Below are 71158 nucleotides of genomic sequence, written 5' to 3'. Positions count from 1 at the left end.
GGTTTTTTGAGTAGTTATTAATTCACTTAGGCTGCTGCTACCAGCAACCTCAGCTTCACCATGGACCTTTATTGATTATAACATTTCTGCACATCTCTGGATGTATGTGCAACATTTCACTGTGACTACATTAGCCTATATAAAAGATTAATTTTATTCATACAAATAAAATGAATCTTGAATCTCCTGTGTATATACAGTCAAGCCAGAAAGTCTGCACACTCCTTTCACCTTCTCCATGTTTTATTACATTATACAGACTTATTCTACAGTAGATTTAGTTTGTCTCAATTCTATACAAAATAGCCCATGATGAAAGTGAAAACAGATTTAGATTTATTCATTTGAGCCAATTTATTAAAAATCAAAATAACATGTACACAACTGTGTGCACACCCTTTGATACGACACCCAAAAGTGAGCTTAAGGGCATTTTGTTCCCACTGATACAGCTTCCAAGTGTCTTGGGAAAGAAGCTATGAGCTTGGCACATTTGTTCCTGGAGATTTCTGCCCATTCCTCATTATATCCTTGCAAGCTCCATCAGGTTGGATGGGGAGCGTCAGTACACAGACATTTTCAGCTTTCAACAGATGTTGAACTAGATTTAGGTCTGGGCTCTGGCTTGGCCACTCAAGGACATTCACAGACTTTCTCCGAAGCCACTCCTTTGTTCTCTTGGCTGTGTGCTTTGGATTGTTGTCATGTTGGAAGGTGAACCTTTGCCCCAGTGTGATGTCCAGAGAGCTCTGGAGAAGGTTGAGAGCTCTGGAGAAGGTTCCAAGGATCTCAGTGTACTTAGCTGCATTCATCTTTCCCTCTATCAGGACTAGTCGTTCCCGCTGCTGAAAAACATCCCCACATCATGATGCTGCCACCGCCATGCTTCACTGTAGGGATGGTATTAGCCCAGTGATGATACCGCCATGCTTCACTGTAGGGATGGTATTAGGTGATGAGCGGTGCCTAGATTCCTCCAGATGTGACGCTTGGTATTCAGGCCAAAAAGTTCAGTTTTGGTTTCAGACCAGAGAATCTTGATTCTCAAGGTTTGAGTCATCTGCCTTAGCAAACTCCAAGCAGGCTGTCGTGCCTTTTACTAAGGAGTGGCTTCAGTCCAGCCACTCTACCATAAAGGCCTGATTGGTGGAATGCTGCCTGGATGGTTGATCTGCTGAAAGGGTCTCGCATCAACACAAGGATACACTGGAGCTCTGTCAGTGACCCTCGGGTTCCTGCTCACCTCTCTTGCCAAGGCTCGTCTTCCACGATTGCTCAGTCTGGCCGGGCGTCCAGGTCTAGGAAGAGTCTTGGTGGTTCCAAACTTCTTCCATTTACAAATGACGGTAGCCACTGTGCTCTTTGAGACCTGTAAAGCTGCAGAAAATTGTTCTGTATCCTTCTCTAGATCGATGCCTTGACACAATCCTGTTTCTGAGGTCTGCAGATATTCCTTTGACCCCATGGCTTGGAGTTTGCTCTGACATGCACTGTCAACTGTAGGACCTTATATAGGCAGGTGTTGGCAGTCCCCAATCATGTACAATCAATTGAATTTACCACAGGTGGACTCCAATTAAGTTGTAGAAACGTCTCTAGCAGTAACAGTGGAAACAAAATGCACCTCAGCTCACTTTTGGGTGTCATATCAAAGTTGTGCACACTTACATATATTTTACATAATGATTTTTAATAAATTAGCACAAATGTCTAAAAACCTGTTTTCACTTTGTCATTATGGGCTATTTTGTGTAGAATTTTGAGGGAAAAAATGAATGTCAATCTACTGTAGAATAAGTCTGTAACATAAAACGTGGAGAAGGTGAAAGGGGTGTGCAGACTTTCTGGCTTGACTGTACATACAGTATACACACCGTTATACTTTGCACTTCCTGGATATGGTATATTGTGTATACTGTATATTGCGCCTTATTGCACTACCCCACTCCCTTTTTATGCCTTTTGATACGTTATTGTATTGTATTGTACTATATTTTCATGTACTGTTTGTACTTTTTGCTACAACAAAGAGAATTTCCCTGCAATCAGATCTACAATAAACAAACAAACAAACAAGATGGACGACAAAAAAAAGAGACCCAAACATTTTTTTGGTATTGAGAGGAATTTTTTCATTCTCCTCAGAGTACAAGAAATAAATATTGATCCCATGAACATGAAACAAAATCCATTACGATAGGACACACCAACATTCCCTGTCCCTTTTCACAACGAACCAGGTGGCATCTCAAACAGCGGTGGAGAGCAGGAGCCCGGGGAACTACTTCTTCGCTGGGAAGGCTGCTTTGACCAGTTCATACACAACATATCCAGCTCCTGCAATTAAAGATTTCAACATTAGGCAAGGCGGTTTATTTCTATAGCACATTTCAGCAACAAGGAAATTCAAAGTGCTTTACATGAGACATTAAAGCATCAACACAACGTGCAAGAAACACATAAAGGTCATTTAAAACGAAATGCAAAAAAAGGACATTTAAAACAAAATGCAGGAAAAATAAAATACAGGAATAAAAGTTACACCCTAATGTGCAGGTTTTTAAGGTGAAGTCACCCCATGGGGCGCTGCAGTAGTTGAGTTAGGTATGTCACGGCTGGACTAGAACAAAAATGTTCAACTACAGCCAGTTCTATACCAAGAACATCCTAAGCATCGAGTTACCCCACCCATACTCACCCAGAATAGTGAGTGTCATTGTTATTCTGTACAGGACTGCGTCTATGGATCCTCCTTTCAAGTGAACAGGCATGCCATTATCCACCTTGTCAGAATGAAAAACAAACAATTATGAAAGATACACAACACTTGAACAGCAAAATAGCAGCCTAGTTGTAATCAGCTCTCAAGATTCTAAACCCCCACAAGAGATCAGGTGATCTAGTGTCTCATTTGCAAACGGGTACAAGTCAGTCATCATACTGTAGGTACAATTCAGTCATCATCATTACTGCATTCCTGATTAGTTGCAAGTTTGATTGACATCCACTTGGCCAAACACAATCAGTTATTGCAAAGCAGCCAACGTGACAGAATACCACTCTCCTCTTGGCTACTTTATGTTAATTCAAATCTGATAAGTATTTTTTCAAACACAAATCTCCTTATTCACATATTTTACACAAGCACATCATACAAAGTTACCCGTTGCTTCAACTCAGAGGTTACATCTGTGGAACCAGAGTACAGGATGTGGGGTTCAGGATTCATGTGCAGAAATAAAAACTAGGGTTGAAGATGGAAGACAGTGGACTAGCCACCAGCAGAGGTCTCATGAGGTCATTCAATCCCAGAGGCATGTTTTAATTTGTGGTTTGAAGCGGTGATCTGTAAAGTGTCCCTCGTGGTTAAGCCATGATTGATGTGCACTGTACCTGGAAGATCTTCTGGTTCTGTGGGACCTTGTTCTCCACTTGCCTGCGAGCACTACTGCTGAGGGCCCGTCGCGACACCTGCTGGACGGCCTGTGCGAGACAGGGATACTTGGATTATTTTACAGGTTACTAAAGGTTGCTAACGGTTAGCTTCTGGCTAGTCCTGGAGGAATGGAGGTCTATACACTGTCCTCGGATGACCCCGACATTGCCCAGTATGCCGTATTACTCAAAGTATACAAACAAAATATACATGCAGTTTATATGCAACGATAAATCGGTAATACAGCCACATATAAAAGAATACCAATCAATATCTTACTAAAATGTGCCGGTACATCTTCCCCAGTACGATCACAGTTGCCACACAAGGACACCGGAAAACTTAACTTCCGCATTTTCTTCTGCAACGGAGTTTAATTCTCGTGTGAAATGTAGCGCCACACACTGGCGCGGAGCGGGATGACAACAGCTCTTGTATAGGGACAGCTCTCTGAAGGAAAACAGTCATGCTTTTTAAAATTTTAGTCTAAGGTAGGGTTATTGTTTTTTATTTGAGTGATCAGGGGAGGGTCATACAGATTTGACTCGATCAAAATAAAATAGTTTCTTCAGCTGTTCAGAATTCAGCACGCTGTTTCGTATGACCCGGTGGATCTGATGGCGATGACAGGAGAGATGAGCAACTCGTGTGTAGAACCATAGATATTATGAACAGAGCCGGACATGCGGCTGGTACTAATAGTCAAGTGCTGTGTATTTTTCTCTGTTGCTGGTCGTTAAAGCTGCGTGCTTTCACTTCTTTCATTCGCCACTGACCTTAGAGTAACGTGTATAACGTAATCAGTATAATAAAATAATATAATTATTTTTATAATAATATAATAAAACTGGATGCAGCTTTAAACCTTATTTCGAGTAACACCATATTAAAAAAGAATATTGCCTATTGTGAGGGAGGGTCAATCTTTTTTTCAATCACTCGGCGAGGGTCAGAGAAAAATGTATGTCTGTCAGTGACCCCCTACCATAAATTTCGAACCCTTAATGTGATGTTTGTTCTCAGTTTCAAGACTTTCGGTGTAGGCTACAAATAAACACTCACATATTTTACTGCATCAATCAGAACACCATTTCATTTTCAGAGGGGTCTGTGCTTGTCGAAAACGTATGAATGATTGAAAACAGTTGCAAATAGTACTTTATATTAGTCGAGCAAAGTGAACAATCAAGCAACATATTTAATTTGTCAAGCAACAGATGTACGTTCCAGAGGTCGAATAAAGGTATTAAAATCAATAGCAATTATAAAGAAATGGGTTTATTTCTAACATTATTGTAACATTAAAGGCTTTGGTCCATACATACATGGCTTTTGAAAATGGCTTAATTAGCTAAGTTTCTTAAACTTATGCAGTATACTGTAACTATGTGCATTTTCTCAACAGCTGTAAAGACGACAGTGTACACTACTGAGCAGAGTAGCCTGATACAAGCAAGCATCACCGGACATTAAGAATCTGCAGCCTTGTGCGATATGGAATCAGCAGAGTAAACAAAAGCTTTTACATTCAAATAAAAGGTTGCTTACATTATTTAACATTGAAATATACCATAGTAAACTTGACTTGATGCAATTCCACATTGACTAGATTTGCTTGAAGATATGAGACATTCTTTTAAAATATGTTATCATCCCCTACAAACAAATAGTAAACACCAACAGCATCCATGTTTTCTCAGTAGTAGACCTGCACTGGCGGCACAAATATTGTACCGTATTTACTGTACATATAGCTCCATTCAATTTTAAGGTACTGGCAAGACAACTGCTTGTATGTAAATGGCGATAGATCCAACATAACCTTCTAACCTTTCAGTTCTTTAAAAAATGAATAGAGAACTACAGGGACCATTTGGACACGTTTTGCACCACTTGCTGGACATGATTGACGGTGCTAAAATGCATCTCTGAAATAAATTAAAAAGCAAAGAACGAGCAAGGAAGAAGTGTGAAGTGCAGTAAATCTCTGGACACATCCATGTGTCTACTAGCTAGCATGCAACGCACACGCGCGACGCCTTAGTTCGGCATGTCGCCGCTGTTGTTGCGGTTTCCGTATTTGTGGTGGATGATTAGCAGGACCACGCCCAGGAAGAAGCAGACAGAGCCCACGGTGATGTAGGCGATCCCCAGGAAGGGGTTCTTGCCTCCCATCCAGGATATGGTGCTCAGGATCACGCGCTTCCGCCCTTCAAAGCTACGAACGGGATAGTCTGGGATCAACTCATTAAGAACAATTCCACAGCTGTTGAAAATGTTACTTCAACGAACAAATGGTTAGGCCTCTCAATAAAGCTCGTTAGATGCAGCTGGGACTATAGGGCTGACGATGGTCTGGTGACCGAAACATTCCTTATTTTTTAATCACCTTGTCACTTTATTTTTGCACTTATGTAGGATAAAAAAAAAACTATTTTTTTGCATCTGAATGCCTCATCTGTCATGAGTGTGCGAGCCTTTTTCACTTCTATGTTAGGCCTATCAATAGAAATATTGTTATGCCAATGAAGCATACACTGCAATGCAAATTAATGTCTAACTACACAGAACAGGATCAGACTATATACAAAGGAAACAGACTGCATACTACATACTACATACTTAAGTGTTTGGAAATATTCCTATCGCCAAAGGTTATATCATTATTTGATGGTGCAAGGATACTGTAGGTGACCTCCAAGGTGTAGTTGCCCCGGGGCAGAGTAGGGGTCATGTTGTTCTTCTTCTGGATGATGCGATACAGCTTGCGGAAGGTGGGCAGGGCGGCCGTTCGCATCCACACAATGAAGTCTTCGTTGATGAATCCATCGTTCTCTGGGTCAGCGTCCAGCTCATAGACAGGCTTGCGCCAGTTGATTGGCTTAGTGGTGCCTGGAATATGGTAAATGGTAAATTGCACTTGGTAAATGGACTGCACTTATATTAGCGCTTTTACCCAAAGCGCTTTACAATGGGCTCTCATTCACCCATTCACACACCAATTGGCGGCAGCTGCCATGCAAGGTGCTAGCCTGCTCATTGGGAGCAATTTGGGGTTCAGTCGGACATTTCGACATGTGGACAGGAGGAGGCGGGATTCGAACCGCCAACCAACCCGCTCTACCACTGAGTAGGGATGGGTATCGATTCGAATTTCAAGAATCGATTCGATTCCGATTCACAAAGTTCAGAATCGATTATCACGATTCGATTCAATATCAATTCGGTTAGTGTTACTAAAACCTGTTATTTTTTTAGCTGTAACATTAATTACATGACTGCCAAGTTATGCAACACATCAATACTAGGGCTGGGTATCGATACTGATTTCCAAAAATGAATGAATGAATCATTGAATGAAATAATGAACTATTTATTCATTCATTAAATAAAAGATCGATTTTGGGATTCATTAATCGATTCTGAATCATTTGATTTGATTTTTTTTTTTAACTCAGCCCTACCACTGAGCCACAGCCACCCCAACAACAATAGGAAAAGACCATTCAAATTGCTGGCTCTAATAAACGTCAGCATGTCAGTATTGTGCGCCTGCTCTAATCACCTTGGAACACAGCTGTGAGGTTGGGGTTGTTGGCTCCAGGGTTCCTGAACTTCACATGCTTGTCTGTCCACCACGCGATGCCCTTCTTCATCAAAGGGATTGGGATTCTTGTGCCATTAGGGTCAAAGTAAAACAGCTCCAATGTATCTGTTAAAAGAGAGGACAAGCAAATTCAACAACACAGCTACATCACCAAATGATTCCCGAGCGCGGCACCGCTGCTGCTCACCGCTCCCCCAGGGGATGGGTCAAATGCGGAGAACAAATTTCACACACTCAGGTGTGTGACAATCAGTGGAACTTAGTCTTAGTTAACACGGCCCCTCATCAACTTGAGATCTACTACAAATTACAAAGTATAGTAGTCGGACTGAGATGGGGCAAAAAGGCTTTTATGTACTCTGCCCCCTCAACATGGAACACTACAAAACACGCTTAAACTCCAGGACAGAATCACTCTGAATGAATTCAAAAGTGCTGGAAAGGCTATAGAAACCGAATCTATTTGTAGGTGTAATTGTTTTAACTGATCGTCATACTATGAACTATTACTGATTTTGCACTTTGAGCTAGTCTTGTTAACATTTGTTGTCATTGTTGTTGCGGTTGCTATTGTTGTTTTTTGTTGTCATGTGTATCGTAACCTTTGTTTAGTTGTGTATCGTAACCTTTATGTCTTGTTTTCAGGAAACTATGTTGTTGCCTTTCTTGACCAGGATTCTCTTGTAAAAGAGATTTTAATCTCAATGAGTCTTTAACCTGGTTAAATAAAGGTATAATAAGAAAAAGTATAGAACTGTCTCACCATTGAACATGCTGTTGGCAATGGCTCCACACGGGGCGATTGGCTTGTTTTCATTGCGAGCGTAAGGCTCACACTCTTTACTGGGGCTCTGTGGATGAGAAGAAACAGAATGATATAGAACCTGGTTGAGACCAATGTAGAGACCCAGAACCAGATTTCAATTCCCAAGACCTCTCACTTACGATGTCTATCTGTTTGTTGTACTGTTTTTATATGTTTGAGACCGAGGACCACAATGGAAATAAGTCCATGACTTTATTGTGTTTTTATCTTTGAAGTTTGTTTGGGAAACCAAGACCGCAAGACCAAGACTCCAGTTAAGCTTCTACAGTTGAGTTCTCAAATGTTTGAGATGAAATGTACACAATAGCTCACTAATAACAACACTGACCCTAGTAAACTAAACTAACAAATCTTAGTCTATCTGACAGCATAAACCCAAAATATATAACATGATTACGTGTTGTTCACATGTTCGCAGTAATAAGAGTTATACATCATGTGCACAATAATACAGTAACTGAGTCTAAGCTTGCACATTCATTGGCAGTCATTTGGGCAGTTTGTCAAATGTTTTCAGATGTTTGGATTGAAATGTCCATTATGTAATTAAAAAACACTTTACTGCTGCTATGAGCCTGTAATATTATTCTGTTCTTATTTATTCTGGGGTCTTTCTCGTTCGCAGTTGTTTCGCCGGTCTAGAGCGGAAGCGCGATGACGCATCGCATAATCATCCGGTCTGGACCAGGGAGAAGAACAGTTGTTGTAATGTTTTTACTGTAGGCTGCACATGGTGAAGTTTCGAGTAGATAACATTCGCGATGGCATCACCAGGCATAACACCGACGACAATTGTAAAAGAAGATGCGAGGAGAACTACTGGTTAAGGAAAAATAAAGCAAGCGGATGTTGGAGGCGGGCTGTACAGGCTCGAGCCGGATGACGGGGCGGGCTTCAGGCAGTGAAGTAAAAAGACACCAGGCTCTTCTCCCCGAGGAGAGACTGGTGACGCGAGGCTAGTTCTTATTAACACCAACGGGGCTGGCACCCATAATGCATTTCAATAAAGCACTTTTCACAAAACTCAAAGTGCATAACAGAAAACTATTAGATACACAACACATACAACAGTATAAACAGGTATAAAGGACATACATTAATTAAATAAGCATACCATTAGAGAGCTTAAGTCTCCATTCAGCTGGCTGTCATCCCTGGACTTGACATATCGTCTGTGATTTTGGTAGAAGTTCGATAAGCCGTAATACATGAAGACGTTGCTCTGTGGAGAAAAGAAGACTGGTTTAGGGTGACTGTCATTCCGAGATCATCACAGATTCAGTAACCTCGACATTCTCTCAACGTTACCTCAAAAGGTTGTTCCAGAGAGAAGGCCAATGTGCACGTACAAGGCCTCGAGTTGTTCCAGTTGAAGTTTTGGGAGCAATTGAAGCAAGGACTGGACATGTCAACCCCAGTATAATCGATCTGCAACAAAGTCATGTGCAGACAATCATTTATTTCGCTGGTTACACCCATAATCCCTCGTCATCTACGGGGCCCATTGAGAAGCAGGCTAGGCTATGCTAATTTGAAGGGAACAGTGATGAGATCAAACTCATTGGTTGAGAACAGGTTGCTTTCTGCTGTCAATGGACTCTATGCACAACTCCAGTACTTCCTGAAATTAGACATGCTTCTCTATTTCCTGTCCTACACTATTGGATGATATGATTAATCAGGTGTGCACTGGGTCTGCCGCACACCTGATTAATCACTTAATCCAATCATATAGGACAGGAAATCTAGATGCCAAGTGACTTTCAGGAAGTAGTGGAGCTGGTGCACAGGGCCTATGATCAGGCACACCTGAATAATCATTTCATCCAAGACAGGAAATAGAGAAGCATGTCTAATTTCAGGAAGTACTGGAGATGTGCATATAGCCCATAGTTTTACTGGAGATGTGCATATAGCCCATAGTTTTACTGGAGATGTGCATATAGCCCATAGTTCGCCATCATAGCTAGCTAGCCTTACCTCGAACTCCTTGATGTTGTTAGTCGTGACGTAGAGGCCGATGCCAATGGGGATAAAGATGAGGCCGATAACGAAAAAGGCCGGAAGAACCGTGCCCGCGGTCAGGATAGGCTGCCAGGCGGGCAGCCGTTGCTGCTTGAAGGCTGTGTTATCGGGCTTCTTGTTTTTGATAGTCCCCCCGCCCGGCCCGAGTGTGTGGGTCCCGTCCTCCTCCTTCGCGTTGTAGCCAGACGCCATCATGGCTTTGCCTGCTGAACCCGTCAGCTAGCTAGCTAAATATAGACTCTAGGACGACACCGTCAGCCAGGTTACATGATAAGACTGCGAGGATCTGATAAATAATATATTAATGAAGATGTTAATTACACAGCAATAATTCAGACATCTGCATCTAAAGAAGCACGACCACGGATAGGATGCTGTCAGCCGAACCCAAGGAATCTAGCAAACAGGAAGTTTGTACCTGGGTAACATTTCCTGTTGACGTCGTCTTTATTTTTATTATTTTTATTATTTTTTTTAGTGACTAACATTAGTGCCCGTACATATATGTTATATTATATATAACTATAGCGCATAACAAATTTCTTATGACGGCTATTGCTATGCATTATTAAACATTTCTTAAATGCACTAAATGAAATGAAATTACCTCAGTAGGCTACAACAACTCCCCTTCATCAATAGTCTTTTGAACAAATAAACTCAGATCCAGACCAGTTTATTGCCATGTACAGTATATGGTTTACACATACTAGTAATCTGTTTACAGGTCGATGGTGCATACACTGATGGAGACAGCGTTAGACAGTGTAGTGTAATGTAGCTAGTGTAGTGTTGTGTAGTGTTGTTAGTTATTGCTAGTGTTGTGTAGTGTAGCTAGTGTTGTGTAGTGTGGCTAGTGTAATGTAGTGTAGCTAGTGTAGTGTAGATTTGTGTAGGGCCATGTTTATTGCATCGTCCACTGACCTGTTGGCTCTGTAGGCGAACGCAGGGGTGGGTCTGTGATGGATTTGAGGTGTAGCAGAACAAGGTGATCCTTGCTTTCTTGGGGATGGGGATGATGGTGGAGGTCTTGAAGCAGGCTGGATTATGACACGTCTCTAGTGAGGTGTTGAAGATGCCAGTGGACACCGGAGACAGCTGATCAGCACAGTACTTCAGGATGAAGGGCGAGACAGAGTCTGGTCCGGCCGCTTTCCAGAGGTTCTGTCTTTTGAAGAGACGATTCACAGGATGGAGAGAGGCTGTGTTGCAGTGGATGTGCAAAAGCACAATTCGCTATTTGTACTGTATAGGCCTAGGGTACAATTCTGAATCTGTTCATGAAAATAAACATTCATGACAAGTTAATATAATATCATGTCCGTTACCTAGGTTTCCCCACAAATACACATATGAACACTGTTTTTGTAATCGATGCTACATGTAGCTGGCATTGCTATTTAGCTACAGTTAGGGCCAAAATTGGTGGCTTTTTTCCTTTCTTTCTTGAGAACCGCTGATCCAAACAACTTCATAGTCCACACAGCACTTCCTTAGGTCCTGAGCAGTACACCTAACGAATGTCGACTTAATACAGTAGCCGGTTCTTGAGAAGAATGATACAAGCACACAGACAGACAGACAGACAGACAGACAGACATACAGACAGACAGGCAGGCAGACAGATAGACAGGCAGGCACAGACAGACAGGCAGACAGACAGGCAGACAGATAGACAGGCAGACAGATAGACAGGCAGACAGTCAAGCAGACAGACAGGCAGACAGATAGACAGGCAGACAGTCAAGCAGACAGACAGGCAGACAGACAGGCAGACAGACAGACAGTCAAGCAGACAGACAGGCAGACAGACATACATACAAAGGTCCTGCCATTTTAGTTACAATGTATCTACACTTCAGATATATTATGAAAGAAAGTCACATGATGACTTTCTAATGATGAGTTAGGAAAATATGCCAGGGTTTTATCGTGTTTATTATTGTCACAAACAAACACAGCAGATTGCAGGTGTAGGTATATGAATGCTCTTTTGATAATTCAATTTCTAGTCATTGCAATAAACCACAGTGCAATGTGTCAGCTGCTATCATAATATTTCACAAAAGCAAAACACTGCTTGACACCGACAGCTCATCATAAATATGAAACCAGTGGACTCGGTCCGTGGGTCCAGGACCCATGTTCACTAAGAATTGCAAATGCAGAACCTATATGCATAGATTATAACGACAAAAGTTGAACTCAAAAGACCCGGTGTGGGGGTCTGACAGTCTATACTGTGATTTGTAGAGCATCAAGTCATGATATTAACCCACTCACAAATAGTGACAATACATGTAATTTTGTTTACTGTATAATGTTTGTTTCAGCAGTGTCTATCATCCCACTCATACATTAGTGTTCCTCTATAGTGGTCAATCTCTCATTGCCCTCATTTTAGTCTAAAGAGGAGGTAGTCTAGTTCTATGCAGTGTTCTTTAAGCATTAAAAGGGTTATGAATTACATTTTTCTTTCTATAATGCAATCTTAGCTTTTCTATGTTCACTCACAAACAGCATCAGAGTAAACCTTGCACATCCCTCCAGCACAACATGGCTTTATTCTCTGCCAGAAACCAACATGGCCGCTCTCACAAACGCCACAAGACAGGTTTTGGCAGTGGGCCGTGAGCCCTCATCTCCGTGCCAGATCTCTATCGGGCTGGCAGACGCTGGCGACCCTGCGGCACACGTTGACAAGTGGTTGCGATGCGGGGTGGTTGTCAAAGAAGGTGAAGGAATTTCACACCACTCTTTCATCTAGGCTCAACAATCACATAGTGCATAACATTTCCTGTAGGGACAAAAGGACAAAGTGATATATCACATTCTAACTCCAGTAAATGAACATTCAGAAGACAGACATCATCATTAAGATTCATGAGTTCATCATTTGGTCTCTTTATGAAAACATTGTCTTAATATTATTTTTGGTTATTCGTAGCTGAACTTAATTGTATCAGGCAATCTGTGTGAAATGGAACCAGATATTAGTAGTGCAGAGTCCAGTAGAAAGTATTGTTTCAAAGCCTTAATCCTGTTAAAGTTGACATTCCTCTAATGGACTGGACATTTGAATTTGCTATGTTGCTTGTTAAAACAAATTATTAACAGTGCAAGATTGGGTAAAAATCAAATGCTGTGTTGTTATTTTGGTACCAGGAAATACTATTTGATTATCGGAAATTTCAGTAAGATATCCTTGGGGGATTCGTGGCTAACGTGCAGGCTGCAGCTGAATCAAAGAGGAATTCACTTGTTGTGAGTCTTTGTGTTTCGGCTTTTCACAAATATACTGTCCCTGGTCTCCAGATGATTCCGTTCACAGAGAGGATCCACTTGACGCCACCACCCTTGTGTGCTTGCTGTGCTTTGGTCTGGTACCCATCTCTCCCCATACGCACTGCACCCTGGGTATTCAGGGTCGCCCTCCCTTGGTCCCTGACATCAGCACATCTTTCTTATTTTCTTATCTGCCTCATTTCACTGATTGTGCGTGTTCATCCAGTCCACTCAAGCGGAAGTGGAATATGTGGAGCAGGGTTGTTTGCCCAACTATATCTGCTCGCATCCTCTTTTAATTAGCTTGGTCCAGTTGTGGAAAGAAGGCAACAAAATGTCCAGTGATCAATCTGTAGAGGCCTTTGATGTAGCAGAGGTTTCTATGATAGATGATGACACATACTGTAGATCTTATCACAGGTACCAATACTATGAACAACAATACCGGCTAATTTGAATCAATACCGCAGTGCTAGGTCTCTTGTTAGATCTATAGCCTAACTTATCTATTAATATCAATCAATCAATCAATCAATCAAAGCTTTATTTGTATAGCGCATTTCATACCCAGAGGTAACACAATGCGCTTTACAGAGAACAAGGAATAGAGGAAGTTTGTTCATGTTTTGCGCTCAGACTTTGTATTTTCTGATTGTTCAATGGATATTTGTCCATGTGAGGGAGATGCATCTAGAAAAAAGACTGTTTTTTGTGCCTGTTCAGTGTGCCGTGAGCTCCTGAGGCTATTTCTCCGGATCTCTGCTCAGAGCAGGTAATCATAAATGTAACCATGAAACCCTGTAGACATTCTGGAAAGTTCCAGTGATGCTGAATAGATCAAACAAGCTCATTTTTGAGATCCGGTTCTGAGTGAGGAACTGAACAACACGTTCTCCTCGATGCCGTGGTTCTCAGGAAGTTCCATCAATCACATCCAGAGTTCTTCACAGATGGAGCAGATCACATAGGGAACCTGGGCCAAGACATGACCGGTCTCCTCCTGTTTTCACTCTGACATCCCGCGCCCTCGCTGAGTAAAGCTCCGTGACTCACTCTGGAAGACGCTTCGCCATCAGCACCATGGATGACTTTGCAATCAGGGGACGATTGATACGCACTGTGCTAAACAATAGGATCATTTTACTGCCTCGCAGTTCACTTTTGTTTCCCAGGTTTGCTAACTGGTAATATGCTGAAAAAATCTTTGGAATGTGAAATTGATTACTTCTTCCCTCCAATCTGATTCATAACTCTGCTATGTAATTTATTTCGTATGATTATGAGCATGTGGACATGCAAGCTGGGTGAAGGAACCTCTGGTGTTACATTTTATCTTCTGATCATGCGCTAAGCCATTCATAGATGAGTCACTTAAAGCAGTAAAGATACAGTACAACACAATGGAGGTTTCCTAATTTATACTTACTGGCATATATGCTTTAAATGGCAAGAGCCTCCGTTTAAAAGACCATTTCCTCTGTATGATTTATACATGAAGGGTGTATGGATAACCAGAAGTCTTGATGATGTGGTATAAGAAAAACAAGTTTATTGTTTTGGTGCCACAAATGAGTGTGGTTGATTAAGAACCAAAATTGCTTTCACTCACACAACTGAGGGAGATTCAGTATTTGGAAACCTCCATACGAAATGGTGAAATACATGAACGGAGCAACGCTACATTCAGTGTAAACACTTTGATGGGGATTAGTAACATTATGTGTCGATCAAACAAAAAAGCATTGCATTCAGGCAGTTCAAAGCATGCAATGAAAACGCCTTTGTGTCAATTTGAGACAGTTTGAAAAATACACATGGATATACATATCTTTTTGAAAACATAATAAAACACAATCTCAACGTATGTACAGCAAAAATGGACTCGATGTCTTGTGCTATACTGTAGTGCACTGTAGTACAATAAGTCGTGTGTTTTTAATCATGTCAACATTATCTGTGGTGTCACAGGGCAGATGAGGCTCGTTATACGCATCCTATCTGTTTTTGGAAGCAGATCAGGTCAGAACCGAATCACGGAGTCCGTAGTGGCGCGTGTCCATGCTCTCAGCACCTCCCTCCCCCCGAGGAGCTAGGGCCGCAGACTGCAGACTTCCTCAGTTCTATTTTCATTGACTGGCTCTCTGCTCGCGACTCTACCCTCGTCACCGTGGTGGAGACACCCAGAACTGCCTTCCCTGTTTTCATACCTTTTGACACAGGGATTCGTGTGCCTGACGCCCGAGTTGACTGCACATCCGGCCCGGGCTGTAAGAGAATACAACGTAAGACAGGAGTCAAAGTCAAGCACAAGAACGTCAACCTTTAATATTTACTTCAAGTGCATATTATGGCACTGAATTCAAGTTGGAAGGCTATAACAGAAAAGCTTTTTTGCTTTTTTGTTAAGTAACTGATGCAGAATGACATGTAAAGGAGGAGACACATAAGCTCCATTTAGACTAGTTCACAAGGAATGACAAGGGGTGGCCATCTTGGATATTGATTGAAACATTCAAGTAATTCATTGTAGGCATATGCCTTAACTTCATACTGAACATTTCCTAAGAGACTACAGCCACAATTTGTCATCTCAATAATTCTTGAAGGCCACAGTGTTACATATACTGTAGTTTAGCAGCTAGCTCATATGACAACTTCCGTAGTTACAGTGTCAATGTAAACTTAGCATTAGGCAAGTTCCAGGCTGGCTGTCCCAGAACAGTTTAGGTTTTATTAACAGAACTTTTTAATTGAGGTGTGATATAGCTTTCAGCTGCTGTCATAGGAACCTACTGATGTGCAGGTTAACCCTCTTTAGTCAAACATCCAACTTGGTCATCACTGGTCCATTTTTAGTCAGAGGGGAGGAGCAACATGGTCAGTTGGTGCCAACGGAAACAGGTGTGTCAACACAAGACCATTTGAATGGCCTTTCTACTGTGGGATATGCATGTCAATTCATTCCGGTGTTAGTGTTATTCATCCATAAAAAGAGTGTTCAATCTTTTACAGTATACCTTGCGAGAGTGCTATCTAGGGAGCACACACCACCTGATATCATTTTGAAACATTTCAGAAGCAACTGAAATATAGAAGATTGGAGATCATTCAGATAGGTTGGTCTGGAAAGTCACACACATTGGATCAAACGTTTGACTTCATTCCAGTCCTAGTTATTCTTGTACTGTCATCAACACTCAGTCACGTTCTTCAATTTGCCAAACTGTCTCTGTGTTTATAACAACACGCCACATTCAGATTCCGATTTAGTAAAGAAAGAGAGAGAGAGAGAAAGAGAGATGGCAGAGTGACATTTACAGTATATCTGAGCCGTTAGCCTAATCTCCAATACTCACCACTGACTGTGTTGGTCTGGCGGGCGCCGAGGTGATGGGGGTGATGGTGATGCTGCTCGTCACCTTGCTGGGCGTGGTCTTCCCAGGCGCGGAGCCGTGGTGTCGCGGCGAGCGCAGCACCGTACCCGTGGGGGTCTCCTTGCTCTCCGTGCTCACGCCGAGGGGCCTGATGGTCACCATGGGACCGCCGCCGCCAACGCCGCCTCCGTCCGACGGCTTCTTGAACTGCGGGCCCAGGTGTATGTGGATCTTGTTGTCCTCTGTGGTGGTGATGATGTTGGCGTTGGAGTTGTACTTCCTGACCGGCGCCGGCACCGTCTGCTTCTCGGGGGTGACCTTGAACACGGCGCGGCCCACGGTCATTTCCTGGGGCTCCAGCGAGGCCTCGGTCACGGGGGAGGTGCTGACCGTGATGATGGAGACGGGCGACAAGGGGCCTCTGTCCGAGGAGGAGCACCTGCTCCTGTCTGGAGACTTGGCCCTGGAGATGGTGGTGATGGTGACTGGAGACTTAGCCCGTTTGGCGCCCCCCGTCCCCTCGCCTGCCTTGCTCTTGGTGGACATGGTGGTGGGCTGGGGGACGATGGTGATGCGGGGCTTCTGCAGGCCGAGGGTGGGGATGATGGTGGTGCTGGAGAAGAAGTCCTCGCCCAGGGGACTTGTGATCTCCAAGGTGGCCGTGCTGTTCTCATGGTCGGGGGTCACTCGGATGCGCAGCGGCTGACCGGGCTTCTGGGACATGGTCAGCTCAGGCGGGCGTGCGGAGGGATCCCCGTTGACCCGGGGGATTGTCTTGTCCGGGCCCATATGAGTGACGGTGATCGCCTCCTTCTTTTTCATCCAGGGGATCCAGGATTTCCTCATGCTAAGCTCGGCGGCCGCAGGTGGGTACCGCTCCAGAACGGTCGGCTTCTTCTGACACTTCTGCCTCAAGTTGCTCATGATGTGGTTCTCCTCCAGAACCGACTTCCTGATGAACACCGCGGGCGTGTCCTCCTCGGCGGGCTCGCTGGCCGCCACGTCCGTCTGGACGGCGGTGGAGGTGACCGGAACGTCCACGATCCTCCGGCCGTTCATACTCGGCCTGAGGGCGCGGCTGTAGCGCTTGGTGACCTCCAGCTCCTTCGTGAGGTCATTCACTTCCTGGCTCATGCTCTTCTTCTTGTCTTCCTCTTCAATGAACCTCTGCTGGAGGATGGAGTAGTCCACCTGTAGCTGGGAGAGCTGGTCCTCTTTATTCATCAGCTCGTGGATCTTCTCTTTCAGGGCCTGGACATCCGACTGGAGGTCCCTGGTCTTGGCCTCCTCCACTCTGCAGCGCATCCTCAGCTCAGCCTCCTGGCTCACCACCTCTCCTTTCTCTATGGCCTTGTTCCTGGCAATCTGACCCTTCATCTCCTCCAGCAGCTGGGAGAGGACGTTGGCTTTGTCCTGCTCCATCCGGAATTTCTTATCTAGGAGATCGTACTCGTCCTCGGTCTTCATCAGATCGCCCTCCACCACCTCCAGCTGCTTGAGGCGGTTTTTGAGCCTCTCGATCTCCAGCGTCAGCTCTTTCACTTTGTTGTCCTCGTCCGGGTGTCTGACGTTGTCCTTGACAGCCCTGGTTCTCAACGATTCCCTTTCGGCCTCCTCTAGTCTGTCCATCCGCGTTTTCATCGAGCCGACCTCAGAGGTCAGGTCCCTGCTTTTCTCCTCTTCACTTGCGAGTTTGGTTCTCAGTTCGTCTTTCTGTTCACTCAGAGTCGTCAGTTTGATCTCCATCTCCGATTTCAGTTTGAGGAGCTTTTTGCTCTCCTCGATCAACTTCTCGGTGACCTCCGTAACCTTTCCTTGTTCCGTTTTAAACATCTTGCTCATATCGTCGTTCTTTTGCTCCTCCTGTTTGATTCTCTCCACCATGGTCTTTCTCTCGTCCACAAGTATCACTGTAAAGGACTTGAGCTTCATCAGATCATCTTTGAGGCCCATTTCTGCCCTCTCCAGTTTTGACTCAGAGCCCTCTAGGTCTTTCATGCGACTTTTCACTGTCTCCAGCTCACCAGCGAGATCTTTCGCGATGCTTTTCTCCCTTTCCAGGTTTATATGAAGCTGCGAACATTCCGATTTACTCCTGTTGAAAGCCCCCTCCAGCTTCTCCAGCTCCACCATCCTCTTCTGCAGCTTGTCCACCTCCAGCCTCAGCTCTTTCCCGTGGTTCTCCTCATCCTGGAGCCTCTTCCTCAGATCCCTGCACTGGCTCTCGGTCTTGGTGATCTCTTCGTCCTTGCCCTCCATCTCCAGGACTCTCTTGCGCAGGTTCTCCAGCTCGGCCATGAGGCTGGAGTTCCCGCACTCCCCTTTGCTGATCTTGTCCCTCAGCTCCTGGAGGTCCTCTTCGGACCTCTGCAGGGTTCTGTTGCTCTCCTCCAGCTCCTCGATCCTCCGCCCCAGGCCGGCCAGCTTCAGACGGAGCTGCCGGCTCTGAGACTCCTGGCTGGCCAGCTTGGCGGTCATCTCCTCATGCTCCTGGGCGAACTTGGCGGCCTTGTGCTCCAGCTCCGCCTCTAGCTTGAGGACCTTCTGGCCGTCCTCCTGGGCGGCGCCGCTGAGGGCCGACAGGCGCTGTTCTCTCTCCTGGAGCTTGTGGCCGAGGTCCTGGACCTTCTGTCCCTGCTGGTCGATCTGCTCGATGTGGAGCTGCCGCTCATCCACTAGCATGAGGGCAAAGGACTTGAGTTTGACCAGCTCCTGCCGGACTTTCTCCAGCCTCCTGCTGTGGTCCTTGTCTTTACGAGCCTGGTACGCCTTCTCCTGTTCCAACAGCCTTTTTAATCTGAGAGAGAGAGAGAGAAAGAGAGAGAGAGAGAGAGAGAGAGAGAGAGAGAGACAAAGAAAAGATATGAGTGAAACATTAACGGTACACCTGACAGAAACTTGTAGCCTACAATGGATATGGAATTAATGATTGTACATTATGAATTTTCATAAACACATCAGTTCCACTCATAATCATTCACATGTCTGTGACAAATGTAGAGCCTTATTACATTCTGTTAGACTTCAGTTTCGCATTACTTCATTTCACTTTCAACAGTCGTCAGTCAGATGCACTGCATAGTAGCTAAAGTCTAATTGCTCAACGGCAGAATGTAAACCATAATGCAGTGTAGGCTACACCACATAGACACTGAAGTGAATGAGGCCGTTGAGCGTTCGCCCCAGAATGCACCTCTCTGAGGGTCCCAGAGGCGCATCTGACCAGACTCTGAATGAGCCAGGGGGAGCTTGGGTGGAAGGCAGGCAAGCAGAAGAAATGGGAGAAGCATGACAGGAGAAAAGGAACAAAGGAGTGAAGCAGATTAGAGAGCCTGATGAGAAGAACCCTCGTGATCCTCACCAACAGGGGCTCCGCTGCCCCGCGCACAGCGCCCACATCACAGACACGCCGGCGGTTAAACGCTAATAACCCAAAAATGAGTGACCTCAGACCGCGGCACTCAGGGACAGACTCTGAGATTGAACCTTGATGGAACAACGTGAGTAGATGTTTAACTTAAAGCTCAGCGGGAGTCTCTCTGGGGGAGTCTCTCTGGGGGCACGCGTCTCTCCCACGGGGTCTGCCGCAGGTCTCTCCCATATGGAAAACACAACCACATCAGGAATGGCTGCGCATGATCAGCACACGGTCACCACACCGCACTGTTCTTTAAAGCCTCGCTTTGCATTACAAACAAACTCTCCCCCGCGCAAAGACACATGGAGCCTGTCTAACAATAAGCATTATATCATCCAGACTGTTTCTTATTTGTGCCTAAGTTTCCACAGCCTTCTCTCAAACTCTCATGCCCAGACTTACCCAGTAGCCAATACGCGGGGCAGGTAGGTCCATTCCTGCCGTGTTTTGAGCTGTGTCTTGGAACCAGACTGCCGAGACTCTGGCGGGCTCCGAAAGGGCCCCAGGTCCGCAGGGAATTAGCCATCACATTCCAAACATGTCATCAATGGACAATGAAAGGTGAATGTTGTGTAAAACAGCACTGCCCCACTAGCTGGTGATGTCATCCCCGCCCATATATGGAACAAAATGGAGCTGCCCTTGTTTGGACACAGAGGAGGAGGGGTTCACGTCAGGGGGAAGGCCTTTCACACTATCTCTCTCCTGCCCCCCCCCCTTCTCTCTCTCTCTCTCTCTCTCTCTTTCTCTCTACCCTTTCACAGATAAAGGGGGGGGTGCATTTGCCCATACTTCTTAAGCTTTGCAACAACCCGTATGGCCACAGGTACATGTCTCAAACTATTTCATGATAGTGGGGCTCCCTCTCCCTTCTCACACGCTGGTGTCTGGCCTGACCCAATTGTCTTGTTCGTCTTGTGACCGGCAGTGTTTCCATAGAAACAGGAGGACAATGCAAGGGAGGGCAAGTTTTATTTGGGAGAGATTACAATACAGGACCAGAGCCACTCTCCAGTTCCTAATCTCCCGTGTTATTTGGCGAAGAAAACGGATAGAGACGATGGATATGATCACCATACACCTCTTTTATAGGATCGTAAAAACAACCACAGTCAGAGCTCTCCTCAGTATGCAACTCTCCAGATAACGGCTCGTGATTCCAGACATATTTTCAGACTCTAAACAGCGTTGCAGGTGCGCTGCAGAGGAAGCCAAAAAGGCAGATATCTGTGAGTGGGAACCTCTCCGTGAGACCGACTCCCACACCGGCCCTGCTGACCTGGAAGCAGCCGCTGCGGTCTTGTGAAAATCATGCCGAAATGCCACACGGCTGACGTCAGTGTGATAGGAATCACAAAGCCTGCGTCACAAGGTGCGGGGCGGTCTCCGCTCAGTCTGGCAACCCGTTTATCAAGCGGGGGGAATGCTTCGGATTAACGGCGGCGTAAATGGTTGCGCGATGACTCGTTGAAGATGCGCGCCGTTTCAGGGCAAAGCGATCGTAGGCCTGAGAGCTTCTCTCTGATACCTCTTCAGGGTTGCCAGAGAATCCAGGTGGCCGGACACAGCCCAGATAGCAAGCGGATCTGGGCCATATATGGGCCGGAACTAAGCCACAAGGGTCAGATCTGGCCTGTATATGGCCCAGATCCGCTTGCTATCTGGGAGCGCCGGCCTGGAGTGATGGGTCAAGAGATTGAAGTGTTGAGCATAATCTTGGAGCGGCAGCAAAGTTTCTGTGCACATACATTACACGTGACAAAAAATGAAATATTGAATATTGAATCTTGATTTCCCCCATTATCCGTAATACTGTTTTCTGTGTGAGCCAGCTGGTATCTGATGTTCCCCTGGTTATCATGGCATTATAATTTAACCTCGGTCTCATAATGTTGTCAGGGCTATTCATAGCCCTACAGATGACACAGCCTATCAGCTATGTCTCTGAGGCACTGAGGACTCGCTGAGCCCACAGCTCACTCGTTTAGAGATAGATACTAATGTCATAACTCTTCCAATCACTCTTCATTACCACACAAAGATTGGCGTATGTACATTTTGTACAGAAGGTCATGTTGTGCGAGTCAGAGAACATACAAAACCAGAGATTGCCGTTACATCACATTCACAACAAACATAATCCATATACCTCAGGGAGAGGGATGGTACAGTAAGACCTAAGAGAGGTTTCACCACGGCATCTAAAAATGCAAACAGGGAACGACTAATTGCCCTCTGTGGACTGGCATCCTTTCACAGGTGTTCAGGGCTGTCCATCCACGATGACATCACCTGCCGGGGATATCGGAGATGACTCCAGCGGAGAGGAATGTGTTATCACACGGTGCTGAGAGACCAGCAGGGAGAGACCAACGGGGGGGGGGGGGGGGGTAAAGGTGAAAGTACCCGTAGACACTCAGCACACAAGTGCCATAATATTTTGTCACGTCAAAGTCCTCTTTTACTGAAGAGGACTGTTTAAGAAAGACTTACATTCAGTTTTTGAGCAGGCAGATGGACATTAGGTAATCAGAATCGTCTTGAGGTGAAGTAATCATTTGCATGCAGTTTGGCTGTAGGGTCGAAGGTCAGTTTCATATCATTGAAATCGGCAAAGACAATATGAGCGTATAAAAAAAAGGGTTATGCTTATATTTAGTTTTTACTAAGTTTAACAGCTTTAAATGTACAGTTGCTGGTCATCTTGTTTTTCTCGGGTGGCCAAACGCTGCCTGCTTCAAAAAAAAGTAATTAAACTCTGTGAGGTCACGGGTTGTCATCTCTACACTATGTCCAACAGACCGTAAAACCGGAATTTGTTCATTAATTCACTGAACCACGGTTCTCCAACACGTTCCGAGTTAAGAAATACAAGATACTGTGTAGACAGTCTCAGACTGAGCACACGATTCAAGAGCATTCCTCAAAATCATGTGATATGAATTAACTGGGCTAACTCACCCCTGTCTAGCACCGCTGAGGTGAACGGGGTCCATTAAACCGCTATTTCACCGGCCTGTCTGACGTGTACAGCAAAGTATTTGAAGTTTTATGAAGTATGGGTAGCAGCTGTGTCTGTCTGAACTCTGCCCTGGCGTTTACTGCGCGGGGTCCTGCTGTCATCTCGTCTTCTCCTCACCCTCCGTGTCTCTCAGCAGACAAACAAAAACCCCTCCATAAACAGCTCAGCACCAGGGAAGAGCTATCTGGCCTCTCCTCCTATGTAGACAACAGCTTTTCACACCACAGTGTCAAAAGCGCAGGGAGTCAAATCAGGAAAACGTTTGATGTGATACAGTATATTTTTCACACTGCACAGTATTTTTTATTTTGTATTCCTTCTATGTATGTAACGTTCCTACTGTGTACTATTTGTCCCACTATTTTAAGACTGTATATTTATTTGCCCAGGGACTGCGGGTGGAAATTAGCTGTTTGGCTATAACCTTGTACAGTGCATCTCTCCCTATTCTATAGGGTAAATGTCTACTGTACCTTGTCCCTGTCTTAAAAATAAATAAAATCAATCAATCACAAGTGATTGGACTTGGGTTCCCCCCCCCCCCCCCCCACACATAAGCGACCTAGCTTTGATTTCTCAACCACAACAACAGAACAACACGCCTGTATGAATTAGCTCAGGCCACCTGGATCTGATCCATGCAAAGTTCCCATCAAGCACACAACCCCACTGTCCAGAATCATACTTGTTTGCGGGTATCCTGCTCAGCGAGGCATGAGGCCTTTGAGTGAACCTAGCTGTGCATAGCGCCGTGCGGATGATGAGGTCTTGATAAACCGCGCTTCCGTGTCTATCGGGTAGATCCTGGCGCTTATCTGATGGCTGTTGCATACCGCGGGTAATGTCAGCATCTCGCTTCTGCCCGGACTTGCTGGGTCTTTTGAGGAGCAGACAGTCGGGGGTCTACGGGCAGCTTCGATTGACATGTGGGCTCCAGCCCGGTTATGAGCATCATACATTCCACATGGGATCATCGTGCCGGTAGGCCCGTTGCATTTTTTCTCCCCCTCCTAACTACAAACATCTTTCTTCAAACACCGCCGTCAGAAAAGGTGTTCGTCAAATGACCTCACTGTATATGTCTTTGACAGAGAAATTACAGCTTGCGACAGTTATGTTTACAGAGGGAAACAGGTGTGTCACGAGTTGAACCGCGGCAATGGAATAACAAAGTTCTGCGTTTGATATTGCTGTCGCGCGGTCAATCACGGAAGCAGTGCGCGCTTAACCAGGCCTCCCGCACCGTGTTGCGTTTAGCAGCTATGGCGGCATCACGGCGACTCCATGTGAGACTGTAGCCCCACCACACCGCCTGCCTGGTGTGTCATCTTTCATTGGCCGAGTCTATTCATCACTCCGCTGAGCACTGACTCTGTAAAGGCCTCGTTGGCCGCGCTGCTTAGGGCCCCTCGGGGCCCCTTTCCATCCTACACGGGGTTCACTTGTCTTACACGTTATGGTAGTGACCTTCGAAGCTCCCTCGGCCTCCGTGTCTTTGTCTGTGGGCTTTGTGTGCTTCGTTGATAGAGAGTGAGCTGCAGTTGCATGAGCGCACAGAGCCTGTAGAGCCCAGCGACAGGGAGAGAGCGTCTTCTACAACACAACTAGTTTATTTAGGCTGTAAAGATTCTCTCTCTCTCTCTCTCTCTCTCTCTCTCTCTCTCTCTCTCACTCTCTCTCTCTCACTCTCTTTCTCACTCTCTCTCTCTCTCTCTCTCTCTCTCTCTCTCTCTCTCTCTCTCTCTCTCCCTCTCTCTCTCTCTCTCTCTCCCTCCCTCTCTCTCTCTCTCTCTCCCCACTCGGCCGCGCTCACCTCTCCCTCTCTCTATCTCTCCCTCCCTCTCTCTCTCTCTCTCTCTCTCTCCCCACTCGGCCACACTCACCTCTCCCTCTCCTGTTCCAGCAGGTTGGTGAAGTCGTCGCTCTTGTTCATGAAGTCGACGTGCTTGTGCTTCTCGTTGTCCAGCTCGTTGACCGTGCGGCGGTGGCACTTCTCGGCCAGCAGCAGCTGCTCCAGCATGCGCCGGTACGTCTCCCTCTGCTTGTCCTCCAGCCGGTCCAGCTGGACACGAGAGAGAGGGATGGAGAGAGAACCGGCATGTTTATCACAGGGGCCGAGAGAGAGTATTTTTACTCAGTACTTTATTCAGCTACTGTACATGGCAAGTGACACACGCAGGGCTGAAAATTAACACCTGCCACTGGCCAAATGTAGGTCAAATTTCCAATTGGCGACTAGATTTCATTCCACTATGGAATATTACATTCAATTCAATAACCTTTATTTAAACTAAAAGGACACTGAGGTTGCCCTCATTTACAGTGACGACGAGTAAAAAACAAGTGCAGAGATAAAACAAGAATGACAATAATAAGACAATAACAACACTAAAGATACTGTATTCTAAAACATAACGGTGGCCATGTGATCCCATCAGTGAAAAGGACGTGCCGCCCACCTCTGCCATGGGCCGGTCGTAGACGTCGTCCCTGGCCGTGTCGCTGGCCAGCAGGCTGTCTCTCTGCAGGGCCTGGAGGGGCTTGTTGGGCACCGCCGAACCGTAGTGGGCCTCCAGGGTCTCGGGTCGCATGCGGTCCGACTTCAACATGTGGATAATGTCCTCTCGCGCCTGCCAACACAGGGAACCGGAGGAAGAGTTGTCTTTCAGTTCCCCTTGTGACAAACGCTGAACACTGACAAATATGAGGGCGCAGTACCAGCAATTACTTGTATAAAAAAAAAAAAAGGAATTAATAATTGTAAACATTGATGGTTTTAAAATAGTCAAGGATTCTAGACATGCATAATGACGTATCCAGTTTGTCCACTGGGTGGGGTTAGAATGCAAAACAAATCCTAGAGCACATAACTAAATCGCCACAAGGGGGCGTTTCTACCCAGCGAGGGACCCTGAGACTGTCTCCTTTCATGCAAAGGCAATTATCATATGTCACACACTGAGCATTCCTGCATGGAGATGGAAGGGACAACAAGGGCCCCTTCATCTCTGTGTGTAAAAAGGCTCAACACTCAGTTGAGTTATCGTCACTGTTACCGTCATGTAGAATATCATTTGCAAGTCATTTAGATATCATGAGGAACACCATTATTCTCTGTTCAAGTTATTCAGCGTTGATTAATTCAGAGCATTTCTCTGCATTATGTTGACTGTTTGAGGGCCCGATGTTCGTTGTCATTTTACCAGCGGAAAATACTTTATTCTCCACACCCAAACAGATCAGCAGGGTGGAAAGAGAGATGGAGGAAGGAGAGGGGAACTAACACAGTCCCTTCCCTGGAGGGGAGGTTTATAAATGGAACACCATTACAAAGTAATCATCAAACTTAACGCTGGGCAGCAGCGGGGCGATCCGTTTCCTGAGCCCTGCCCAGACCCTGCCCAGACCCTGCCCAGAGGGCACCGCAGGGGCACCGTGGGAAATGGACCGGTCCAGACCAGGCCAGGGTCAAAGGTCACAGTGTTTCACACTTTTGGAGGACTAGCCCATTGTGCTGGGTAAAAATCAATCAAGAAGGTGAGTTGAAATTATGTGAGATAGTATTTTAACGGCAGGTCTGACCCAACGTCTCCGTCTGTTGAGAGCGAGCAGCTCCGATGGGTGGGACAGGCAGCCTAACTCTGGTCACGGTAACTCGTCAACCCTAACAGGAGGCCGAGACTCTGCTGCCTGCCAAAGATGACAGCGTTGGTCAGCAAAGTGCCGTTTCCCCAAAGCCATCGTAGCAAAAGCAGCTCTTTGTTTCCGTAGCCCAGACCTAGACTTGCACCTATCATACGACCGCTATGTGTGTCGTTGGTGTCATTCATTTAAGGGACTGGTGTGTCACACCTCAAATTTCTGGCTTCTGTAGAGATGAGAAATAAAGTCCTACTTACTAAGGTTTTTTTTGGGGGGGGGGGGAACCTGGACAGGAGCCAGGGAACAGTAGAGACTGACCTGAACTTCTCCCTCCATCACTCCCAGCAGATGGAGAAGGTCCTCTTTGGAGAGGTCCACCAGTCCTGCTTTCCTGCTCTCCGACGTTTTCTGAGGCCTGGTCACGGTTCCTGGCACAGCCGTCTTCCCCTCCTTCTCGTCTCGATGGACCTTCACCTTCCTCTTCATCAGCTCAGGCGTGTTCTCCTCTTCCTCTTTGATGAAGGCTTTGGTGGGTGGGGCTACGTTGATCTGTCCATCGTCTGGACCTTCCATGGCGCTGGTCCTCGACCTCATTCTCACCTGAAGAACAACAACAACGACAACAACATCAACGATTCTGAAGCCCACAGCACACATCTACAGCATTATCCAGAAAAATACTTTGCAGCAAATGTGGCTCACGAATGTGTCAACAATAAGCGTTCTCTCGGTTCCCTGGCCTCGGGCTGCGGTTATTTTGATGCCGACCCGTGGGAGGTGATATTAATGTCCTCTCTGGTCGCTCGCTTGTTTTCAGGGATCATGTTTTGTTTACAAGGCCAGAGCCATCTGTGTTATTATCTCGGGAGAGAGGCGGAATGAAATCATTGGACGATATTGAATGACAGAATATTCCAGAAGGCACTTTAGAATGTGTGCATACATTCCGAACACCTCTGGGGTTATACATGCATCGCACCAGTATCAATAAATGATTTGCCTTACAGATAGTCTGACCAGAAGGACATTTTTGTCATGAGAGAAAATGTGAGCTTTCGTTACACAATAACCTCAGGACTTCATCAACAATAATAGAAACGTAGCATGTTAAACTGTACACAGAATTTCCTCTGTTGGACTAATAACATCTCACGTTTGACTCCTGCTGTGCTCTCAAAGTACATTTCCCACAAAACTGTTCCTCTCTGGTTCGCCTGCAAATTGCTGTACTCAATTGTGATTGAGCGTGGGACTTAAATATTCTCTTGTAGGGGCTTGTATCAACATGTGGAATTTGAAACTATTGCGCAGCAAGTGAAATAGCAACCATGCAGTGTAATGTTGTGACCTTGAACAAACCAATAGCCTCTATTAAAAGTGAGTTTAATACCGCAAATATGTCCGACGCAAGTGTCAGACTGCAGTACTTCATGTGAGTGTGACTATACCGAGAGGGTTACTGTGAGGGCATGCAGTGTGCGCTCTTTGCTCATAATCAAAGAGCAGGAATGGCGTTTGACAGGCGGCGCTCCGGCAGCCCCCCTGCTGTGCCAACTCAGACCGTTGTTTCCATTGTCATAGAGCTACAGTCATGGTTTCCATCACATCACACCGGGGGGAGCTGTGCTGGGCCGTCTTTGCACAGTGATCAAAGACCAGAGTGTGTGTGTGTGTGTGAGTGTGTGTGTCGGTAATGATCCAGTATTTCTAATTATCTCTCATTTTTCAGACGTGCTGTACGTCACTGTGAAAACGACAGAATGACGATCTCAAGCTGCAGCGACCACAGATGGGCGATTGCATCGGGGGCGATGATTAGGGACTCAAAAGTACCGTGTTGATTCAAAATAATTGTCTCTCACGCCGGGCTATGCCTCAGAACCATCCCAGCGATGATGACACATCGGCGGCCAGGCCGAGACGAACACCGGGGGGATCCATAACCTTGGAGCTGCAGGGCTCCTCGGGAACGGAGCGTGAGGCCATGGGATCTGAACGGTGCCAACGTTGCCCAAGGTTAGCTCTGATGAAAGCGGCGTGTGACTCAGTTTGAGAGAATCCTGGCAGCCGAATGGTAGCAGCCACTTCGGAGCGGGGCGTTATTAATAGTTGTTTCAGGGGAATAGCCAAGCGCTCCCGTGGGTATAACCCGTGGGTCTGTCTTAATTTCAAGTGTCAGTTTGATATTAAATTAAAATGAAGAGTTGCGCGTAGGAAAATAAAGTCAAGACAAGCTAAGGTTTACAGCAGGCAGAATATTACACTCTGTGTTTACATAATGGCTCTGTATCGAATAACTAAAACATAGATGGGGGGAAATGGTGGACATATTTATTATGTTATTTTAATAAAATGGTGCTGGTACAGAATGAAGTCACCCTCTACATGCAAAAACACTAAAGCTAGGACAGAAAATAGAAATAGTTGACAAGGTAGCCTACTGTATACGTTTTACTAATGACTCCTTGGACCATTTCCCTGCTTCCCAATTTCAAACATTGTCATGAGCAAGTGTCAAGCAACGATGATGACGAGCTCAGGAAGGATCTAGCTGAATCCTTGTGGATCAGATGTATTTGTGGAGATGTGATCATGCTAGACTAGTCTCCCTTATTTACACACTTGAGCCAGGTTAAAACCTGGGACAGCTGTGGCCGGAGGATGATACATGACTTCTAGGCCTGTAAATATAGGGAGGGAGATGGGGTGGATAAGGGCAGGACCTTGCCCCCTATTTCTGAGCTGGGCCTTGGGCTGCATGGGCACAGCTGTCTGTCACTGAAATTTTCAGGGGGTATTTTAGGGTCCCTCCATCAACTTGCTGTGCGACCCATAATGGCATCTCCAAAAGCTATCACTTTATAAGCCATCAGCATTCTATGCTAGGACTTCTATTTTACTCCACAGCTGTAAGTCCCACACTCACCAGCCGCCATCTTGTAAATAAAACCCTGTGCACTTGTGATAACACTTGTTAACACAAGAATCTCTTACCAGCAGTCCCTGCACGTGTTTTTTTTTTAGAGTTATGCGAAATCCTCTGATATTCAAAGACACGCTATTTTCAGAAGCTAAATGGGGGATGTTAACAGCGCTTGGCCTCTTCGCAGCCACATTCCTTCCTGGGCATGACCGCATAGCTAACCCTGGAAACGGGATGGTCAGTGGTAGCAGGTCGGTGATTGCTGTTCTGGATATGCAGGGTATCGGCATCTCACAGGCTGACGGGATCGCAACCTCGCATTATGTAGGTTAGGCTATCACCCAGGCCTGCGTGCTTTATTCTCCCATGGTGCGTTATTCTCCCATGGTGCATTGCCACATACAGCGGTGAAAGGGGAGTGTTAAAGTGCTTTAGGCTAAGCTTAGCATGTCCATTTTCTGCACGCTCTGCTGCCTGCAAGTCATTTTAAATGCGCAGAACCTCTTTGGCCCCCTGAATGGGGTGATTTTGTGCAGGGTGTCTGGTACAGACGACGTGACGTGCATGTCTCGCCTACTTAGCCTGCATTAAAAAAAGGATACGGACAGGTGGTGGCAGCTGTCCAAATTCCGCAACTAGATTTGGCAGCTCTTTAAAAATGTCTTTCAAATGGAATTCGATTCAGCCACAAGAAGACCTGAATGTTACTAGGTGAGGGAAGGGGGAAATGGAAGTGAGACCTTTATTTTATCGAAGACCCCCGAGGGAAGTTACACTGAGACAGAGAATTGCTAACAGCTTTTCACTTGCTGCAGATACTCCTATGAGAGGTACAGTATGAGGGTGACAATGTACAGAGTCGACTAGCCCATTTCCAAAAGCCAAAATATTATGTGGTGTGCCATGGTAGCCTTGGCAACCCTCTATGGGGGAGGACTGTGTTTAACGGCAGAACTTAATACAGCTTTTCACTTCATTTATCAAATAACGACACTTGAATACACTAGAATTTGCATCGCGCCATTTTGTGTTGGAAGAGTGCAGCTGCCACTGTCAATAAGCACCATGGCTGGATGAGAACAACAATATAGGCTACTGTAAACAGCTATCCCAGCCAAAACAACATCACGATGATAAGCTGCTTCAAATGGGATAGAGTTTGATTGTAAACCGGTAGAGAGGTAGGCTACTGTCTGTGTTCCACACTCACCTCTGGTAGTATGTGATTAGCTACGCTGTATTCTATGCAGTCTCCCAGTGAGAGGTCTTAGCCTCCCGCTGAGAACAAGGTTCATATATTATACTCTTTCCAGTATAGCGTGTGGAGCATAAATTCAGAGTAAAGGCAAGTCCTCCGCTGCACTACCCGCAGCGCACAGTCCCAGACGACCTTGTGACCAGGGGTCAGGGTGAGGTCAGGGGCGAGGGACTGAGAGGTCCCGACGAGTAAGACAAGACCGTGTGAAACTCTGAACCACCAGGAGTTAAAGGGACTGACTGTTTCAGTATAGAGCACATATAAAAGTGACTATTGCTCTCTAGAACATTGCCTGGGCTTCAGGTTTAAAAGTCGCACTGAAATGAAAAAAGCATTCTGTCCCATTTTGGTTCACATAATTGGTCATAGTGTTCGCCTATTCAACGATGTATGCCAAAAAAATTCCAAAATTCTACTTTTGTTGTAATCTTATATCAAAGTATATAATTTCTTACTTCCTGGAAAACGGTAGGTCACGTGCAATGACGACAACAGGTACCTTAGATTTTAGGCCAATAATCTCACGACATCCACCCATCAATCAACGCTATCCTTCTATCGAATCTGTCTAAAGGTCTTAAAACCCGTCCACTTGTCAATGTTCCAATCAAATTCCTCTAAACATATGGCCCACCCTCATAGCTTGTTTGCGTCGGAAATACGTCAAACTACGGAAGTTAGATCATCTCAAACGTCCGTTTCAGTGCGACTTTAAGCACCCTACACCCACATCAGTGCATGCCACTGATACTAAGGTTCATTTTGAGGGTTGCAATCAAATACAAATTTCCATTGGACATATCTGAAGGTACTGCAGCACTAAGTATCCAAGTGTACTGTACAGTACACTATTAATATCAAGCACCTATGCTTGCCAATGCTGACACTTGAGACTGGACTATCACTTGCAGGTTGTGTCTGGTTACAATCTGGCGTTTTCTTCCATAGGCCAGGGTAAGATCGGCATACCCAAAAGAATCTCATCATGTATTTTTTTTATTCCTTAATTTCAGAGTGTGTTTTTTACTTGTTGACTTATTATGCCAATAGAGTCTTCTATGCTCCTCAGTTCTGTCAGTGATCGTGATAGCCTTCTCTGGATTCATGAAAATAAACTATGCCATGTTAATAACTCAACCTACTGGATGTATGTATATATATATATATATATATATATATATATATATATATAAACAAAAAAGAGAACACATTCCTAATGCAAAATAAAAGCAATGGACAGCTTCTTCAAGGCATATATATATATACTGTATACTATACAGACACACACACACTTTCTATAAAGGTCATGTTTATAAAGCATCCTAAGCACATTAGCTGGAGCCAGGCTAGCTGGGCCACCTTACCCACGTGACGCTATCTTCCAGACACTCATTCACCTCCTCTGTCATCATCATCGTGGGACTGAGGGGGCTTTTTGCCCTCTTACACGATAGCCTATATATATCCTTTATTTTGACAGGGGGGCAAATTGAGACCCAGCTCTTTCTCAAGCGAGCCTTGTGTTCACAGCAAGCAGAGGGATTTTGTGAACACCAATTCCTTTAACTTGATAGACCGTGTTGTGTGGCCATATGTCACGGCCCCATTACCTGTCTCCTTACAAGGGTCATTCAGTCCAGATGACTGAGCAGCAGGACCCTGCAAAGGCTAGAGTAAAAATAGGAATCATAAACGTGGCCCGGTTTCACAGTTATACGCAGTATGAAAGCAGGTCAGGGCTTTTCGGGGGGGTTTCAGGAACCACAGTGGCGGATCACACTGGAGGAGAGGATTGCTCACCTAATCCAGCTACTGTGTGGGTATTTTCTAAAGCCGCAGCAGTGCGAAATGCATGAAAGCTAGGCGGCTCCAAAGAAAATACATTTCAAAGTTTTCAACGTTACAGAGGTAGAGAGTTGGGTCTGAGGCTGCAAAAACGTTGTAATAGGAACATATCATTGTAATGAATTGATTGTGTAAGGTAATCACGGTTTTATGCCAGTAGCAGTATGTTCAATACCCAGTCAAATTAGAATGCCTGATGTTGACTCGTCAACGGCCGACTCCAATAATCCAATTCAATTCCAGTCGGGTCAGTCAGGTCGGGAAATGAATGTGCAGGACAATCGGCAGGTTTTCATCTTCACGATCCTCAGCGCTGAGCTCCAATCAGAGGTGACGTCTCCAGAGCGCTGACATCACTGGCCAGATGGAGTTCTCAAGCCGGCCAGTCACACATGCCTTTCAGATTCAACGAGGATGAGGTCACTTCCCTCATAAAGTGAGAGACGGTGGATAAAGGGAGAGAGAGAGAGAGTGCTGAGAGACGGAAGGAAGGGTTGGTGTGAGTATTTGAGACAACTTGAGAAAGAGAAGGTGTGTGTGTGTGTGGGGGGGATGCAAACTCTCTTTTCCGTTTACAGCCTATTTTCTCCTTAGACAAACCCAAGAGCTCTCAGTTGAGAGATGGTCACTGGCCAGTCTCCATGAGACACTACAGTCTCCATGAGAGCTGAGCTGAGCTGAGGGGGAAGATGATTTTGGACGTAAATGGATACCAAACAGATGCCAAACACAGACGTTTGGTTCTACAGTACCTCAGGTAGAATCAGAAATCCAGATCACAATGGATTATTTTTTGACAGCTGTTCAAGCTGAGAGGAGTCATGAGAACAAAACAGCTCCAGATATGTGGGTTTGGACCGGGGCCCTCCGGTCCATCCGTCCATTCATTCACCACACCCTCCTCCTCTTCCTCTCTGTGGGCGAAGATGAGCTCAGCCCAAGGCTTGCCTGATGGAGGATGTAAAACACCACAGTGCTAATGCATTGTTTCCCTCAGTCAGCTCCAAGACACACCCTTGTGGGAGGTAAAAACATCCATAACGAAGTGTCCTCCCGTTTTGCTGTCAATAAAGATTCATTTGTTTAAAACTCGCCTCCGTGCAACATTCCTGCTGGTTTTCCCAAAGTACACTCATTAGGCAGCAGCTGGGGATCAGTTCAATCCCAGCTCCCGACGGTGTGTTGAAGTGTCGTTGAGCGAGACGCCGAACGCTAATTTGCTTGTCGGTGGCTCGGTGCGTTACGCTGTCACCTCACAGCAAGAAGGTTCTGGGTTCGATTCCCACATGCGCTACAGTATCTCCCGGGCCTTTCTGTGTGGAGTTAGCATGCTCTCCCCATACTCACTCGGGTTCCCTCCACTTAGAACCCCAACATAATAAAAAAAAACATGCAGAAGAACAGATGCTCTTCAGTCCTGTCCCTGACCAGGATGGACTGAGCACTTGGACTTGGTCCCCGGGCGCCACTGACGAGGCTGCCCACTGCCCCTGGCTGCCCCTGGAGGAGGACACTGACGAGGCTGCCCACTGCCCCTGGCTGCCCCTGGAGGAGGACACTGACGAGGCTGCCCACTACCCCTGGCTGCCCCGGGAGGAGGACACTGACGAGGCTGCCCACTACCCCTGGCTGCCCCGGGAGGAGGACACTGACGAGGCCGCCCACTACCCCTGGCTGCCCCGGGAGGAGGACACTGACGAGGCTGCCCACTACCCCTGGCTGCCCCTGGAGGAGGACACTGACGAGGCTGCCCACTACCCCTGGCTGCCCCTGGAGGAGGACACTGACGAAGCCGCCCACTGCCCCTGGCTGCCCCTGGAGGAGGACACTGACGAGGCCGCCCACTACCCCTGGCTGCCCCTGGAGGAGGACAGCTTGGATGGGTGAAACGCAGAGGATGAATTCCACCGGCAACCGCTGCAAACGCATGTGTTGGTGCGTTGTGTGTTGCGTGTCGCTGCTCACTCACTCACTGGTGTGTGTGTGTTGGTGTGTAATTGCCATGTGGTAAATAAGCAACCTCCGAGGCTCGGAAATTATTATTAGTGAGCTATGAGTAAGATGGCCAGTAAGTTTTTAAGTCTCAGCTTAAAACGCACTTGTTTTCACTGGCTTTTGAGGCCTGATAGCCTACATCCCCTGTCCTGTTTTGTGTCCTGTCCTTTTATTGTTCTGTGATTATGCACACTTCATTCTGTTTTTTGTTTTAGTTTATTTTATATATTGTACAGCACTTTGGTGCAACTTCGGTTGATTTTAAACGTGCTTTATAAATAAAGTTGACCTTGACCTTAAGTTATCATCATTTCAGTGTTTAGAGTATGCTATCGCCGGGTGAGAACCACCCAAACAAAATGCCCTCCACCTTGGGGCTCCCTGTTGTGTTGCTATGGTAACAGTGGTGTTGTTATGAAACCAAACATAGGAGCGGGCACAGAGCTGTTTCCCTCACTCAGAGATGGCTGAGCTGAATTAGTTAACTGATCTCATGGTCCACTGTCTCATCACTGGGGCTTTGGTGATGGCTGAAGTCATGACACGGGCAAAAAAGTGAAGCGGATGATTTAAAGAAGAACCCTGCCGCCAAGAAGATTACAGGAGTGTGGGGGAATGTTGTATGACATTTGGAGGCTGTAGGAGGGGAGGCATTCACAGCCAGGGATCATTTGATGCCTATACATAATACGCGATAACTACCTAGCAGTAATATGGGCCAGACAGTGCGTTCATTCAGAATTGTCCAAAAGTGAACCCCCTCCCAATTACCCTCTGAAAAATGGTCATCATGACGGTTTCAGCTACCATAAAACATTCTGGCGTGGTAAAACGACTGCAGACCTGTGTCAAATTCAAGAGAAAACAGCTGATTTATACCACAATATCATTCATGTGGGGATTCTGACATGACGAACCTCTTTCACAGAAATATACCGATCTGCACGGACAGTTGTCCACTGTCTCAACTGTCAGTTGAGACAGTTGAGACTGTCTCAAAAAAGGCAAAATGAAGACAGTAGAAAAGGGTATTAATGGATGGGCAAGAATCCCCAGAGTATGGTACAGAGTATGGTACAGAGTATGGTACAGGGTATGGTACAGGGTATGGTACAGAGTGTGGTACAGCTCCTGGACCATCTAAGAATTAATTCAAAAGCAAATAACTTTTATATTACTATGACTTCCCTGGTCTAAATAAAAATTCAGCTTTCATTCAAACTAAACAAGCTCAAATGTTTAAACTCAGTCACTGTGAAAGTTGAGGCCCTGGCGCATTAGTGGGCAGCAGTTTCTTTTCTCTAGCAGCTATTAGGCCTAGCACATGTAATCCATCCAGCAGAGTGAGTGGGAGCTACAGCATTCTTCTGCTAAAAGATGTCATCAATTAATGCTCGCTAATGTACCGTTTCCTGAGCAGAGTCTTAATAGGACATTAGACCAGCAATATAAGCTGTGCTCCATCCCACCCCGATGACTCACTGTGTAACTCACACTAACTCCTTCATGAGTCAACATCATGAGGGGGTGTTTAGAAGCGTATACCGTACTTCACCATATAAATAAACATGGTGTTTGTTCGCGTAATTGTTAGAGCATTATAGCAGCTAATTATTCACAGAGACTGTGAGAATCTCTCAGACACCATTCATGTATGTACAAAGTAGTGACCGTGTACGGAAATGATCAGGCTTGTTAAAAAGCAGAAAGCAGAAAACATAATTTTATCTTACCTGCCTTCAATTATCCCAAATCACAGGTGGCAGGTCAAAGGTGAAATATTTCAGTCACTGAGAACCAAGTCTCTTTCTCTCCAAAGTATCCTACTGTAGTTGCCTCAGCTGTTTGTGACGAGCTCAAATTTACAAATATTTACAAAAATATATCTAACTCCTCTCCTCTAACTTGTTCCTTCATCCGGGTGCTCCTCTTCCTCTCTGCCAAGGCCACAGGAAGCGTGAAGGAACCTTCTGAAGATAAACAAGCAGCCTTGTCCTCTCCCAGGCTTGGGTCAGCAGCCTTCCACACACTGAGAGGATGACTGGGAGTACGAGAGGGAGAGGGAGTGAGTGAACAAGAGAGAGAGAGAGAGAGAGAGAGAGAGAGAGAGAGAGTCCAGTGGAGAGGAGGTGGTGGGCAGATCAGCTGCCACTTCTTTCAATAGCTACTTCTGTTTGACGAGTCAATCCCTTCCTTCAACTGGAGATGCCCAGACTTGACTTGAGATGAAGACTCAAACGACGGAGGGGGGGGGGGGTTGAGCAAGTCCCTGACAGGAAGACCTTCTCCTCTCTTTCCCCTCTTTGTTCCTGGGCAGATGAGTGTAGAGCAGTGCAGCCCGGGCTATATTTAACTAGTGTTCTCAGTCACTCACGACTGTTAGCAGCTGAGCAGATCCAGGGAGGCTTTTCCAAGCCCCCTCTGACAGCTGAACCTATCCCACTCTCCGGCAGGGGAAGTCCAGCTTGACCAACAGCAGCCATCACCTCTGGGTCCAGTCAAGAGACATGAACCTCAGCCTCACACTTAGAAGCCAAGAAATGTGAAGGTAGATAAAATGTAATCGCTGACTTTTCCTCAGCTGTTTGGATCAGTGGACACAAAATCACTTCCTCATGGTTTTGATGTGAAGAAGTTGGACTTGCGTTTATTCACTAGCTCAGCAAAACTGATACTCTGCAAAGGCCAAGCTACTCTAGTCTATTTAAACAAAACATGATTTATTGAGAGCAATAAATGTGAGAACATTTGTTCCCAATAAAACGTAGTCAAAACAAGGCAATATAAATGAGCGGCAGTGATCCACTAATGTGAAACTTTCACTGCTGTAGTCAATGTTAAAAGCGTGACATCTAGCCTTAACAAACGTGGCACAGTTAGCATGGATGACAGATGTGTCCCCACATAAGACCTATTAATTAAAATATATATACACTTTAATCTCAACCACACACCTAAAAGCAGTCATAAATGTGGTATGAGAGGGCATATTGTTGTTTCAAAGGGTTTGTGAGGAAAATCAGGGTATGGATAAATTATATAATTTATATGCTTCACCTGGACTTGTTCCCCAAGTGAGACCGTGTCAGGTGACAGTTAAAGTAAGGCTCTCCAGTTAGCCAGTTTTTACCTGGAGAGAAAAAAAAGAAGTAAAAATAATATATTTTGACATCAAATTAATTCTGTAAAAGCATCCTGACAGCTGACAGCAATTTCACCTGGTTTTAGATCGTTTTGTCCATTGTGAGACATTGGACAACATGTTGAATTTGAGATTGCCTATAGTGTGATAGACTCCACCACTCATTCAGTGAGATAAATAGCAATGGCCAGTGATCTGCCACATAGCAACAATACCTATTTTGGGTAGGTGTTTAATGTGCTTGTAAAATCAAAACATCCATGTCATGTTTTATGTACAAGGGACACAAAAACAACACGGGAAAGACTGTACTAAATTCTACTTATTTGGCAGAGGTACAACACTTGTTTAAGATAGCCCAGGTTCTCCAGGGGACACAAGTTCGCAATGCCCTTGTGTCGTGTGCTATTTTATCTCTAGGCTATATTTCTATTGATCTATAGGGCTTGGGAAAATGTAATCCCAGACACGACCATCTTGTTTCTACACAGGTGTATCTATTCGTCTGATTGCATAGGATTCTATGCAGTAGAGCCAATCAGACAAATAGATACACCTGTGTAGAAACAAGATGGTCGTGTCTGGGATTACATTTTCCCAAGCCCTATTCCTATTGATTGCGGTAAGCAACAGAAATTCATGGACTAATACAATTTAGAAAAAAAAATACATTTTGGGCGAATTAAAAAAACAGAACCATTGCATATAAATCATATGGATACTATTTTAGTATTTCATTTTTATATATTTTTTAAAAACATTGTCACTGGCAGATCGGTCTCTTCACGACTGGGCTGTGTGTCAATCACAATTATAGCCTCTTTCCACTCACACTCATACAGCTGACAGCTTACTGGAGTTAGATTTTTCCACACACACAATATGACTTTCTTGAAATTAATAATCAGCAGTTAGTAATAGCCTACGATAGACTTAAATAACACATTGATTGAGATCTTAGCATAAAAGAGGGAGCCCTTTGATTCACAATGTAATTCAGCTGTACAGCTCTGACCTTCACCACCATCCTTCTACCACGTGGCCGGTTTTGAAGCAAATAAACTTGCATCTCAATTACTGTATCAGGAAAGTAGTACGCAGCTCTGTATCAATCCAATGCAAAGTGAATCAACCCATCCAATTTTACAGAACACTTCGGAAATGTAGGCTACTCATGCTTTTGTATTGTATACCGCCATCTAGCGGCTGTTGTGTGCAATGCAATAAGGAATATGAACAACAGTGGAACAGAGGTGTGAAGCATTTGCAGGGAAGTCGTTTAGGGGTTTGAGCAAATTGTACACGAGTACACACAACCACGCCGGGTAATTTACAGCCGTATATAATCACGACTTGGCTATCTCCTATAGTAGCCTAGTATAAAGTCTTATTTAATTTTGCAAGACCTATGGCCAAAATAATAACCAGACGATTCACTGTAAGCAAAATGTACAAGAGCATATCATTCTGTAACAAACGTTATTTCTGGATACAATAATTCTGACTAACAAAACGACACACTGAGACATCCGATCCGAAACGATACATTGAAACATGCTTCCTTTGGCTCTGCGTTTAACCAGCAAACCAAAATCGCAAAGCCCTCCGACTGGGTCGCAGATGAGCAGGCAGCGAAAACCATCCGGAGCTTCACCAGCTGAGAGAACATGGAGTAAACATGTCTCACAATAGAAGCCTTCTAATTGGAGGTAAGATGTAATTTGCACCCCGTTTTCCTGTGTAGGAATGGTTTGATTGTGTAGAACTGCACGCGCGGATACATTAGTTCATTCTACAGGCTGATCAACAGCGCTCGTGACACAAAATATGTCGCGAGCTGTTGCGAGGTGATTTTGGAACGAAGCGCTAACGTCGCGAGCTAGGCTAACTAGCCATGTAGCATAGCTAGCCGTGTAGCATAGCTAGCCGTGTAGCATAGCTAGCCATGTAGCATAGCTAGCCATGTAGCATAGCTAGCCGTGTAGCATAGCTAGCCGTGTAGCATAGCTAGCCATGTAGCATAGCTAGCCGTGCCGTGTAGCATAGCTAGCCGTGTAGCATAGCTAGCCGTGTAGCATAGCTAGCCGTGTAGCATAGCTGGAGCTAACGTTAGCTAATAGCTAGTTAGCTAGACTCTCTAGGAACCGTCAGAGATTGTAAATGTGTTAGCTACCTAGCTAAAGCTCCTGCCAACTGTTCAGGGGAAGAAGGGTCGTATTTCACACTTAGTTGCAATACATTTGATACAAATTGGAGTAAAGCTCTTTTGGGTTTTGCCAATGTTTTTACTTATGATCTGCTGAGCTGTCAAGTGCCACTTCACAAATAAACGAAATATAAAGAAAGCTCACGTTACACCTAACTAGCTAACATTTTGGAGATAGCTGGCTAGGATGCTAATAGACTAATGTTAGCTGTAGAGCACTGCTGGAAGTGCTCGGTCAGCTTTTCATGTATGATAAATGAGAACCAAGCAAGAGTAACAAAAAATTAATCTTTGCAATCCTTAAAATGCATTAATATTGGTTAATTAGCAAAGTTAGTAAGACAGGGTTCAGTGCATCAGAACCAGCACGACGATATCTTGTTAGCACAGTGCTAGCTGGGCCCACATCTTGCACACCTAGCTAGCCTAGGCAGCTAACCGAGCTACATCTGTTGTGTCAGTCAGGCCTTCCTGTCACCTAGCTAGCTGGGGAATCTGTGCCCTCATGTCGCTTGGGTGTAGCTTCACTAGCTTGTTAGATAACTATAGCAGCCTAACACCCCATTAACCCCCTTAACCATCTCCCTAGAATAGCTAGATAGATAGACTAACACAACAATAGAACAGTGGAACTATATCTATTGCTATTGTGTTAAACTAGCAGCTTAAATAGTGCTGTTTGCATGCTACCAACATCGAAATGGTCAGGTAGCGAGAATAAAACACTCCTTTAATTAACACGTAGGTCGTTTTCTTTACATACTTAACGTACTTGGCTTACAAAGCTACTACATAAGGGCTACTCGTTCTCAAAAGTCAGTTGCACAAAGTGTGCTGTGACCCAGAGACAACACTAGGCAGAGTCAGGGTGGGTGAGTATTTCAGCCTTTACAGACTGTTACCGTTATCAACATGAACACCACGGTCAGCCAGGCTTGGCTCATTCAGTGTTGATGTGTTATCAGCACGCCTCAGTGTGTGTGGGTCAGTCTGACTTCAATGCCCGGGACTCAGCAGGATGGGAAACTTAACTGCTGTGAGTGTTGAGAAAGTAGCCTAGGCTATGCATGGATTTCAACCATGAAAAGAGACTCAAAGTTCTTGATCAGTTGCTCTTTTTCCGATGATCCTCACCCACTTACCTGGGATGCATGGTTCAAACTTCTAGGAGTGGAGAGGTAGGGGTTTAGCCTAACGGTAACAATGAGTTCTCTGACTCTGTGATATGAAAGATCTGCCCATTCATTTTGACGGAAGTTCTAATCAGTGTTATTTAGTGTGAAATTACAACACTAAGTACGCAAGTTCCTTATCACAAAGGTCCACAGCCTTTTCGTTTTTGATCAGACTATCGCCTCCCGTTGGAATACCTACCCTCCGTTTAGAGGGGTGTTGCTAGCACCCCGACCACACCTGCTCGGTTCCCAGTAGATGATGTTCCTGTTTGCGTTTCTATTGAATATACATTTCCTTTGATCATAAATGGGTCATCATCAGATAACTTACTCTAACTTTTCTGTGTTTGAAACTTGACTCGGAGCAGGACCACCAGACTAATTGGCCTATCTCAGTGTCAAATTTACTCTTAAACGTCTGAGCTGAAATGTGAAACCTGAACCTTTCATTCTCTTTTCTGCCATTTGAAGAGATTTCGGTCTTCTTATCGAAGCGATGCATGAGACCTCTGGCACACAAACAATCATTTCAGCTGATGGTTCGGCGTGAGCTCATGGCACTGACGCAAGTCTGGTTTATATATCCAAGCTCTGGATAGATCAGAGACCCAGAAAGATGGAGGGTACACGCAGAACTGGAGGAGCTTTTCTCGTTCTGATGACAGTGAAGAGGAAAGGAGACATGAGTAAGCACTTCTCCAGATCTCATTTCATTCAGCACTCAGCCACGCTGCACTGCATTATACCTCCATTTCCCCCCCCCATATCTCTGAAACACAGGAAGACCCCAATCCTATCTCTCTCTTAGTATTCCCACATGGAAGCTCTGCCACCAGCACAGTGACACAGACAGGGCCACCTACACACACCGTCTGCATACCAAGTCATTGCTTTATCGTCCCATAGTGCAATTCACCTCATCCCCCCTAACTCTAACCCAAAGTAAACGACTAATTGTTTGTGGTCATAATCGCACCATTATCTCGCTTTTACATGTTATTGCGCAATTCAGCGTCGCAGAGGACTAAACGTAGCCTGTCGTCAGGCAGTCTTGGAAGTGTGTATAAAAGGTATAAAGGCGCGATCTAACCGCTATCCCCACCCCTCTTTCTCTCCGTGGGCTCGTCCCGCCAGCGCGTCTGTGGTGACCATGGAGGAGGTGAACAGCAGAGCGCAGCAGACCACCCCCGAGGGGAGGAAGGTATTCTACCGCCCTAAGCCGGGCTCTCGCACCCTCCCATCCCCCCCATGACTCACATCCATGGCATTGTTGTTACTCCCGGCGGGCTATCAGCCGGGCGGCGGCGGTGCCGTCTGTGCCAAAGCCGGGCCGGCGCCGCCTCGCTGGCCAGCGCCGCCCAGAAGACCCCATCTGCGTTTACCAGCTCTGTCATGGATGAACTGTCTGGCAGTTAGATTTGACGCGGGGTTTCAAAACATGTTGTTGTTGGCTAGCTTTTTGTTGTTGTTGTTGTGATTTGGGGTTAGTAATACTTTTTTTTACATTTTAATGAACATGGTTTGTTGGTTGTGTGTGTGGATGGGAGGGCTGTACCCAACAGTAACGCTGTTATTCATTTTCACATTTTTCTCGTCTTTGTCTTCTCCAGTCTCCCTCACTTAGACACTTCACCTCAGTGGATCCCCTGAAAACATACGAAAACAGGCCAAATAATCACATGAGGGCGTTCAACAAGAGGCTAAAGTATTGCATCCTATTGTTCTCTTTCTATACCGGCCGTAAATCATCAAAGACAAGTACGACTATCGCCCAGCGGAGCTCTGATGTGGTTTCTCTCTGCCTTCCTGCGTCCTTCTCTAGTGAAATGCCCCACCCAGTAGCGACGTCGTCGCCGATGCCCAACAGAACCACCAACTATCTGATCCTCGGTTCCGCGCCATCCCAAGGGGTCGTTTTACAAGGGAGACACTTTCAGCACACAACTATTCCCACACCGGCTAGGAAACCTGTCCAAAGGTAAGAAACCCAAACACTCGAGCTGGCGTAGGTCTGATTCTTCCCTCACATATGAAGTATTTAACATCTGATTATTGATAAAAGGGATTGGATATGTTTTAGAGCGTTTTTTAAGTGCTGTAATGGGTGGAAGTTTTTTATTTTTTTGTGGAAATGAATGAAGTAAGACAGCCCATGAACGCGGTTTATGAACACCGTGCCTTCTTCAGGGTTAGGAAATGAACGCATGAATTCCTCAAGCTCACCCATTAAACCGATAAGAGCAGTGTGCTGCTGTGCGCTTTTTACCTTTTAATGTCTAGAATTTCCTTAGTACTCTACACACATTTTTTTTAGGTATCTTCGGCGCACGCTGTTTACAGTGTATTCTTTTTTTTATTTTTATTTTTTTAAAGCAATCTTGACTTGAAGGAAAGGTAAGAGCTATCATGCATGCTTGCTTTGCGTACCGTCACACTGTAGTGATCCAAACGGCACGCAAAGGCGTTTGATTCCGTGCCGTAATCAGGTCAGCCATGCTCGCCTCTCAGCCGCTCCTCACCGGCCTCATCCCGCATCCACCGACCTTTGACCCCGGCCCTACAGGGCGCGCTTTGCATGTGTTTCATAACCATACCCGCTAGTGAAACACTAGAGTTGATAAGCAACACCCTTCCCCGCCCTCCCGCCCCCACCCGCCACCCCTGGATTGCTCATCTCCCAGGATGCACGGCGTGTGATTTGATTTTAGTTCATTTTCCAATAACTGGACAAAAAAAAAAGCGCTTTATTAAAACGGCAGCGCTGACCCGACTGTGTTCTTCCCCTCAGAAACGACTTCTGCACGTCGGCCCAGCAGGTCCCGACGGTCGAAGCGGACAGCATCGTTCTCACCTGCCCCGACGTCCCAGGTAGGCGGCCCCAGAACCCTCGTTCCACCGCTCGCACACTTATTTGTCAGCCGCTCTGTGCGGGTACAGCGTGTTCTAGAGTGTATTTACAGGGAGAGTGGTTTTCTTCTCTGTGTGTGATGAGGTGCCACTGGGTGGTGGGGGGGGGGGGGGTTCAGGGGGGGTAGAGGGGGACAGGGGGGGGTGACAGCCAGCGGCAGGGCTATCTGCCGTCCCCAGATCTGGGCCGAGCCCCCCTCCTCTCCTCTCCTCTCCTCTCCCCTCCTCTCCTCTCCTCTGCCAGACGGGGAATCGCGGCGTGCAGATTAATCCACTAAAGCTCCTCTGAGAGGAAGCGCCGAGCGCCTGGCCACCACTGATGAGCAGGGGAGGACGCTGCGCACACACACACGGGCACACACACACACACATGCACACACACACACACACACACACATACACGCACCCGTATGGACACACACACAGGCACAGACACGCACGGACACACACACACACGCACGCACGGACACGCACACACACACATACACACACCCGTATGGACACACACACACACACAGGCACACACACACATACACACACCCGTATGGACACACACACAGGCACACACACACACCTGTATGGACACACACGCACGGACACACACACATACGCACGGACACACGCACATACGCACAGAAACACACAGACACAACCACACGCATAGGCACACACACACACACACACCCGCCTGGACACACACACACGGACACACACACACACACACACACACAGCACAGACGCGTATAATGAAGCGCTGCTGCTCCTGCGACCGAGACTCCTGGGCTGAGAGAGTTTGTGGATGATGTCACGCGCCGGAAGGTGACCTTGGGATCCTGTACTGTTGCGCCCGGGTGGAACTTCTCCCCGAGGCCAATTTGCGGCGCCGCTTGCGTTTTTTGCTTGCGTCGACGTCGGTTTGTCAACACCAATGTGACCTCCCCCGGTGGAAACGCCTTCATCACGCCGCCATACGCCCACACATTCACGTCTCTCTCCCGTCGGTCTCCCTTTGTGTGTCCTCTGTGTCGTCGTGTCACCCAGGCGACGAGAATGAGATCATCAAGCGGCGCGTCCAGCAGAAGAGACGGCCGTCCCAGGAGGGCTGCTGCAGTCACCCCACCCCGGCCAGAGCAGCGGAGGTGAGGGACCGGCAGGCATCTGACCATCTCTGTTCGGTGGAAGGATGTGTGTGTGTGTGTGTGTGTGTGTGTGTGTGTGTGTTTGTGTCCATGCTGCTATGTGTGTCAGTGCGGATGTGTGTGTGTGTCTCCGTGCGGGTGTGTGTGCCTGTGTGTGTGTGTGTGTGTGTGCCCGTGTGTGTGTGTGTGTCCATGCAGTTATTTGTGTCCATGCGGATGTGTGTGTGTGTGTGTGTGTGTCCATGCGGGTGTGCGTGTGTGCCTGTGTGTGTGTGTATGTGCCCGTGTGTGAGTGTCCGTGTGTGTATGCGTGTGTGTGTGCGTCTGTGAGTGTGTCTGTGTGTGCGTCTGTGTGCGTCCATGTGTGAGTGCCTGTGTGTGTGTGTGCGCGCGCGCGCGTGTAGGAGTAACTAAACGACGTCTCTGGGCTGTTTACGTTCCCGGTAGCTCGGTTACCTCGGCGAAAAGCTCAGCAATGCGCCGACTCAACCTCCCAGCAGAGGCCTGCGACGGCGCAGCGAGCGCTCCGCTTTTTACATTCACGCTGCGTTTCATATGAAGTCGCCGTCAAACCGCCGCCCCCACACAGAGGAGACAGGCGTGACCTTGATGGCGTGGATCTCGCCGGGCCGCTGCAGCGGTCAGATAACCCGCAGCCCCTTCCGCAGTCCGCTCATAGCGTCCATATCTGAACAGACCACAGCAGCGTAGCACAGCCCGTATACAGCTAACCTGGGACTCCATTAAAACACACTCCTTTCTTGACCTGCTCGTGCTTTTTTGGGCTTAGGCTACTTTTTAAGATCGCCGCCACTGCAATTTTGATTTCTTCTCTAACTCTTTTTATTTTTTTTTTTATTTTTTTATTTCCAGGCTTATTTTGTTAGTGTTGTTTCTTTTACAACTGGTGTTTTTATGGAGGCATTTCTGGTTTGCGAGGCGGGCGATCTATGCCTTCATGGTTTCAGTCGGAGCACACGAAAGCACACATTCTTCCCCGCGGCTGTAAAAGTAATCATTTGACTGTTTACCGTGCTACTATATGAGAGGACTCTAACCCTGTCAGACTAAAGCCCCCCTCACACACACACACACACACACACACACACACGCTGCCCTCAACAGTCAACAGTCCAGCCTTCCCCTGCGCCACACATAAAGGCAGCAACCGGAGATAGAAAAATTCAGCGTACCGAGAGCAGCTCGTTCTAAACGTTCCCACACGCTAACGAACCCTTTCCCATCGCAGCCCCTCCACCCCAACAAGTACCCAGCGGTGTGCGGGAAGTGCAGCAAACCCAGCGAAGACCGTGCCAAGTGTCAACACTGCGGGAACCCCCTGGGCCTGCCGTCGCCCCATGTCCCCCCGGTCCCGACCACCTCCCCCGGCCCCCGAGCCCCCCTCCGGCCTCAGCCCTCCCCGGGACCCACCGGCCTCCAGCTGAGCAAGAGCTTCTACGGCGCCGCCTCGGCCATGAGGGCCCCGCACGCGCTGCCGGAGATCCTGCCCGTGCGCATCACCAGGGGCAACATGGTGCCCACCCCCAACGGGAGGCTGGCCGGGACCACCAGCTGCTGTGGGGCGAGGGTCTCCGCCAAGGGGAAGAGGACGGCCGCCGCCCGGCACCAGGAGCTCAACGACCCCAGTGAGTAGAGGGGGGCAAGTCGCACCGATGGGGGAAAGTCGGGGGGGGAAAGTTGCACCGATGGGGGAAAGTCGGGGGGGAAAGTCGTACCGATGGGGGAAAGTCGGGGGGGGAAATTTGCACCGATGGGGGAAAGTCGTACCGATGGTGGGAAGTCGGGGGGGAAAGTCGTACCGATGGGGGAAAGTCGGGGGGGGGGGGGGGGAGTTGTACCGATGGGGGAAAGTCGCACCGATGGGGGAAAGTCGGGGGGGGGGGGGGGGTTGTACCGATGCAGCATCGAAAGACGAGGAAGTTACACAATCAGGACTAGATGCACATTTACAATAGATACATCACTTTTTCCATATTTTATGTTACAGATTTATTACAAAGTGGATTCAATTTTCTCATTAATCTACACACAATACTCCATAATGTCAAAGTGAAAAAAGTTTAGACATTTTTGCAAATGTATTCAAATATAAAAACTTGAAATCATATGTAAATAGGTGTTCACACCCTTTACTCACTACTTTGTTGAGGCACGTTTGGCAGCGATTACAGCCTCAAGTTTTCTTGGGTATGATGCTACAAGCTTGGCACACGCTGGCGGTACGTAGCTCGGGAGGTAGAGCGGCCGGCTGGGAATCATCTCCCCGGTTCGATCCCAGCTTCCAGAGTGCGCCAAAGTCCTTGAGCAAAACAGCGTGATGAGTGGCGCCTGGTCTCCTCCAGACGTGACGCCATCCTAACATGGCGTCCGGGGGCCGAGCTCTCAGTCCAGCTCAGGGACCAGACTGAAGAGCATCTGTTCTTCTGCATGTTTTTCCTATTTGGTTATTTGGGAGGAAACCCTTGTGATAATGGGGAGAAGCATGTGAATCCACAGAAAGGCCCGGAGACCTTCTTGCTGTGAGGCGACAGTAGATACTCCCGAGCTACGTGTTCCCTCTCCCAGATGTCTCGGAGGTCTACGGACAATTCCCTCAACTTCATGTTTTGGTTTTGGAACTCGCATGCTGTCAGCTGTGGGTTATTACTACTTTACATACAGTACAGTAGACAGGTGTGCCTTTCCAAATCATATCCAATTAATAGCATTTACCACAGGTGGACTCCAATCAGCTAATCACTAATCTAATCACTGCCTCAGCAAAGTTCTGAGTAAATGATCTAAATACTTATGTACATGTGATATTACAGTTAAGTATTTGGAATACATTTGCAAAAAATTCAACAAAAAATCTTCACTTTTTCATTATGGGGTATTGTGTGTAGATAAGGGGAAAAAAATAATTTATTAAAGGCTGTAACATAATAAAACATGGAAAAAGTGAAGGGATGTGAGTACTTTCTGGATGCACTCTCCAAAATATACAGAAATCCAAATCTACTAAGTTCAGTAGGAGAGTAAGTACCGATAAGTACAAATAAATAAATAAATAAGCCAAGTACCTGGTAGGTAAGTCCCCCTGTCCTGTCCTGTGCTCCTGACCTACATACTTGCTCCTGAGTGTCTTAACGGCATTCTGGGGGACTATGGAGCTCTGTTTCTGTGCAGGCTCACCCAAAGTCTTTTTTATGTTTACCTAGATGCTTGTGATGGGAACAGATAGCTCGCTAACCTCAAACCTCAGACACCTGCATGAAACCCTCAGCCACACATTCAAATCCGTTTGCAAACGAGCCCCACTTTTCACAGAATTAGTCTTTCTTTAAAACACATTCTTTGACTTGTGCAGGACAGAAATATTGGCTGTATCTACCAGTGTCTCATTAATGAGATCATGAAACTATAGCATGCCGTTGTCTATCTGCTGTGTTCAGTGCGTTGTCCGGTGAGGGATGTGTGACGCTACAACGCTGTTTCAGTTGTCCTGTCCAGCGACGACGAGGAGGAGGAAGCGGACAACGCCAGCACAGGAAGCGTTAACCGGCTGGACAGCATTTCCCCCCGGCCCGCTGACTCCGCCCACTCCTCGCCAGCGCCCTCTGGCGGCCGGGTGGAGGCGGCGGTGAAGAGCAGCGGAGAGCTGGAGAGGGAGGAGATCACCTCGGAGTTCTTCGCCGACATCGACACGAAAGTCTCGGTCCCCAGGAGACAACGCATGAAAGATCAGGCAAGTTCTGTGGAAACGATTGGGTCGAAAAATACGTAGTTTTTTTTGTTTTTTTAAAGATATTTTTTAGGGCTTTTCAGCTTTAATGGGACAGGACAGTTCAAGAGAGACAGGAAACGTGGGAGAGAGAGAGGGGAGGACATGCGGCACAGGACCCGAGCCGGGAATCGAACCCGGGTCCGCCGTGCGAAGGATTAGCCTTCATATGGGGCGCGCCTTACCCAGTGAGCTACCGGGGCGCCCCAGAAAATACGTAGTTATCTTGAGTCTGCCTGGAGTGTGAGGTGTTTTGGGAACAGCCCGTCGGTTCTGTCGTGCTAGAAACGAACGATCAACCAGTAAAGTCCTGAGGTGATACCAGAGCACTGTATTTCCACACAGGTCTGCGTGTTTAGTACAGATGGTGATGATGATGGGAATTACAGTTCCAGTTGTAATTTAGGCCTAGACCCGGCACTGGTGTGTTTCAAAGTCTCCTCACGCTTCATAGTCTTTCGCTTAATCGACTTACTGACAGGATGTCCTTGAGAACTCAGATGTTCCTGATCGAGTAAACGTTCCGTGCCGTTTGGCTTGGCAGCTTGTTTCACAACGTGAAGCCAGAGGAATAATTGAAATTATTTCAGTAGGGGCGCCACTGGTGGCTCAGCGGTTTGAGGCGCATACCGCAAAGGCTTGTCCTTAACGCAGCGGCCTGGGTTCGAATCCGGCCCGGGCCATGTGCTGCATGTCCCCCCCCCCCCACCTCTCTCTCTCTCTCTCCTGCGTTTCCAGCAGAAATGCCATAAACAAATCGTTGAAAAAAGAAATTCGTTCTGTTTTCATGCTCACAAAGTTTACCTTTACGACATCTCTTTCCTGAGGTGTAGACATTCTAACTCTGTTCCTAACAGAGAAAGGATGCGATACGTTATGGAAAGTGCACGATGTCTTCTCCCCTAAGCAGAGAACAGTTTCTAAGCCTGAGCATCCGCTCCATTTCCAGTTTGTTGACGACCCATCCCCGAGAAAAAAGCCCAAGATGGCGGTGAAGAAGCTGGAGAGCATGATCCTGGAGTGTCGGAGCGTACGCGTGGGGACTCTGCGCAGGATGGTCACCAAGCCCGTCATCGTAAGTACACTCCATGTCTTGTGGTCCTCTCTCTGTACAGACACTCAAACGTAGCAGACAGAGGGGGGGATTCACAAAGGATGGATTGCGGTCGCTAATGGCACCATTAACTGCGCGTCATTTGCTCCGTCTTAACGACCTATTCACTAAAGATATTGCGCTAATTATATTCTGGCACAAACACGGCCATACGGTGTTGCAGCTGAGCGCAGAGCGCAGTGAGTCATCCGGCAGTGCCGTTGGCTCACGGAGCAGATGAGGGCAGACGTCCACAAGCCCTTTATCCATCACACTTTTAAGCGAATCAACTCACAAATTAGGCATTCAATCGATGTAATTATTTCTCGATCAACCATATCGCAGTAACTTTAGTGTGAGCGAATGATGTTTTTGCTGGAAAAACAGCTGCCATCACACATTATTTCTCATGATATGCTTTGCTGTCTCTGCAACAAAATTTAAGTTGTCGATTTCCACCTCTGTGATCAAACGGGCCTAGGCTACATCATTAGTCATGACCAAACATTCAATGAGAAGGTTATTCTGGGGAAGTGCTCTTAACTAAACAACATTAAATACATCATAATTGCTCAGTGTAAAAATATTGCTCTCTAAAAATATTTTCGCTGGCACAGTGGGTGTAGTGTGTTCTCATTTTCTGTAGGCCTGCTGTACTCCCAGTATAGGCCTGCTATAGGCTACTTCCTCTCTAGGCCCTGGTCTTTGGTAATGTACGGCCTATATTGGAATAGAATAGAACGTTTATTTGCCATATGTAACCAGTACAGGTACATTGTCATCACTTGTTCTTAGTTTCTTATCAGCACTAATTAATTCCTCATGCCTGGACTACAGCAGGTACACAGATAAACATTTAAAAGTTCCCAACCTGACAATTTACTATCCGTATCTACAGTAGCAGTCTAGACTTAGTCTTTCACATTATTATTATTATTTTTGTTGTTGTTGTTATTGATATTATATAATCGTTATATTTGTGCCATTTTCTATTGATTTAATCCAGTAGGCTGCATTAGTGATTTTAAGTAGCCTAACATACATAATTATTCTGCTAGTTTTACATTGTAGTAGTTTGCTGTTGGTGATCTTTAAGTGGTGTAGGTCTACATATTACACAGTCACTATAGGATATTGTTTATTTATTTGTCTAGTGCCTAGTTATTGTTATAGTATTTGAATAGTGTACATAAGATCTTAGTTAGCTTTGTGCCTTTATTGTTATGTCAAATTGTTTGTGTGTGTATTGATCAGTTATTGTTATCGATCAATCAGTTGTCAGTTGCATGACATCTGTGTGGCAGGTGAGAGCAAGACTTGCTTGAGATGGCAACCTGTATCTCCGGATGATTACAGCCTTGCTTAAATCAAAAAGTGATATCCTCCTTCAGAATATTCTCTCAGGAGCACGCCTGGCGTTACGATGCCTTCTCCTGGCCACAGTCACTGCTGCCATGATCACTGGAAACACTGACCGTGACACCCCTTATGAATGCGCTTCATTTTCCACCAACTCTCTGAAGACGCAAATAATTTCAACTCTAAATCCGTGTGGCAGTTGGCGTTAATGTTTGTGAATTGGACTGTTTTGCAATGAGGCTCATTTGCATAGAGAGGGGGCACATTTCCCACCCATTGTGTGCATATTACCTCATTTAAATACCCGCAAATGGCGCCGGCACGCAGATACGCTAATATGATGGGAGCACAGTTCTTTTGTGAATAGCAAGGTTTATTTGGGGGTTATTTGCACTGGTGTAGCGTCACATCAAGTCACGCAATCCCTTTGTGAATTCACCCCAGAGTAAACTTAACGGGGGCCGCCTGATTAATCACTGATTTCTGTCTGTTTCAGTTCTCCATCGATCACATCCAGCTAGAGACTGAAGGTAGGGGCCACATGTCTGTTTTATCTGTTATTTGTATTGTGAAGCGCTTTGTTAGGAAGCATGATGGCGGCGCTACGCCCGACAACAGCCAGCCACTCTCCAATTCCTGGCGTTTCTTGTTAATCTGTTCGTTTGCAGTCCTTTGTTTTTGTTTGTCTCCCTTTGTACCTGGGCTGCGCCCCGGGCTGATCAGTTGGTTGGGGGGCGCATTATAACTAAAAACTAGTGCTGCGAGCAGCAGTGAGCGGGCCCTCGCACCCCACGCGGGTCGGGGTGTGGCGCCGTTAAAGGGTGTGCTATTTCGGTGTCCAGTACTGACAGAAACTTCCTGTCACCAGTAGGTGGCGCTCTAAGCGTGACTCAATACCGACGCATAGATGTGTTCAGGACAGTACCTTCATGAAGCGTGAGAAATGTTGTGTAAATCGGACAAAGTATGTAGGAGTTATGAGGACTTCCTGTAAGCAGTAGGTGGCGCTGTAGGTATGACGCAATACTGACCTACAGATGTGTTCAAGATGCGACCTTCATCAAGCATGAGCAATTTGGAGTAAATCGGATAATGTATGTAGGATTTATGAGTACTTCCTGTTTCACCAGTAGGTGGCGCTGTAAGTGTAACTCAATACCGACGCATAGATGTGTTCAGAAGGTGACCTTCATGAAGCGTCAGCAATTTGGTGCAAATCGGATGATGTATGCAGGAGTTATGAGGACTTCCTGTTTCACCAATAGGTGGCGCTATAAGTATGACGCAATACTGACACATAGATGTGTTCAGGACAGAACCGTCATGAAGCGTGAGATAAATCGGACAAATCGGATAATGTATGGAGGAGTTATGAGGACTTCCTGTTTCACCAATAGGTGGCGCTATAAGTATGACGCAATACTGAACCATAGATGTGTTCAGGACAGAACCGTCATGAAGCGTGAGATATATCGGACGAATTGGATAATGTATGGAGGAGTTATGAGGACTTCCTGTTTCACCAATAGGTGGCGCTATAAGTATGACGCAATACTGACACATAGATGTGTTCAGGACAGAACCGTCATGAAGCGTGAGCTATATCGGACAAATTGGATAATGTATGGAGGAGTTATGAGGACTTCCTGTTTCACCAATAGGTGGCGCTATAAGTATGACGCAATACTGACACATAGATGTGTTCAGGACAGAACCGTCATGAAGCGTGAGATATATCGGACAAATTGGATAATGTATGGAGGAGTTATGAGGACTTCCTGTTTCACCAATAGGTGGCGCTATAAGTATGACGCAATACTGACACATAGATGTGTTCAGGACAGAACCGTCATGAAGCGTGAGATATATCGGACAAATTGGATAATGTATGGAGGAGTTATGAGGACTTCCTGTTTCACCAATAGGTGGCGCTATAAGTATGACGCAATACTGACACATAGATGTGTTCAGGACAGAACCGTCATGAAGCGTGAGATATATCGGACAAATTGGATAATGTATGGAGGAGTTATGAGGACTTCCTGTTTCACCAATAGGTGGCGCTATAAGTATGACGCAATACTGACACATAGATGTGTTCAGGACAGAACCGTCATGAAGCGTGAGATATATCGGACAAATTGGATAATGTATGGAGGAGTTATGAGGACTTCCTGTTTCACCAATAGGTGGCGCTATAAGTATGACGCAATACTGACACATAGATGTGTTCAGGACAGAACCGTCATGAAGCGTGAGACATATCGGACAAATCGGATAATGTATGGAGGAGTTATGAGGACGTACTGTTTCACCAATAGGTGGCGCTATAAGTATGACGCAATACTGACACATAGATGTGTTCAGGACAGAACCGTCATGAAGCGTGACATATATCGGACAAATTGAATAATGTATGGAGGAGTTATGAGGACTTCGTGTTTTATGGCGAAATGTCAAACTTTGGCGGGGCGCCACGGCAAGGGTGTTTGGTGAAAACTCAATTTTTTTGATAACTTTTGATCACAAAGGTCTTAAGATGAAGCTGACCCGATATGAAGTTGATCGGATGAAATCTGTAGGAGGAGTTCGTCGAAGTACGAGGCATGGAAATGGTCAAAACAAGGACAAAATGGCACATTAAGAGCAAAATGGCGGACTTCCTGTTGCATGTTGGGTATAGCTCCAAGAGACATTTAAGTGTGGCTCGATGAAATACATATGCCCTCCGAATTTCGTTCGCCTACATCAAACTGAAAGGTGGGGCTCGCCATTTGAAACTTTCCAGGGGGCGCTCTTGAGCCGTTTTGCCACGCCCATTTCCGTCACCCATGAATTATCAAATTTTTCACCGGGACTGACGTATCTGCAAAGTTTCATCCGTTTTCATCGATGTTCAGGCCGCCTAAAAGGCATTTGTTTGGAGTAAAGGAGAAGAAGGAGAATAATAATCCTTCGAGTTTCAATAGGGCCTCGCACCGCCAGTGCTCGGGCCCTAATAACATAACATAACATGTCCAGGATGGCATGTACACTATTTTGTCATCCTCTCTCTATCTGATCGGTAAATATCCATCCATCTGTGTCATGCGATGGATAACAGTGTTGCATGCTGGGTAACATAGTTCTCCCCCCCCCCGCCCAGCAGGCCCTCAGATGGACGCGCTGGAGAAGGTGAGCCTGCGCGCGGCGGAGCTGATCAGCTGTGAGTGGTGCAGCGTGCGGAAGCTTCCGGTGCTCTTCTTCCAGACCACGCAGGAGGAGTGTCTGCGCCTGCGCACGCAGCTCAACATGTCCCGGGAGGCCGGGGGCCTGTGGTACGACTGCTCCGGGGACCGTGAGTACACCCTCCTCCCTCCCCCTTCCCCCCCGTATGCACACGCAACATGCCCCCCCCCCTTCCCCCCCGTGTGCACGTGCAAGATGCCCCCCCCCCCTCCCCCCTTCCCGTTTTGCTGGAGCAAATATGAGCAACATCATACTCTGCTGGGAAATGATCTCCATCTCCCAACAAAAATGATCTTGATTTCCCAACAAAAATGATCTTGATTTCCCAACAAAAATGATCTTGATCCCCCAACAAAAATCTTTGTTTTCCCCAGCCGATTTATGTAAAAAAAAAAAAAATTAAGTGGCGCAGAACATGGGATCTCCGATATTTCATTCTTTTCGGGGGATGCTCTCCACTCCATCCTGGGTATTAAGGCTGATTTTGTAAAGAGTTTTCTCATCGCTCTGCACCAGCAGAAGAGAACCCAGAAACGTGTCCCTTCGTTACCTCCTCCCTCAGATGGACTAGAGAGGAAGGTACAGTAGGAGGGCAATACCGCCCGTATACACACACTAGTACATGGTAAATGGACTGCACTTATATAACGCTTTTATCCAAAGCCCTTTACAACGGCCTCTCATTCACCCATTCACACACATTCACACACCAATGGCGGCAGCTGCCATGCAAGGTTCTCGCCTGCTCATCGGGAGCAATTTGGGGTTCAGTGTCTTGCCCGACGACACTTTGACATGTGGACAGGAGGAGCCGGGATTCGAACCGCCGACCCTACGATCATCGTTGACCCGCTCTACCTCCTGAGCTACAGCCACACCCACTAGTAATCCAACTGCACTCCAAGTGTGGTGCACACAGCCAGGCCGACAGCCAGGGCAACTTTTAAAGAAAAGGATTTAATGCAAAAGAAAGTGCTATTTACAAGAATACATCCATGGACATTTAACAATAACACACAAAACAGGGAATAATACTAACACTAAACCGGGGACTAACCCAGGGTAAGAGAAGGGAGGGAGAAGGCGAACGATGTCAAAACAAAAACAGCCCTGTGCATCCCTACACCTCTAACCTAGCCTACCTAGAGATTCACACAGCTAGCGAGCTAATCTACCCGCAACCTAAACTACCTAGAGATTCACACAGCTAGCGAGCTAATCTACCTAGAGATTCACACAGCTAGCGAGCTAATCTATCCGGAACCTAACCTACCTGCTACAAACAATATGTTTGTAGCAGGTAGTCTTCTAACCTAGTGTGTTTAGACAACCGGTTCCCTACGTGATGTAGCGTGAACCCCAGGGTATCTGACCCAGCTCTCTCCCTTGACGAGGCCACTGGGGACCACAGAACACCTAAAAACCCAAATATCTAGGAAAGACAAAAGTGTAGCAACAGACTAGTCAACTAGCAAAATAGAAACGGAACATAACATCAGCCCCTTCGTCTCTAACCTACACAGGTAACAAACAGACAGGGGTTTGGACGACAGGACCGGGGAGACAATGGGACACAGGTGGACTTGATGGACAGATGATTAGCGGGTCAGATGATGGACAGATCAGAACACGAGGGAGGGAGGGAGAGAGAGAGAGGGAGAGAGAGAGAGAGAGAGGGAGAGGTAACACCCGTGTATAAGCCTTTATCTCTGTTTAAGCTTCTATCAGTGGCGGGGATGAGCAGGCTCTGCATGCACGGACTAAACAGCTGTTTACACAGTTGTTGTAGAACTACAGCCCCCTCTCCCCCAAATAATCCCTTCCCTGGCGTCCGTCGTGATGACGGAACGACGCGATGCCGTTTCCCCTCCCCAGAGTCGGACGAGAAGTACATCGTCCTGATCTTCGAGAACGGGCTGCAGCTGCACGAGCAGATGATCCTGGAGGAGATCCTGGTGGAGATCGGAAGGGCCAACAACCTGACGGACTTCCCCACCAAGCTGTCCTTCGACGAGGCCAACCACCGCCTGGTGAACTACAACAAGACCACCAAAGAGAAGGAGGAGAAGGTGTGGCCTTTCGGGCGCGGAGGAAAAAACGGTGTTTTAAAGCCGGTTTATACCGGTTGTAGACGAGCTGTGGCATCGCCCAGAGCTGTGGGTCATGAGCTGTAGCTTGTCTCAACAGTATAAACTAGGTTTAACAAATCCCTCTCTTTTGGACGATCCTCTTATTAAAAAGCCATTTCTTCTCCCTGGCCTTCAACTGTAGTTGATCACGACATCCTGGTATTCTGTGTTTTTATATTTCTGAACCGTTGTTGTTATTGTACTTTGCTTTTATTTGTATTTTGAGTTTACCTGTACAGCACTTTGGCTCGACCGCAGTCAAGTTTTTTGTAAAATTTATTTGTGAATAAAGTTTTTGACTTGACCGAATCCGTGCGGTCGTCCCTCTCCGCAGGCGTCCCCCGGGAAGGCCGTCCAGACCCGCATGGCGACCCGGCAGCAGGCCAACATGTTCTTCGACGACGAGGAGGACGACATGGCGGAGCTGCACCCCACCTTTATCGGACCAATCATAAAGTAAGGGGAGGGGTTATTTAACGGCGTCCCCTAAACGTACCCGGGATGGTGTTTTTCTCGACGGTAATGTTGCGGTTTGGTTGAGGTTTGGTTATTTGTCTCCTAGGTTGATGGTGTACCCTCCTCCTCCAGCCAAGGGGGGCATAACTGTGACTAACGAAGACCTCCACTGCCTTAACGATGGAGAATTCTTGAACGACGTCATTATAGACTTTTATTTAAAGTAAGCGCAACTCACCGTTATCAATGACGTCATATTTCCCTTGACGTGGGCAGTTTTCTGAATCATATCTCGTTTTCTCATCTCGTATCTCGTTTTCTCATCTCGTATCTCGTTTTCTCACCTCGTATCTCGTTTTCTCATCTCGTATCTCGTTTTCTCATCTCGTATCTCGTTTTCTCATCTCGTATCTCGTTTTCTCATCTCGTATCTCGTTTTCTCATCTCATCGCCCGTTTTCCTTTTAGGTATTTAGTATTAGAGAAGTTGAAAAAGGAAGACGCGCAGCGGAGTCACGTCTTCAGTTCGTTCTTCTACAAGAGGCTGAACCAGAGGGAGAGGAGAAACGTTCCAGACACGGCTAATCTCCCGTGAGTGCGCTCTCTCCCCCCGGAGAGCGGACAGATCTCAGCCCCTGATTGGGTCATGACGGCTCATCTCAGCCCCTGATTGGGTTATGACGGCTCGCTAAAGTGCTCTCTCTCTTCCTCCTCTCCGGTTGCCAGGATACAGAAGAGGAAGCACAACAGGGTGAAGACGTGGACCCGACATGTGGACCTTTTCCAGAAAGACTTCATTTTCGTTCCCATCAATGAGTCGTGAGTTTCCTTAATCAATTATCCATTAATCAAGTTCTTCCTAAATCAATTATTTTTTATCGTTTAATAGTATCAGTTTTCCGTTTTTGGATGCAATGAGAGATACAGATTTATACAAAGTACGAGTCTCATAATACTTATTTAAATTTCAAATGTAATTAACCATTAATTTAATTAATTTAGTTAGTACACAAAAACAAACATTTCTTTGTTTTCAGAGCCCACTGGTACCTGGCAGTGATCTGCTTCCCCGGCCTCCAGGGCCCCCAGTATGAGCCCAACCCCCTGTACCAGGGCCCCGCATCGGCCCCGGGCTCGGTGCCTGACCACTGCAGGCCGCTGTCCCCCGACCAGGACGACCCCCTGGAGCCTCCCGAGCACCACAGTGCCACCGAGGCCTCCCCCGAGAGCCACCCCAGCGGCGAGCAGCCCAAGGCGGCTTCCGCCTGCCCCAACGGGGGGCCGGAGCCCCCCAAGCCTCCGGGAGCCGGGGTCAACGGACAGACAGACGCCCAGCCGCATTTCACAGGTGAGGGGCGGGATTCTCGGGCTCTTGAGTGGGTGACCGTGGGGAAAATGTTGAGTAACCGTGGGGAAAATGTTCAGTGACCGTGGGGAAAATGTTGAGTGATCGTGGGGAAAATGTTCAGTGCCGGTGGGGAAAAATGCTCAAATGATTCCTAGTGGCTTTTCGAACGTGTCTTCCAGACGGTTTGCAAAGAATCATCGTGTGTTACGGGTCAGGGAACGGGAACAGCGACTCCTGCAACTTCTCAGACGACCAAAGCTCCTGTCAGGTATGGCCTCCATGACCAAACTATATTTATACCTATTATATTTATATATTTTATTTATATTTATTTATTTTTATAAATAATATTAACGTGAATAGAATAACGTGGAACCTTTTTAAAGGTAGCTGGTGACGTGCGTCTGTCTTCTCCCCTCCCCCCTGTCCAGGATGAGTGCAGCGAGGACGGCGGACTGGCCGACGACCCCCTCAGCTCCGAGAGCTCGGGGTGGACGCCCAGACCCACGCTGTGCAAACAGTGAGAGCATGTCCTTCCTTTCCCTCACGGTCCCCCTCCTAAACCGGACCTTCCTCCGGCTCCGTGTAGTGACAGGCCGTGCGGTCGGTACCGGTCTGATCCCAGGTCAGATCCCGGGTCTGATCCCAGGTCTGATCCCGGGTCAGATCCCAGGTCAGATCCCAGGTCTGATCTGGGTCTGACCCCAGGTCTAATCCCAGGTCTGATCTGGGTCTAATCCAAGGTCTGACCCCAGGTCTAATCCCAGGTCTGATCTGGGTCTGACCCCAGGTCTAATCCCAGGTCTGATCTGGGTCTAATCCCAGGTCTAATCCCGGGTCTGATCCCGGGTCTGATCCCAGGTCTGATCCCAGGTCTAATCCCGGGTCTGATCCCAGGTCTGATCCCAGGTCTGGGGTCTAATCCCGATTGTGATCCCAGGTCTAATCCCGGGTCTGATCCCAGGTCTGATCCCAGGTCTGATCCCAGGTCTGATCCCAGGTCTAATCCGGGGGTGGTGTGTGTTTCTCTCTCTCTCTCTCTCTCTCTCAGGCCGTGCATCCTCATCATGGACTCTCTGCGCGGACCGGCCAGATCCACGGTTGTGAAAACCTTAAGAGAGTAAGTGAACTCACTCACACTGCATTCATGTGTGGAAACGTGGCTTCGTATAATATCACACCACATGGATTTGACACAGACAGACAAGACTAAGTAGACAGACAGAGTAGACTAAGTAGACAGACAAGACCGAGTAGACTAAGTAGACAGAAAGAAAGAAAGAAAGAAAGAAAGAAAGAAAGAAAGAAAGCAAGAAAGAAAGAAAGAAAGAAAGAGAAAAAAAAGAGAAAAAGAAAGAAAGAAAAAAGAAAAGCCTTTATTTATTTAGACAGGGAAGAACATACTGAGACCAGGTCTCTTTTACAGATGTGCCCACAAACTTACTATCAATTAAATAGTAATATACGTGTGCGTGTGTGTGCGTGCGTGTGTGTGCGTGTGTGTGTGTGTGTGCGTGCGTGCGTGTGTGTGTGTGCGTGCGTGTGTGTGTGTGCGTGTGTGTGTGCGTGCCCGCGTGTGTGTGTGCGTGCGTGTGTGCAGGTACCTGGAGGTGGAGTGGGAGGTGAGGAAGGGAAGCCAGCGCAGCTTTGGGAAGGAGGTGATGAAGGGCTCCAGCCCCCGCGTGCCTCAGCAGGACAACTTCAGCGACTGTGGCGTTTACATCCTGCAGTACGTGGAGAGCTTCTTCGAGGTGAGAGAGACACGCTCAGCACATACAGTTGGGCTTGGTAACGAGTCAATTTCAAGAATCGATTCGATTCCGATTCACAAGGTTCAGAATCGATTATCACCATTCGATTCGATTCAATATCGATTCTGTTAGTGTTACTAAAACCTTTTTTTTTTTTTTTTTGCTGTAACCTTAATTACATGACTGCCAAGTTATGCAACACATCAATACTAGGGCTGGGTATCGATACTGATTTCCAAAAATGAATGAATGAATGAATCATTGAATGAATGAATGAACTATTTATTCCTTAATTTATTCATTTATTCATTAAATAAAAGATCGATTTTGGGATTCATGAATCGATTCTGAATCATTTGATTCAGAATCGATTCAGAATCAATGAATCGATTTTTTAAACCCAGCCCTAACATACAGTACTGTACATACAGTATAATATGTATATATTATATGTATGTATAGTATACAGACACTCACATAGAGTGATACTGTTTTTCTGCTTCCCTCTGGAATATGTAGAGAGTGGGTCGTATGCCCACCTCCCTTGTTCTCTGTAAAGCGCATTGTGTTGCCTCTGTGTATGAAATGCGCTATATAAATAAAGCTTTGATTGATTAATTGATTTACTGTCGATCACTTACTCTACACAAGTATACTACCTTGTAAGTCGCCGTGGATGAAAGCGTCTGTTTAATTACTAAAATGTAAATCATAGTGAAGCGTTATTAAGGACAGATCTTCCATAGAAACTATATTACGCTGTTAACGACGCAATCCCATCTTTTTGTCCCGCGTGCAGAATCCACTACCGAGTTTTCACCTCCCGGTCAACCTGTCGGAGTGGTTCCCCCAGCAACGGATGAAGACCAAACGCGAGGAGATCAAGGAGCTCATCCGGAAAATCCAAACCCAACAAGAACTGGACAAGAAGGAGGCGAGTCAGAGCTCGTCTTCCGGGTCACCCGGGGAACAGGCCGAGGACGAGGCGGCGGCGCCGGCGGTGGAGACCGGGTCAGAACCAGCCCGCCTTCCCCTCAGTTGAGCTGGCGCTGCTACGCTCTGATCCAGACTCACGGTCATGCTGGGGCCCCACTCGTCCGGCTCGGTTCGGTCCGGTTCTGGTCCGGTTCTGGTCCCCCCACCCACCCACCCTCACAGGCCCGTCGGGCCCAATCCTGATTGTACGCTGCTCCGGACTACTCCCTCGTTTCACTTCTTAAACGGTCGTTTTTCTTCCATTAAATAAAACAAGAGAGAAAAAAACCTGACATTTTTAGTTTGTATTTGAATAAAAAAAACATGTACATATGCTGGAGATTTTCGCTGCCTTTGTAATTTACTGTTTTTGATGGCCTATTATTATAAGTGACCCCGTTTAAGTTATGTTTTCATAGATGTTCCTTTTCAGGAAGATCTGTGCAGAATATACCCTTACGCTCTTGCATCTTATTTTTTTCTGGAAGCTTCTGATTTGTGTCGATTTATTGCCGTCGTTTGTATCCAACGTTCTGGGGAATGGATCCTGTTCAGAGACTCTGGTGCTCTCGCGAGCGCCGCGGTCCGTGCTTGTTATGTCTCTTCTCAATGTGAGCGGATGGAGCTTCAGCATTAAACAAACAGAGATGCAAGAGCAAACATTTTGCATTTTTTCTATCATGTACTGAAACCCCCCCACACACACTCACACACTCGTTGCAGTAAAAGGTTTGAAAGAGATACTGTTGGTGCCATTTGAGTAATTCCTTATATAATCCTTATATAATCCCAATTCTGGTACCTCTATTACCCAGGACTTGCGTGATGGAGTTATTATTTAGGTTATTGGAGTGATGGTTCAAAAAGTCTGGAGATTGCCCATAATCCATGTGTGTATGAGTGGCTTTGCATTGCATTCATTCTCACGAGTTCAGATCAACCTAGTGGCCACAGACCCTGTTGAATGTGTGTATCATAATGGATGGATCACTGCACCCACGAAATGTTCTTTACAAGGTGCCTGTACAAGATCTGATTCCTATTTTGTCTTGGTCATAGTTTCCATGGAATGTTCATTCTGGAAGTATTTGAACCATTTGATGTGTTTTTAATGAAAAACGAAGTGTGCTCAACTCGGTCTTTAATGGGGACAGCTTTCAGCTGGGTTAATGTTCTAGGACTTTCTGTCTGTAGAGCAAGTCTAACAGTATTCCTTCTCTGTCCACACCTCTAAGGCCTCCTCATCCTTCCCTCATCCACCTCATATGTACCCGTTCCTCATAGCTGTCTGCAACGTATTATATCCAAACACCTCAGAAAGATAACACCAGTCCTGGAGTGTTTGGAGGGAGAGGTATTTGTGTAAAAATGTACAGGTGGCCAACAGGTGGTAAGAAGCACAGGTCACCACTACAGTTTTTTTCAAAAACAAAATTGGGGGATATATTATTATACTGTATAGAATTTCTGTAGAATTTCAAGGCGACCCCAAAATCCTTTATGTGCAATGTTTATCTAAGCCTTAAAAATACAATGGGATTTGGGGACAGCCTACCTGATGGGAAGGGTGCCTGTTCTGCGTGACCTTACTCCAATGTGCAGCATGGTGGGAAACATGTAATTGGCTGCTTTGGCTTTTGAGACGTGCTTGTGTTGAAGTAGTCAAACTCTAATTAAACTTAAGCACTCCTTACTATAAATACCGCTCAACCCGCCATCTTCATCGAATTTAATTTTTATGAGAGGTGGTCGGTGCATGAGGAGGATATAACCTCAGTATGAATATCACCCACCAATGTCGAATCGCTGACTTTTCGGTGGCGTAACAGCGGAAGAAATTCAACCTGCCAAACACAATGATGGTACTCTTCTACACCTCCATCATCGAGTCCATCCCCGCCTCCTCCATCACCACCTGGTACTCCGCCGCTACAGCCAGAGAGCATCATCCGCTCCGCTGAGAGGGTGATCAGCTGCAATGTGCCCTCCCTCCAGGCCCTGCACGCCTCCAGGGCCCTGAAAGATGGTGGCCGACCCCTCTTACCCAGATCACCCTCTTGAACCCACTCCCCTCCGACAGGAGGCTGCGGTCCATCACGACCCCTCATCATTAAAGGTACCCAATGTAGTTTTTGACCACTAGTATGCGAGCTAGAGCAAATTTGAGAAGGTGGTCCCCGAAAATCGCGTACTAAGTCATTGCGTCAATACGCGGAGCACATAATAGTGACGTTTCACACATCTTTGTTGTTTTCAAAACATTAGCTAAATATCATTTTGCAAAGAAATTAAAAGGTAGGAACGACATTCAAGTGATTCAACATGTTTATTAGACTACATGGAACCATATAATCGAGGAATTTCAAAAAATAAACAAAGAACGGATTGTTTTGATTCACGGTTCGTTGGGTACCTTTAAGGCTCGTGTCCCCGTGTGTGCACTACTCGCACGTGACCGCTGACTAGGCTACATGGGCTCGCGCTGCATAGGCCTCTCACAACGGATTTCACTCTATGTCTAGAGAATGTTTTGTTTGGTTTCATTAAAGATATTGGCAGTAAAACCAAAGAATATTATATTATTAACCTAATAGTTCTTTTAGCAAAATTTCACATTCACAAATCCAAATTTACTAACTCTAAACCCCTGTTCAAAATTCTAGAAAATGAAACCAAACAATAGCCTACATAAAGACTATTTTTTCCTCCAATAATAAGAAGGCTACGAAGACAGTGAGTTTGTGCACCTTCTTTGATTTGTTTGTGTGAAAGGCTTGATATATGTACCCTGGCTCTCTTGTATTATTTTTACATTTGTATTGATTGATTGTTGCTAATTTGTATTGTTTTGTACTGTACATTTTGTACTATTGTGTACCTTGATTAATAAAGATTTATAAAAAAAAAAAAAAAAAGGCCTCTCACAACGGCACACACATTTGAACTGTCCCGTCTTGTCCTTGCGCCCTGTCACATGTTGTCTCTATGAGACTGACCAAAGCAAATTGTAAAACTACCAATGTGTAAAAACTGACAAGCGTAACGCTCCGAGGGATCCAGCAAGTCGGGATAATTGGGAGAGTTAGTGAACCTGCTGTTACCCCAGACTAGCCGCTAGATGGCAAGGTAGGTACACCTTTGCAAACTGAGCCAACATTTCAACCCGGGCTGGGCGTCTGCTCCTCAGTCCACCTTGAACCCTGAGGTTAGTTGTTCAATTGCAAACTCAACTGGAGAGACGCGTTTCCTTCTCTCATTCATTTCCTGTAAGTAGCAAAACTTTCTTGCTTGTTTTGAAGGGTGTTATAACCTATTTCGAACAATGTAGACCTGTGTCATAGCCTTAACCACGCAGGGGCTGTGTGTAGCGTAGAGAGTCGCATACATTGGACTATAGGTTATACCCTGCTGTGGAGAAGTGGAGGTTATACCCTGCTGTGGAGAAGTGGTCTGTTTTGCGCGATGACATGTCCCCAACATGGATGAGTTTCTTTCTTACATCAGGACATTTCCTAGTGTCACAGTCGCCGGACAGCCAGCGCACCTGGAAACAGGCTGCGCGTTCCCAAACGGGTCCTTCATGCGTAACTCACCGACCTCATACATGAGCTGCTCATTGTGTGTGTGGACTCGACTATATTATGTAACAAAATGAAGGGGTTCGGTTTGCTTGCTTGTTGTTTGTCGTCAAACGGTAAACCCAGACACTATGCAACAACACAGTCTCTCTCTCTCTCTCTCTCTCTCTCTCTCTCTCTCCTTCTCTCTCTCTCTCTCTCTCTCTCTCTCTCTCTCTCCTTCTCTCTCTCTCTCTCTCTCTCTCTACTGGATGCCAGGTGTGTGTAGCCATTCCAGCTGGCACGGATCCCGATTTGGCCAATTAATCAACCACACCTACCCATTGTAGAAAAGCACACCTAATCGTTTGTCTGGGAACAGTAGGCTATGGGCTTTCATTCCTGTCTGAAATCTTAGTTGCTGCATTCCCTGTCAGTTGTGGTAACTTGCTTTGACTTGACTGTGCTAATCCTCTCATTGTAGCACAGGTGAGTATCTAGGTCGATTTCATGGACAATGAAGTGGTTAGAAATGTATAGCTTAATACTCTGTTGACATTTAAGAGCAGCTAATAGGCTTACAGTAACATTATCCTCTGATGTCAGTAAGGAGTGACAATAGTCAAACTATTCTGTTGTGAGAGACAGCACAGAAAGGTTTGAAACTGGAGAGACACCCTTTAGCAACTGACCAAAAGGGACTTTCAGCGATGGAAAACGTGGACAGCAATGTAAAAAAGGTGTAGTGTATCGCCTGCTCTCTTTGGCTGGAAGCTCCTGTGTGGGCCTTGACTAAGTTGTTATTGTGTCATGACTAGATTGTCTTGACAATATTGCATTGGAAGGCTTCCCACCCTGTTTGCCAGAAGCCAAATATCAGTCATATTACACAGTGTACAGTATTGTGCCTCCTGGCAGTCAGGTGTTCTGATGTCACCCTTTTGTGTGTGTGTGTGTGTGTGTGTGTGTGTGTGTGTTTGTCTTGTTAATCATTTGGGTTCTTGGGGACTTGGTGGCGGTGGCTCAGTGGTAGCGGGTCGTCCCATGATCGTAGGGTCGGCGGTTCGAATCCCGCCTCCTCCTGTCCACATGTCGAAGTGTCCTTGGGCAAAGACACTGGACCACTAATTGAGCAGTGAGCAGGTTAGCACCTTGCATGGCAGCTGCTGCCCTCGGTGTGTGAATGGGTGAGTGAGAGGCCTTCATTGTAAAGCGCTTTGGATAAAAGTGCAAAACATTTAACATTTGGTCCCCAAGGATAGTGAACCAAGAAAAAACGTGCGGATATCATATCATATCATTTATAGTTAGGTTTTTGGATATTGTGTTCCAGCCTGAGGTATGAAACTCCTGTTTCTGTCCCCCAGCCAAGTAAAGCGTGTGTGTGTGTGTGGGGGGGGGGTGGGTGTTACTAGATTGCTCCCTGCATGCTAGTGCGTGTGTTCGTTCATGCGTCACACACGTACCTGAGCCCACCACCTGCGCTCACCACAATCCATCCCATCGCCAAGTAGGCCTACATTTTGCCTGTACAAAAAAACCTATGCTCGGTGTCTGAGTAAAAGTATAGTGTTCTCTACTCAGGAGCCTGTTTACGTTCTAAATACCCAGTAAGTTCAGAGTTTGCCGTGCCTGGTTGTAGGGGTGGAAGAGTTCAGAGCTTGAGCTGTTTACAGTAACTGTTTCGGTCTTTTGTTCTGAATGTTAGATTATCATAGGTTAGCATCGGGGTGAGGTGCATTGTGGGTACAATGATCATTAGTTATAGTAGTTGTAGTCACAACATAGATCAGATAGCTGGTATTTAACGGTAGTGTGGTGGTACTGTAGTTCCATCGTGTTGGATAGATCATATGGCTAGGTCATATGTGTTTAACTGGGAAGTTAACCATGCTGTTGTGGAGAGTCTATGTGTGTTAGTTAGTCACACAATGCAGAGCATCGCTTTGTACCTCCGTGATTGACGTTGAGGTGTGCGGTGAGGGGCTCGTGCTTCGTAAAGAGTCTCTCTGATAGCCCTTTTCCACCAAAAAAAACCCTGGTTCGTGACCCAGTTCGTTTCAAAATCCCTGGAACATTGGTTCTGTCCAGAGAACGGGCCCGCGTTTCAACCAGTTTTGAGCCGAACCGTTGTACGTCAGCCCATGCCCATGATGTCGTCACGGTTCGCACTGAAAAACCTACTATTTTGTGGTGCCGGTTCTGAACCAGCTTTCGGGTTCCCGAACTAATTTCTTTTTGGTCGAAATGCTCGGAACCATTCAAAATTAGGTTCGCGAACCGGCACCGAACCGGTTCCCTCTTGGTGGAAAAGGCCTATGAGTGAATCGGCGCCTGCAGCCCAGCTCTGTGGAGCCTCTCAGGGCTCTGGAGTCCTGTGGTCATTAGTAGGGACGCACCGATGCATCGGCCGATGGTGGCCTTGTTGACTGCCATCGGCCCATCGGCAAATAAAATGACATTCACCGATGGTAGTGGCCGATGTTATGTCGCAACAATTACGGCTTTTTTTTGTTGCAAGACGTAGCCTACCAAGCTGCAGATTCGGAGAAGATCCGTGACGTAACGCCGCTAACGCACGTGTAGTTTGCTTTCAAATTAAAGTGAAATGAAAATCGGCGTTTTGGAACCAAACACTTCATTTCTTTGTTTCCCTGGCACAAAAGGAGGAAAAAATGTTTATTAAAATAAACATCGGCCATCGGCATCGGCCATCGGCAACATCATGATTATAGTGACCAAAATCGTCCCCGCCATCAGTATCATCGCGGTCTTGTTAGAATGAGCTGCAGACTTGTCCCATAAAACGTCCTCAGATGAGAGAGCGCCCTGTCTGCCCAGTATGCTGCTCTACCTTCTGCCAGGACCTGACTTGTCCCATAAAACGTCCTCAGATGAGAGAGCGCCCTGTCTGCCCAGTATGCTGCTCTACCTTCTGCCAGGAAAATCTCTCCCAGTTAGAACCAGCAGCCCTGGTATTCCCCTCCTGAAGGGCGCATGCCAGCGTGCTCCAGCGTGTCCCTCCCGTCTGTGACCCCCGGGCTCGTATTTGTGACCGCGTGGTGAGGGTGGTCTTCACCTCCCCTGGTGTTAGTATAACAGTGGGCAGTAGAAACCGACCACATCCGTCTCAGTCCATAAACCAGCATTCGTCCGCAGCCGTCGCGACTCGCACATGTGATGTAATTTCCGCTTTGCAATGGATTGTGGGTCATAGTAGCCAGAAAAGTGTGCTGGCTTGCATTCAGCACAATACGTTTTTTTTTTTTTTTTTTGCCATACAAAAAATGTGACATACTATGTATTGGGAAATACTACATCCTTTTTTGGCGTACTATCTAGTATGGAAGTATGCAATTCGGAACAACCTGTGTCCATAGTGTCCTCACACAGGGAGCTGGCTTCCCTCAAAGTTTTCTTTTAACTCATGGATCCGCCCCATGATTTGGATCAGTTCCAAAATTCAACGGGTTCTAAGTTGGCCCACGCCACACCCCTCAGACGAGTTCCTTGAAAATGTTTGTGGTGGTTTTTGCATAATCCTGCTATCGAACATGCCAACCAACCACCGCACGCCACCCAAAACAAACCTTAGTCAGCAAAGCTGTGTACTGTACATTCATATGTGTACTGAGCGCGCATCACAAACATGTAGCCCCTCCCTCTGCGAGCCCTTGTTGCCTGAGTGATAGAATGTGCCACCGTTAGCCCGTCTGTAAACAGAGGCTCCGCCCCCATGCCCGGGCGTTTCCCACACGCCTTCGTTACGCTCTCACACGCATGGCACCAGGAATCTGATGAATACTGTACCTTTGATCAACATGCTTAGTTTGCTATACCTGCCTTTGATGGAACCTTTCATAAGCACTGACTCGCACATCACACACACACACACACACACACACACACACACACACACACACACACACACACACACATCGCCATGTCAAACACTATGCTTTTGGTTTTGTAGATAGCAAGGAATGGGTACATATTAGAGTTGGACACATTTTTAGTTGATACAGTATTTGATACTAGTTTGGAAATGTGGATCTTACTATAAACATATATATAGTGTGAGTCCATTCATTTGAACACATTCAATTTGATAATCAGATTTGATTATCTGCAAGGGACACAAATGAATGGGAACTTGATTGAATAGGGTAGAATCTTTCATTTACAAACGTTCATGGAATCGCACGCACGCATGCACACACACACACACACACGCACGCACGCAAACACACAGTTTTAAGTCCTTTTGGAGGAAGTTCCAGTCAGAAGGGGCAGCATATTTAAAAGCAGTTCCCCTTCACAGTGTTAACACTCAGACCAGTCAGCTGCAGGGCGCCCTGTGAGCGCAGGTCATGATGGCTTCGGCTTCTAAGAAGAAAAATGCACAAGTATCTAGGGACTAGGGATGTTAATAGTTAATCGACTAGCGATTAATTGCCGATAAGAATTTACTCGAGTAAGATTTGGTTACTCGATTAATTGCTTGTTAATAGAATGGAACTTCTTTTTTTTGAACGAACGTCATCAACGGGAGTTGTGTGAAATGTAATCATGATTTAGGGTCTGACTGCACATGAGGGCGCCACGCCATGTAGTGAAGGATAGTTGGAATACTGGGAAATTTCAATGACACAGCGGAAGAAGACACAAAAATGAAGCGAGCGAAGCGCAGTCCAGCGTGGGACGTTCTTATCAATTAATCTACTATCGTTTGTTACTGTTAACAGTTATCCATTAATGAAATTCCTTGAAATGTGCAGCCCTGCTAGGGACCAGCCCCAGGAGAGTGTAGTAGATAAGCTCAACCAGTGGGTACACCTGCGCACATAGAGAGATGGCCAGACAGGTTTTGCATACTAGGTACAGTGGTGGGTGAGATGAGAACCAGTAACAAATCACAATGCACAATGGACACAGTGTCTAGAGACCGCAAGCTCTGGGCAGAGGCATTCATGTACAGTATATCACCATAGAGGCATTCATGTCCAGTATATCACCATAGAGGCATTCATGTCCAGTATATCACCATAGTCCAGCAGAGGCAGAAAGGTATCTGACACAAGGTATCTCCTGACTGCAACGAAAAAGCACGACTTATTCCTAAAATAGAAACCTAGCTTAATCTTGAGCTTAGAGACCAGGTTTGCAATATGAGCCTTAAAAGATAATTAGCTATTAATGATAAAGCGCAAATCCTGACTTTAGACTTGTGTGCATTTAAAACCAGCTTCAGTTACTGCAATCAAGACTGAACAACATCAAAAGCAGATTGGAGGAGATTAAAGACACTTTTCAACAGATGATGAACAACAATAAATTATAGTATCATCGGCATATGTGTGTGTGTGTGTGTGTGTGTGTGTGTGTGTGAGTGTGTGAGTGTGTGTGTGTGTGTGTGTGTGTGTGTGTGAGTGCACTGGAACATGCTTCTATCATATACAGTACCATAGCCTATCCTGGTGATCTTGGGCTTGAAACACTTAAGCATGTTTTAACCATTTTAGTACAGTGAGTACAGTGTCAACATTCCGAATATTAATAGGATTTTTCCTATATTACTAGAAAGTGCAGTTTCTCAGCTTTCAGGATGTGTTGGAATGTTGGAAATTTTTAGATTTTTTAGATATTTTTTAACGGTTTTTAAAAAGATTTTTCAGATATTTTTATTTTTTTTGCCGGCTACACGGTCGTATTGAAAGGGTTAACATACAAATTAATCTAAACTGCGATTTACACCGCCAGCATTCTCAGAGAAATAAAAAAAGAGTTTTTGAAAATTATATTTATATAATTTATATAAAATTTTGGATTGCTCATCTCCTATGTACTTCTCTGCATCTCCACAGAGCCCCAGACCAGAGCCAGGACCGCCCAGGTGACCTCCCCGCTCAGAGGTCATGGCGTCTGGGGGGGGTCTGGAGGACACGCCCGTGGACGATGGAGGCATTCCTCTGGACATTGACAACGTTCACATGCAACTGCAAGGTCAGTGTGGAGCCGTTAAACTGTGCTTCTCAAAGCACCAGCCGGTGGGGTCGTCCACTAAAGTAGCGATGGCGTAGACATGTGCTTGTTAGGTGTTGAGTGGGTTAGGACGGGTTAAGTGCACAACTCAGGAGGCGTAGGGCCGGTGTGAAACCCAGCAGGAGGATTTAATAAAGATGAAGAATAAAACTGTAGCTCAGAATGAAAAGGCAAATGGCAGCAGGCATCCGGACGGGCAGGCTCTGTGGGTC

The 71158-nt window shown here is 46.4% G+C and overlaps 5 protein-coding genes across 5 annotated transcripts in view; 2 read left to right on the top strand and 3 right to left on the bottom strand.

Moving 5' to 3' along the window:
- Positions 1-2117: 2117 nt before the first annotated feature.
- On the bottom strand, positions 2118-3790 carry LOC311310132 (cytochrome c oxidase subunit 7A2, mitochondrial-like). Its single transcript, XM_084439551.1, has 4 exons — positions 3716-3790; positions 3394-3483; positions 2699-2783; positions 2118-2337 (listed from the first exon to the last, which is right to left on the bottom strand). The coding sequence occupies exons 1-4, from the start codon at positions 3731-3733 to the stop codon at positions 2282-2284; spliced, it is 249 nt and encodes an 82-aa protein (XP_084295677.1). The 5' UTR covers positions 3734-3790; the 3' UTR covers positions 2118-2281.
- An 822-nt stretch (positions 3791-4612) lies between these two features.
- Positions 4613-10288, bottom strand: LOC311310098 (cell cycle control protein 50A-like). Its single transcript, XM_084439504.1, has 7 exons — positions 9850-10288; positions 9178-9297; positions 8984-9091; positions 7807-7894; positions 7002-7148; positions 6122-6328; positions 4613-5670 (listed from the first exon to the last, which is right to left on the bottom strand). Exons 1-7 carry the CDS (start codon positions 10087-10089, stop codon positions 5477-5479), a joined length of 1104 nt encoding a protein of 367 aa, XP_084295630.1. The 5' UTR covers positions 10090-10288; the 3' UTR covers positions 4613-5476.
- A 4955-nt stretch (positions 10289-15243) lies between these two features.
- Positions 15244-27229, bottom strand: LOC311310779 (filamin-A-interacting protein 1-like; the record flags this gene model as incomplete). Its single annotated transcript, XM_084440329.1, has 5 exons — positions 15244-15444; positions 16536-19350; positions 24877-25055; positions 25453-25623; positions 26954-27229. The coding sequence occupies 5 exons, from the start codon at positions 27227-27229 to the stop codon at positions 15244-15246; spliced, it is 3642 nt and encodes a 1213-aa protein (XP_084296455.1).
- Positions 27230-41076: 13847 nt separating this feature from the next.
- senp6a (SUMO specific peptidase 6a) lies at positions 41077-61924 on the top strand. The gene is made up of 23 exons (XM_084439462.1): positions 41077-41182; positions 41769-41865; positions 42314-42380; positions 42790-42884; positions 43002-43157; positions 43968-44047; positions 45128-45225; positions 46475-46871; positions 48726-48973; positions 49959-50084; positions 51958-51991; positions 54607-54798; positions 56565-56758; positions 57153-57274; positions 57381-57497; positions 57742-57864; positions 58000-58092; positions 58311-58621; positions 58801-58889; positions 59053-59141; positions 59673-59741; positions 60222-60372; positions 61172-61924. The coding sequence occupies exons 3-23, from the start codon at positions 42330-42332 to the stop codon at positions 61412-61414; spliced, it is 3078 nt and encodes a 1025-aa protein (XP_084295588.1). The 5' UTR covers positions 41077-41182; positions 41769-41865; positions 42314-42329; the 3' UTR covers positions 61415-61924.
- Positions 61925-70819: 8895 nt separating this feature from the next.
- The window catches only part of LOC311310618 (nesprin-2-like), a gene marked incomplete at its 5' end in the record, with an annotated part of 259823 nt that continues 259484 nt past the window's right edge, over positions 70820-71158 (top strand). Inside the window, 1 exon segment of the mRNA XM_084440128.1 lies at positions 70820-70907. Within this exon segment, the coding sequence (XP_084296254.1) occupies positions 70820-70907 (88 nt within the window).

The sequence above is a fragment of the Borostomias antarcticus genome, assembly GCF_949987555.1.
Source record: "Borostomias antarcticus genome assembly, chromosome: 6".
NCBI lineage: Eukaryota > Metazoa > Chordata > Actinopteri > Stomiiformes > Stomiidae > Borostomias > Borostomias antarcticus.
This window is presented reverse-complemented; position numbering and strand designations above follow the sequence as displayed.

Coding starts and splice junctions, on each gene's coding strand:
- LOC311310132 (XM_084439551.1), bottom strand. Junction 2,784..3,393: donor AGAACCAGAAGATCTTCCAG/GTACAGTGCACA, acceptor CATTCTGACAAG/GTGGATAATGGCATGCCTGT. Junction 2,338..2,698: donor AATGACACTCACTATTCTGG/GTGAGTATGGGT, acceptor CTTTAATTGCAG/GAGCTGGATATGTTGTGTAT.
- LOC311310098 (XM_084439504.1), bottom strand. CDS start 10,089: ATGATGGCGTCTGGCTACAACGCGAAGGAGGAGGACGGGACCCACACA. Junction 9,298..9,849: donor ACAACATCAAGGAGTTCGAG/GTAAGGCTAGCT, acceptor ACTTTGTTGCAG/ATCGATTATACTGGGGTTGA. Junction 7,149..7,806: donor TGCCAACAGCATGTTCAATG/GTGAGACAGTTC, acceptor CTCTTTTAACAG/ATACATTGGAGCTGTTTTAC.
- senp6a (XM_084439462.1), top strand. CDS start 42,330: ATGGAGGAGGTGAACAGCAGAGCGCAGCAGACCACCCCCGAGGGGAGG. Junction 44,048..45,127: donor CACCTGCCCCGACGTCCCAG/GTAGGCGGCCCC, acceptor CGTGTCACCCAG/GCGACGAGAATGAGATCATC. Junction 57,498..57,741: donor ATTATAGACTTTTATTTAAA/GTAAGCGCAACT, acceptor TTTTCCTTTTAG/GTATTTAGTATTAGAGAAGT.